The sequence below is a fragment of the Mustela erminea genome, chromosome 17 (assembly GCF_009829155.1).
Source record: "Mustela erminea isolate mMusErm1 chromosome 17, mMusErm1.Pri, whole genome shotgun sequence".
NCBI classification, from domain to species: Eukaryota; Metazoa; Chordata; class Mammalia; order Carnivora; family Mustelidae; genus Mustela; species Mustela erminea.
The window spans coordinates 29,159,372-29,227,926 of record NC_045630.1 but is presented as its reverse complement, the minus strand read 5'-3'; the positions used below and the strand labels follow the sequence as shown (position 1 = coordinate 29,227,926).

Sequence of the window (68,555 nt, the reverse complement as noted above, 5' to 3'; positions counted from 1 at the left end):
CCCAGCGTCCCCAGTAAGGATGTTTTCTCCCCCAGCTGGGTCCACTGGTCCATTGTCTTTGCCAGAGGCTGACCTGGGATGAAAATTTTTGGCCTTTTGATCCCAGAAACTTGCTTCTGGAAGAAGTTCACATGGTTTTTGGGGTCTTAAAATAACAATTTATGATTTCTCCTGATTCTGCGGGCTGTCACTTTGGTCACTCAAGCTTGCGTTCCGCTGGGGTCTGCCTGTGGCTGGCACATCCGTGGTGGCCTCTTACCCCTCCCCCCAACATGACCTTGAGCCATTCAGCGCCTGCCTTGCATTTTCTCCAGCATGGTAGCTGGCTCGCAAGGAGGGACTTTCTAAAGGAGCAAGTCCCAGTTGGCAAGGGCTTGTGCAATAGCCTATTGGCCAAATCAGGACACGTGGCCAGTCCGGGAACACACAGGCCACGGATCCTGGGAGGTGTGGGTCCTTGGGTCACCAATGCGACCGTCTACACGACTGGCTTCTGGGGACAGTGGCAGGGGGAGGAGCAACGAGCCTTAGGGCAGGCCACACAGGACTCCCAGAGGCAGGGCCCGTGGGTGACCAAGACCTTTCATGGGAGCTGCTCAGCAAGGAGTTGTCTGCTTTGTAAGATAACAGGTTTGTCTTGGGAAGCATCCAAAGAGACCCTTGACTCCCCCTCTTGGTGAGGATGAACTTAGTGAGCGTAAGCTCCTTTCAACTCAGTCTTTTTAATGCCCTTGGTGGCAGGCCAGGTTCATCGTCTCCCAGATAGCGGGTCCCCGGGCTGGGCTGCTCTCCAGGGGAGTGAGGGCGACAGGGATCCCAGTCTTCAGGTGGAAAATAGCTCAGGGATGGAGACCTTAGGGACTTGTCTCTGTGGACGCTATTCGCACTGACTGATTGCCATGTCAAGGTGCATGGGTGGCCCTGGCTGTCCTGGTCCGCCCTGAGGGACCCAGAGAGAGAGGGGTGTCCAGAAACAGACCATGGGGGCTGCCAAAGGAGGGGGGCAAGCCCAGGAGGGTTTGCCACTAGCAGAGGTGAGGGGGGTGGGGGTAGGGGAGGGTCCCGCATCAGCTTCAGCACCACCCGCGGATCTCTCCTCGAGTCTGAGGTACTGTTTTGGAGGGTTTGGCCTACTCACCCAGGAGTGGCTCCAAGTCTACCTAGAAGTGGTGTGAGGCCTGCGGGGGACAGAGCCCACACCAGGGATGTCCCTGGAGCACTGAGGGAGAGGGGAGGCGGCCCGCTAGATCTGATGGGGTCTCCCCCTACAGCACAGCACAAGACCACCCCCCTCACGGCTGGTTGAGGAAAAAGCCTGTAGGGAGCAGATCCCACCAAACGACCCCTTTCCACCTCAAGACAGGCTGCAGCCCCGTGCTGGTCCCTCTCCTCTCTGGAGCCGCAAAGAGTTTCTCTCCTGGTGGTGATGTGACCGAGGAGGGCTCCTGCCTTTTGCCAGAAGCGTTTGGCTGGAGGCTATCTTCAGTTCCCTGCCACAAGGGCCTCCTTGACATAGCCTGGGGCTTCATCAAGGCTGCAGGGGGAACTTTTCACCTCAGGGAGGGTCCAGACCTCCTGGAAGGGCTTTCACCTGATTAGGTCAGGCCCACCCAGGTCCACCTTCCTTTACAGTAACTCAAAATCAACAGATTTGGGACCTTAATTACATCTGAAAAAAATCACTCTAAGGTTGCCATATTCTGTTGGCTAAAGACAGTCACATGTCCCACCCAGGCTCAGAGGAAGGGTGTGAGGGGGATGGAAATCATGGCGACCATCCAGGCTGCATCCTTTACCGGGAAACCCCCAGGCTCCAGGCCCCTAATCCCTCTCCCTGCTTGCTGGGCCCCATCCTTCCCGCCTTCCTCCCCATGCCTAGCTCTTCCAGATTGCTCTTCTCAGCTGTTAGTCAAAGACTTCTTTCCATCATGCCCAACTCGGGCTTCCTAAACCAAATGTCTGATGAGGTAGAAATGTCCGGATCAAAGATATAGGTCCTCCAGAGGGGACTCTGCCTCCTCTTTGGAGCCTCTGCCTTATTCATACAAAGAGGTAACCAGCGGCGCACATTTTAAGATTTTATTATTTATTTATTTTAAAGATTTTTATTTATTTATTTTAGATAGAAAGAGAGGCAGGGGGTGGGGAGAGGGGGAGAATCCTAGGCAGACACCAGGATGAGTGCAGAGCCCAACGTGGGGCTTGATCTCACAACCCAGAGATAACCACCTGAGTCAAAACCAAGAGTTGGACACTCAACCGACTGAGCCACCCAGGCTCCCCTGAGATTTTATTTTTAAGTAATCTCTCTTCCCAATGTGGGACTTGAACTCATGTCCCTGAGGTCAAGAGTTGCATGCTCCGTGGACTGAGCAGCCAGCTGTCCCCAGCGGTGCCCGTTTTAGGGAGCCATAACTTGTGAGCTCTAAAAACGGTTCATTTGGATGCTGAGATCACTCTTAATCACTCTGCTTAGATGACCACCTACTTTGTTACTCTGTGGGGTCATCTCTGGGGGCACGTGTTCCTCCCACCACCACCCCAGAGGACAACTGGCTGATAAATCATCGATTCTTTGTGTGTCTGTGCTTCGAGAATGAGATGACCAGCCGCTACCAAGGGACCTGTCCCAGCCTGCTCTGTAATGTGTTAGCAATGACCGTCATAATACTCACCTACACATGAACGACTCAGTTTTCTACCTTCCTGTGTATGGAAACACCCACTCCTCCCCTCCTTGTTTCTTGCCTGTGTGTGTCCTTTTCTACTCACGCAGAACACCTACATCCGACACTTCTGGTCCCTGAATGTGTGCAGGTCCCCCCAACACCCTGCAGTTCCGTGACACCCGCTGTGTGTCCTACAGTGTGGCTCCATTCTGATGCTGTCGACCCGGAGATGGCGTCAGACCCCGCCAGGCTCAGCCCCATGAGACGGCCCCTGCCCCCACATCTGCTTCAGACACATTGCAGGTCCTGGCTGTCACCTGGGCTTTGCTAGAGCGGTTCATAGAACTCAGGAAACACATTCACCAGTTTATTGAAGGATATAAAAGGTACAGAGGAACCACCAGACACAGGGATGTGTTGGGCGAGGTCTGGGGGGGTCCTGAATGCAGGAGTTTGTGTCCTGGTGGTGTTGGGGCGTGTCCCCTCCCCTGTGGACATGTTCCACTACCTGGAAACTCTCCATACCATGTACTATTAGGGTCTTATGGAGGCCTCACTCTGTAACTTCGTTTCCAGCCCCTCTCCCTTCTCCAGAGAATGAGGAGGGCTGAAAATTCCAATCTTCTAATCATGGCTTGATTTTTCTGGTGACCGTCCCCGCCCAGGAACCCACGCAGAGTCGCCTCATTCAAACAAGAGACACTCCTGTCACCCAGGCTGTTGACAAGGGTTTCAGGAGCTCTATGTCAGGAATGGAGGTCACCATTCCTAGTGTTCTTATCACAGGAGCCCTGTTCCAGGAAATGGGGCAGAGACCAATGTATATTTATTTTCTATGACCTCACAGTACCATTTCCAGAGCACTTACTATGTGCCGGGCATTGTGCCAAGTTCTTTCCAGGACATCGTCATGTTGATGTTATAAGGTAGGTACTGTTGTTGTCCCATTTTACAGGTATGGAAACTGAGTCCCTGAGAGCCTCAGTCTCTGGCTCAGAGTCACGTCGTTGGCGAGAGGCAGAAGCAGGCTTGCCCCTCTGAGGACTCCGCTCTTCATGGGCCCAAGCACCTGCTGTCCTGGCTTTCGAATGTATGGGTGCCCAGCATGCCTCTATGGGGTGCAGCCACACAGGCTCTCTGGGGGCTCTGGGAAGGTGTGGGTGGCATGCCCGAGGTCCTTTTGGAGGGCCATTGTGGCACGGCAGTTCCTGTGGCCCCCAGGAGCCTTGGAGGTGCTGACATAAGATTTGACTGTTGGGCGCCTGGGTGGCTCAGTAGGTTAAAGCCTCTGCCTTCGGCTCAGGTCATGATCTCAGGGTCCTGTGATCGAGTCCCACATGGCACTTCTGCTCAGCAGGGAGCCTGCTTCCTCCTCCTCTCTCTCTCTGCCTGCCTCTCTGCCTACTTGTGATCTGTCAAATAAATTAATAAAATCTTTAAAAAAAATTAAAAAAAATAAGATTTGACTGTTTAAGAGGGAAAAACCAACCTGTGTCCAGGATCTAAATGCCAGGAGAGACCAATGTGTGGTGGCTACAGGAACAACAGCACTTTGTGTCCCCGTGTGCCCCGTGCCCCTGGCCTGGCCCTGCCTTTGCCCGTTGGGGTGCTGGGAGCCGCGCTGGAGGGCTTGCTGCTGGAAGGGCCACCAGGCCAGGCCATCCAGTTTTAGGGCCAAAGGGAGTTCAGCTGACAGACTTGGAAACAGTTCAGGAAGAAGCCACGGGGTCTCTGCACGACCCAGCTTCGGAGATGTGAGGTGGCCCAGGACTGCTGGTACCTGCCTGCCAGGCTGGCGTGGGTGGGGGGCTTTGTGATTGATTGCTTTTCTTTGTTTCATTTTCCAGGTCTTTCTTTTGTTTCTTTCTTCCTTCCCTTTTACTGAATCCCAGGACAGTTACCATACAAAGAGGATTCCACAAGTCTCTACCTTACACAGTGTTCATCAGGACAGGTGCACTCCCCACCACCTGGGCTATCCTGCCGCCTTCTTAGTTCAATGTTAGCGTCATGAACGTGACCATGCACGAGCCCCCTAGTACCTGCCCTGGCATGGATTACCTTCAGGGTTCAAGGCAAGCTCTCTTTCCCTCTGTTTCCCTCTCCCAAACCCACCCCTCTCCTTTCTTCTCCCTGGTTTCCCTCCTCCTCTAGCGACTCATCAGCTCTAGGACACCTACTGCTTCCGAGAAGACATCAGTGGCTTGGGGGATGCCAGGAAGCTGGATGAGAAAATTGCATGTGGATTGTGGATTCAATTCAACATATGAATTGATTGGTGCCTGCACTAGTGGGCGAAGGCAATTCACACAGATTGAACACCCAAGATGTGCAGCCTCTGTGCATCGCCTGGGTGTGGGTGTTGCAGGGAAGAGGGTGGGGGAGAAGGCTCCAGAAGCCCAGGCTGGACTGCAAGGAGCCTCACAGGAGTGTGGGACGAATGCTCAGCGTGCCCTGCCTCAACCGAGTGGCCTTGTGCCAACCCTCCTGGGGCTTCTGGAGAGGGAGAAGGGAGGGAGACTGATTTTCAGCTTTCGGAACATCTTCTCATCGGTCCTCACAGCCACCCCTCCCCCACTTTGGGTCCCCACTCTCATGACCCCTGCTGCCTGTGGTCCCCTTCTGTTTGGTTGGGAATAGCTCAGACGAAATGCAGTTCCCAGACTGTGTAGGTGACCCACAGCTCTTGGAAAGCCCTAGCCTCTCTGGCCTCTATACCCAAGTGGACAGAGAGAATTATTACGCTAGACCTGGAAAGGGAGGGACTTTCCTGACTGGGAGGAGGAACCCTCTGCAGGAGTCTCGTCCCCCTTGGAGAACTTTCTTTCTGTGACTTTCAGGGTATGGACATCTGGCTCAAGGCCAGAGGTCCATTAGGCTCCCAGAGCCTCAGCCTTGGGGGGAAGAGGACAGCAGGGGTCCGGTCATCCGCGGCCAGGGCCTGGCCAGGAAGCCCCTAGTGGAGAAGAGGTAGGGTCTTCTGAGGTCACCTCATTGTCCCTGTTAGTCACTTTGCTTTATTGGCTGCATCTTCATCTGTAATTACAGGAAACGCAAACCTCATCCCCACCAGAGACAATTAGGAGAGTTGATTTATAGATTGATTATGGATTAATTAGCGGGCCGAGTGAGGTGGGCCTGCCACATCTGGAGGGAGGACAGAACGAGTGCCAGAGGCGGAGAGGGGGCTGGGGGGCGGGAGAGGGGGGCAGGGGGACTCCCGTGGCAGGAGGGGTGGGCCCACGGCAGGTGGGAAGGCAGTGCCAGTGGCAAGGGATGGAAGAAGTGGGGGGAGATGGGAACTTGGGAGGGGAGAGAGGCAGCACACAGACGGAAGGGAGGGTTGGGGGGCACGGGTTCCCACTGGCATAGCTGCTGGGGGAGGGGCTGCTGTGTGCGCTGTGTGCCCCCACACCCCCCCAAAGGGCTCCTCCTCACCCACAGTGGCAGGCTCACCATTTCCCACCAGGATAAAGGTTCCCAGTCCCCCCTCGGCATTGGACGAGGCCCTGTGACAGTTTCTGCCCAGTGGACACCAGGGGAGGAGGTGGGTGCACAGCCTGGGAGCACCTTCCAAAGGAGAGAGTGCACTCTTTCTGGGCCCCGCAGATAAGAGGACACCCCAGGAATGACAGAGTGTCAAGACGGAAGGAACCCGGCCCCCCGACTCAGTGGGCACCACATGAGCCTCGCCGGTCCTGGTGACTTGGGGGCCCCGAGCTACCTCACTGACCTGAGATTTGACACACTAGAGAAAGAAACCAACCTCTCAGTGAGGCAAGTCCGAGGCTGCATCGTGGACCTGCAGCCCAACCACATCTAGCTCAACACTATCTACGCAAACCTCCTGGGCAGCGGAGAATGGCCTCTGTCTATGCCATCCAGTATGGCAGCCACTGGGCCCATGTGGCCACAGAGCCCTTAGAACGTGGCTGGCGCAGCTGGGGACCCAAATGGTAAGTTTACTGAACTTTCATTAATTTAACTTTACTTTGACACAGGGGGCTAAGGGCTACCGTACTGAGCAGTATGCGACTACTTCATACCGCTAGTAGTGTTACACAGTATGACTACTACGTGCTACTACACTGTACTACCAGTAGTATTAGATGCTGTGACTACTCCACGGTACTACATAGTACTAGTACCACTGCATAGGATGACTACTACCTACTACCACAACATGTTACTATTATGTACTACCACACACTGCTACTAGATACTACTACTGCCACATACTATTACTACATGCTACTTCTAGTAGTACCAGCAGCTCTTACCTAGTACTACTGCATATCACTACATCACTCCTACACAGTGCTACCACATACTACTACTATGACATTCTACCGCCACATGCTAGTATTACATACTACTACATGCTATGACATAACCATACACCACTACATACTACTACTGTTGCTGCTACTGCTACATAACAGCACTACTACTACCACACGCTACTACTACATACTACTAGACACTATGTACTATTACTATGGCTGCTACCTACTACTACTGTTGCTACTACTACCTACTACTGGCACATACTACTACTATCTACTGTTCTATACTCTTGGTACTACTACATATTCCTATTACTACCTACTACTGCGCCGCTGCTACTATATACCAATACTACTACTACTATATTGTTATATACTACCATGATGATGGCATATTATTACTACGGCTACTATGGCTGCTGCTACTACTGCATACCACCAGCACTCCTAAATACTACTACTATATGCTATTCTGTACTATATACTATTACTACTACTATGATATATTACTACTACTACCTACTACGGCTGCTGCTATGACTATATGCTACTATTATATGCTATTCTTTACTATATTCTATACTATACACTATTACTATATACTATTATATATTACAAATAATATGACGATGATATATTATTACTATGACCTACTAGGGCTGCTGGCTACTACCTGTCCCAGTGCTCCTGGCTGCCTGGTTCCCTCCGAGGACAACCCCTGTGGCGCGCAAGCTGGTACTGCCCTGTGCAGGGAGAAGGCTGCTAGGGCAGCCCTCCTCGCCTCCCAGTGAGGTGGGGAATTTGGCTGATGCTACTGCGTGCGGGGCTCTGGAAGTCCTGGGTTCTTTAGATAATGTCAATCTGCCCGATTTCAGGAGCTTCCAGATCGGGAAGGCTTTTGTTGGCTCTCCTGTTTTCTCTCTTGACAGCGTTTCACGTTTTTCTTGGGGACTGGTCTACAGCTGCAGCCTTACCAACTGTAGAACAATGTGAAGCTGTTTGCATAAGAAGCAGGACTTGCCAAGGTAAAGTTCCAGCTCCCAGCAGTGGCTGTCCTGGGACTCTTCAATAGACAGCGGTCTCCTCCCTGTCACCGCAGGAGCTCCTGGTAACTACTGTTTTTCTCAGTTCACTGAGACTGAATTCAGTGCGGTGATGACTCTCCCCTCGTGCTTAAACCCCGGGTGGGGCAAGAGGCAGGATGGTTTCCCTGTGGGCCCGGCGCTTGCCAGGGTCCCGGGTCTTTCCCCCATAGACAGAACCACACCCAAGCTCAGCTTCCTGCAGGCTGCTTAGTTAGCTCTGCCACCATCACCTGGGTCGGTGGGGGCGACTTCCTGAGAGCACTAGCTTTCCAAATACCTCTGTAAGTAGCTGGTGTCCAAATCAAGACAGCCTGGTCTGATTATTGTTCCGCTGCCCACATTACCATCAGGCCTACTGTATTCATTTACAAAAGGATGCCCATAGTCCACTCTGAGTCCAGGAGAGCTCTCTGGCTCGTGTGCCTCTCGTTGGGATTTTGAGAGCACGGGGACCCATGCCGTCACTTCTCTTACTGCCCCTGGCCTTGTAAACTTTCTTTCCCTCATCATGCTCCTCTGCAAACACTATAACATTGTGGCTCTTGGGGAGCAGTGGGGAGGGCAGACCATTGTTTGGGGGAAGGAGAGTGAGAAGTCCTGTTCACAGAGGGAGAAGGGAAACAACACTCCTATTCTAACTGGTGGTCTAAGTCCACACTCCCGATCTTCTGGAGCAGGAAGGTGGCTGTGGCCATTCCCATTACACAGACTGGTAAATGGAGGCACAGGGAGATGATGTGCTCTGACCAAGATCACCCAGCTGGGTAGCAGTGGTGTGAGATGTTGGGACAAGCAGGCTGGGCTCTGTCTTTACAATTTCATAGGGGTATGTTACTTCTGGGAAAGGCAACCAGTGGAGGCCAGCATGTGGAAGGAAGTCTAAACACGTGGCTCCTGTAGGTCAAGCTCAGTGACTGGAAAGGTTAGTTACCCAGAAGCTCACTTTCTGTCATTCAGAGTACATTGCGGTGACTACAGCCTTTTGTCTAGCACGCATCCCCATGCCCCTGTCTGGCTGCATTTCCACCCAAACCTTGAGGTTGGCGGAGGCGATCAGTTCCAGAATCCCCCTCATCACAGGCCTGGTCAAACTGAGTACTCGGCCACAGTACCCTGGCAACAGTGGCCGATCTAAGAGGACCCTGGGAGAGAAAGCCGTGTCCTGCCGGGCTCACTTGGGAAGATGTGAGTCTGGGCTGTTCAGAGCCTGTCTTCCTCCCCACCCAGGGAGAACCAGTCAACAGAATGAAGCCACACACGGAGGCCGGCTCGCTGAGATGGAGTTTGGGAGAGACACAGAAAGAGTCAGACAGAGAGGTGTTCGTTGATTAGATGACTCTCTGACATAATTTCAGCCCATTGTATCAGCTGGGGTTGAGAAGAGAAGCAGAACTAGCAGAATCATGTAGATGATAGACAGACAGACAGGTAGATAGAGGTATGGATTTGTTCACTATAGGGGCTGGCTCAGCAAGTCTGGGGTCCACAGGGCAGGTACTTGGGGTAGGAAGATCACAATCAGGCTGGAACCCCATGCCAAGGTCAAAGCTAGGCTTCCACACATTGCACTGAAAAGGAAGATCCAGAGGGAAGGGAGAGTGCTTGTTGACCCAGCAGCTGTCCAGAGTGTCTCTTCTGGCTGAAGAAGCCAGGCCCACACAGGAAAACCTCCCACTGACTAACACAAAGGGGCTCTCACGACATCTGCAGAATTCCTTCACCGTAGCACCAACATGAGCGCAAAACCTAATGTAGGCCTCGATCTCATGACCCTAAGATCAGGCCATGAGCCAAAACCAGGAGCTGGATTCCTAACTGACTGTGCCACTGAGGTGCCCCTGTGTTGGCTTTCTATCACTTGGGATGAAAAACCTCCTCACCCAGCTGCCGTTCATCGAGCGCCTTCTATATTCTCTCACTTAATCCTTACACATCAACAAATGAGATCAGTAATATTTCTGATTTTGGAGCCTGAGGCGGAGAGAGGTCAAGATATTGTTCAAAGATGCGGAGCTTCAAGCCAAATCCTTCTACCGCCGATGCCACAGTGCCAGTGTTGGCCAGCAGGAGCCATCTATGTTGGTGTACAAATTTCTTGGAGTGAAATGAGTGAAAATGTGTAAAGTGCTTAAAACAGTGCCTGAGAGCAGTCTGGAAGCAGATCTCAGCAAAAATGTTATTTTTTCCCGCTAAAAAGAGGTCTAGGGAATGTGCCTGGTTGAGCCAGCTCTCAAGTACCAGACCTGTGCGCCCCTTTGGAAATGAACCCTCAGCCCCAGTGGCTCTAACCGCCACCATCCGCATCTTCCCTGCTAAGCCTCCAGACATTTCCTGACCTATTGGATTTGTGAGTGTTACCCAAAAGTTGGGTCAAGCCACGAGATTCTGGGGTAGTTTGTTACAGAGTAATAGTGCCTTGGAACCCCCATGCCACGCCACACCCTTCCTGGAAATGTCCCAGGGATTCCCCATGGCCACCGGGATGAAATCCAGATTCCTTTTCTCTTCCTCGCCAGGTTCCTGCCCACCCCAGAGCCAACTCCTGTCCCTCCCGCACACGCCCCAGCCGAGCCCCAGGCATACGGCAATCCCTGGAACGTTCCCTACTTTCCTAGACTTCATGCTTTTGTATGTGCTGCTGATGCCTGGATGTCTTTCTGACATCTAGACCATTAAGTGAATCATCTAGCAAGCTGGGAGATGTAAATCCATTTTCTTCCTTGAAATCCTTTATTCCCCCCAAGGAAGAATAGTGTTTGCATGGCCCTAAAATAGTTCAGGTGATCTGTGAGAGAATATTCATAGAATGTGGGTTATTTCCTGGGTTTCTGAATAAAATAACAGCTATCTGTATGGATTCTGGGGCCAGATTGCCTGCATTCCAATCCTGGCTGTGTCGTTTACAAGCAGATGACAGTGTGCAAGCTACTCAACCCCTCAGTGCTCCCAGGCTTATCCCTCATCCGCAAAATGGGGAATCCATGATACTCCGTAGAGTTGTGATAAGAATTCAGTGAGTGAAAATGTGTAAAGTGCTTAGAACAGTGCCTGGCAGAGAGCGCTCCGATCAAGAAGTGTTTGTTTTTTATTTTATTTTTAAATTAAAAAAAAAAGACGTTTATTTATTTATTTGAGATAGAATGAGACAGAGAGCGCGTGCGCGCACAAGCACGGGGAGCAGCAGGCGGAGGGAGAAGCAGATTCCCTGCCAAGCAGGGAGCCCAATGTGGGACTCGATCCTGGGACCCTGGGATCATGACCTGAGCCGAAGGCAGCCGCTTAACCAACTGAGACCCAGGTGCCCCTCTTTTATTTTATTTTTTTTTAGAAGACTTTATTTTTTGTCAGAGAAAAGAGAGACCACAGGCAGACAGAGAGGCAGGCCCCCCAATGAGCAAGGGGTCCGATGTGGGGCTCAATTTCAAGACCCAGGGATCATGACCTGAGGCAGATGTTTCACAGACTTGAGCCACTCAGGTGTCCAGGAAGCATTTGTTTAAAAAAAAAAAATAGGTCTCCTGCAGGTAGCTAGCTATTGCTACACTCACAGTGGGCAGCAGCTCCACGGACAGGCCCACATTTGCTCAGCACCTTGCCATCTGTCACTGTCTAACTCTATCACCGTGACTCAGTTGGTCTATTAGACCGTTGAAGAAAAAGCCTGGGTTTTATTCCTTCCTAACTCTCCCTAGAACCAAAGTAGTATTCGACCTTCAATAAATTCGTATCAATTCCTGCTTTGATGTTACAGTCTGAGCCCAGAAGAGGTTGTGAGCTCTTCTAAGTCATACAGGTAATGAGTGGCGGAGTCGGGACTGAAATTTTCAGTCTTGTTCACCCCGACTGCAGGTCTGAGCTAATTACTGTGTGTGCACATGCAACACACGAGCCTGCAAGTGAGTGTGTGTCCGGAGTATCTTCAGTACCCCCTGAGCATCTGCTTTTAGAATTATTTTATCCAGGGACCCATAACAACCTGTGGTCTTCCAGCAGCCTTCCTCTGACCCCTACAATCACTATTACTCCTGGAGAAGGAGGGACATGGAGAGGGAAATGGATTTGCCTTCTTCTGATCATCCAGACCGTTCCCTTAATATCTGGGTAATTCCAACTCACAGAACGTCTCCCTAAGGTAAGAGATGGTTGCTTTCAACCTATCACTTTTCCAGGTGTAGAGGTCAGGGCAGCATTATTCAAAAACCCTAATTCAGGGGTGCCTGGGTGCCTCATTTGTATAAGCCTCGGACTCCTGATCTCAACTCAGGTCTTGACCTCAGGGTCCTAGTTGGAGCCTGCGTTGAGCTCCAATGCTGGGCAGGGAGCCCACTTAAAAAAAATTCCCCCCAAACCCTAACTCAGTACAGGGGCTCCTGCCGCGGGTGAACCCTCTCGCTTCTACAAACTGTCACATTGTCAACACCAGACGGCGCTGTGTCCCCGCTGGCTTTTGAATCACCACGTCGAGCACACAAAAGGCCAGGTTTTCCTCCAGGACAGTTCACGGCTTGGTTCCCAACATCCCGCATTTCTAACCGCCTTCCGTGTGTGTGTATGTATGTGTGTGTGTCTGTCTGTCTGTAGGGGACGGTCCCATCTTAACCAGTCGTGACCCAGTCTGAAAAGCCGCGTCTCCTGCTTTCAGCACTATTATCGACTGGAACGAAATCCCTTTAGATCGGAACGAGTCGAAGGCCTACTAGGCACCAGGCGCTGTGCGCCCCTGGCCTCCCTCCGCCCAGCGCTGTGTGGCTTTCGCGACAGGGCCCGCCGAGCACACCAGCCCCGTTCGCGGTGCCCCGGGCAGAGACTCGCGCCCGGCTCACCTGTTCCCGGGGGCGAGCTGCGTCTATCCCTCCCAGGACCTGCACCGCACGAGCTCCCTCCGCGTTCCTCTTCTACTTTCCTGCCTCCGCCGGGATCGGCAAGTGGCATTTTGTGGGGGGAGGCGGGGAGAAGGGCGGGGAAGGGGCCTGGCGGGGAGGGGCGTCGGAGCGCTGTCGCCGAGTGTCGCGCCGCCCTCTTCGCCCCGCGCCGGGGTGTGGGCGCGGCGCAGCGCGCGGCAGAAGGCCGGGCGCGTGGGGACGCGGGAGTGCGGGGTTCTCGGCGAGCCGCGCGGCGCCGAAGCACGCTGGCCGCCTGAGCTCGGCGCGGAGCCCGGGGCCCAGAGCCGCCGCCACCCGCCCCTGTGCGCGCCCAGCCATGGAGCCCTCGCACAAAGACGCCGAGACTGCGGCGGCGGCGGCGGCGGTGGCGGCGGCGGACCCCCGCGCCGCGTCCTCGTCCAGCGGGGTGGTGGTGCAGGTCCGCGAGAAGAAGGGCCCCCTGCGCGCCGCCATCCCCTACATGCCCTTCCCGGTGGCCGTCATCTGCCTCTTCCTCAACACCTTCGTGCCGGGATTGGGTAAGACGCAGCGGCGCTCGCGACCCCTGCGCCCCGAGCCCCGCCGCGGAGGGCACCGGGGGACGCCCTCGGGTGGCGCCCGCACGCGCCCCGGCCCGCGCTCTCAGCGTCGCCAGGCGGGTGGCCAAGGCTTGCGGAGTGGGCGCCGGGGGGGAGGCGTCGCTTGGAGCTCCCTGACCCGCCCTTTACCTCCTCCCACCTGTGAGCGCGGTGGTGCGGCCCCAAGAGCCGGAACTTTACCGGGGACCCGGGGCCAGCTGGCGGCTCCCCCGGCCCCCGCGAGGCTCCGCTCCAGACGCCCCGGAATCCTGCCCCTAGCGCGCGCTCCTGGGAGCCCCTTTCTTCGAGGGGCTGGGGGCCCAGCCGGGGGAGCGCGGCGGCGTGGAGCTCCCGGGCGTTAGAGAGGTCCGCCGAGCTCGGGAGGAGGGGGACTAGCCGGGCTTTGGAGACACCCCGCGAGCCCGCCTGTCTTCGCGGGGTGCGAACCGTGCGGGGGCGAGTGTCCTCCGCCTCCTTCCGGGGTGTCCGCGATTCCGCCAGCACCCGGGGAGGGGGACGGTCTCATCAGTTTGAATTCCTGTGGGTTTGGACCACTCTGGGCCAGAGGTGACCCCATAGCTCCCTTCGGTTCTCAAGAAAGTGGGGAGCGCGCCGATATAATTCTGTGTGGGACTCTGGCTGCCCGAAGGAGGCCCTGTTGCTCCCAGTGTCCCAAATTTTAAGAGTCCCATTACAAAGGTAGGGGTGCTCAAGGTTGCAGAGAGAAGTTTCCCTGACCCTCCCTCTCCTGACCCAACCGCAAATCTCTGTCTGCGTGCCCTCCCCCAACTCCCGGCTTGCTTGCTTGCTTGCTTGCTTGCTTGCTTGGCATCCGCTGTTCTTGCCGGGAGGCCCCCCCGCACCCCAAGTGCGTGCGGGACTAGAGCGGTAGCCACCTCTGTGCCCTCCCCAGGAGAGAGCCTGCCCCCGCGCCAGCCAGTTGCCAGCGCCTGGCTCCAAGTTCCCAAGAACAGAGGTCAGTTGGAAGCCGTTTGCTGATTTACTATGGCCTTTCTCACGGCCTCGCGCTTAGCCGGCTCCCTGGGGCGGTGCGTGGCCAGGGTAGCGAAGGTCACGCCCATCCACGCGGGACGCGTTCACTTTCCCTTCGGTGCTTGCTTCTGCTTGTGCCCTGGGTGGCTGCGGAGGCCGGGCTTGCAGATCTGTCTGAGCAGGAAGTTAGGTGGGCGGCAGCGGTGCTCCCCCCTGGCGGCGAGTCCAGCAGCCTGTCCCCTCCGTCCCCTCCCCCGCCCCAGAGCCGTGTCACCAGGCCGGCTGTCCCCACAGTTAGACGCCGCGGGGACAGCTAGCTATTGTTAGTTTGCGTCAGAAATTCCCACCTGCTGGAGTACAAACGCACCGCCTAGTCTCTGGGGACCTGAAGATCACGTTCTGGGATGGGTCTTCATTCCGCTTTTTTAAAAAAAGTGAAGTAAACGGCACCTTGTATGGTCTTTTGCAGAATTAGATGCATTGCGTTCCCGTTTGGGAGGGGTCGTCCCAAGCTGCTGGGTGAGGGGATCTCTCCCCTCCGCCCCCGCCCACGGCAGACCGATGCAGGAGGCAGCAACTAGCTGCCCACCTCCACGCTGTACTGGCTTTCCCAGCTCTCCCCACCCTGGGTTATGCCTCTGCCCCTGGCATCCAGCTCTGTCTTCCCTCTTTGCACCTCCCTTTGTTAGATCAGAATCCTATGGGATTTTTCTAGTAATACTTTCTGAGAAGCCAGAAGAAAATAAAGGGGAAATTAGCAAATGCAAAAGTAATAAAACAGGTGAGCCAAGGGTGTACAGTTTTCTGAATTTTCAAGGACCGAATCCAGGACCCCCCCACCCCCGGCCACGTTTTGTTTTGCTCGTCATTGTCTGGTTGGCAGGCGCACAGCTCCGCCCCTCCTCCCCCCACCCGACTGGCTTCTGCACTCCCAGGGAGGGGCTCCTGATCCTGGTTGGTGTTTCTCATCTGTAAGTCAAGGATGCCTGTCACTCTGGACTGTGGAGAGGACCGTATGAAATTCTAGAAAGCTCAGCGGTTGGGCAAAGAGGCAGTGCTCCTGGGAGAGTGGGTTCCTCTTGCCCCTGGCCCTTCTGCAGGGCTGAGCACTGCCCCCCACCACTGGGTGTGTTGGACACTCTCCAGGACCTTGGCTTTGAGTCCTTGTGGATCTCTCTGCAGTGGAGCCCAGGGTGACAATGCAGGCCACGCAAAACTTGCAGGTGTGTTCTGTTCTGTTGGCTTTTTTGTTGTTGTTGTTGTTGTTTTGTTTTATTTGTCCTCCATGAGCGGTGTGCGTGGCCTCAGTACCTGGAAATCATCTCCTTGGCCTAGATCCCCTCTGCCAGGCTCTGCCAGGTCCTTGTGGCTTATCTGAAGCTCCCATGAAAACTGAATATTGATGTCGGGCTCTGCCCTTTGATGAAATGCAGCTTTTTTTCAATGCATGTGCTCTCATTCATTCAACCAGCACAGAGCACCCACTACCTACCAGGCGCAGGGGCGTGAGGATGAGTAAGTCAGTCCAGGTGTCAGAGACTATTGGGAACATGGAGGCAAACTTAGTTTGGATTTGATAAATGCTGTCAAGGCAGCAAGAACAGAGTGTTTGAGCACAGTTACTTCTTCCTAGAAGGACGTGGGGTCCAGAGAAAGCCTCCCAGAGGTGTTGTAGGAGGTGAGACCCTGCCTAGGGAGTCAGCCACAGGGCCGCAAGCCCTTGCTACCCTCACTTTACTTCCACTCTTCGAAAATGGGTCAGACCTTTGGCCCCAAGATTGGTTCTTTTTTCTGGAAACTTGCTCCTCTGCAAGTCTTTTCCACATCTGCAAATCAAATGGGACAGAGTGGGTGGGGTGGGGGGCGGCTGGAGGCAGGCATGTGGTTCCTCTGACAGGTCTCAGGGTCATCTAGCGTGAGAAGCCCAGTCCTTACAATCCCCGGCGACTTGTCGATATAAGTGACAGTGCTGTCACTCTGTCGAGGATGTTTCCTCTCCTGGGATTTCTGATTTGTGGTCACTCGGACTCCTCATTGGAACAATACAAAAGAAATTTTAAAAATGGATGACAATAGGGGTGCCTGGGTGGCTCAGTTGGTTAAGCATTCGACTCTTGGTTTCCTCGGCTCAGGTCATGATCTCAGGGTCTTGAGATGGGCTTCTCTCTCCCTCTCCCTTTATCCCTCCCCCTGCCTGTGCGCACAGTATGCATATACTCTCTCTCAAACAAATCAGCAAATAAATCTTTAAAATCTTTAAAAATCTCCATGGTCAGTAACTTCACAGTCCAAAAAACAGGGCATTTATAAGTTTATACACAATTCTTTACCTATGTGATGAAAATTAATTGTTATGCCCCAGAATGGATGGAAAGTTTGTCTGTTAGGTTACAGACAAAATTATACTTTCATACTTAAAAATTTTATCTTTATTGATTGAGTTGGTGCAACGAAAATGTTGGTGACTCAGATGGCGACAGGGAAGTGATGGGGGGAGCGCTTCCCTTGACCATTACCCATTCCTTCAGACTAATGTTAGCCATAAACCGACTGTTGGATATTCATAAATATTTAGTCTATCTCTAATATACTGCCTACCCTTTGACACCCAACTAAAGTCTTGCCTCCGTAGCAAAAGAATCATGGGATTGCTCAGTTTCTGTCTTTCTTCTAGCCCCGAGGCCCAAACTGCTGATGATTATTGCCCTATCTTGTGGCATCTATTGCTGACTTTTTTTTTAATTGTTTCAAGAGTTTATTTTTTGCCTCTGTAAATGTAAGTTCCTTGAAAGCAGCAACCATTTTAAATTTCTCCTTGATATAGTATAGTATATGTGAATGAATATTGACTAGAATTATACTCCTGGAATAGACATTGGAGATCATCTGGTCCAATGCCTTTATTTTATATGTAAGTACAGTGGTCCCAAGCATGCAAGGATCCAGGAAATTTACATCGTATTCAACCTTTTAAAGGAAGTTATTTAAGTATGTATTTCAGTAAAACCAGAGAGTAAACCAAGAGAGAAGATACGAGATCCAGGAAACAAGAGATCTGATTCAGGGCAGCCATGAAAATCGAGGATAAAATCATTCAGCAGGCCTGAGAGCAGTCAGTCTTCTTTAGAGTGGGAAGATGAAGGCCCCAAGGAAGAGTTTTCTGAGAATGGTGTGAAAAGGGAACATTCCATAGAGCTAAGAGTATTATTGGGACTGCCAGAAATTAAACATTTGATTAAAAAAAAAAAAAAAAAAGGAAGGCAATTAGTAACAACAGTAAAGACAAAAGGCTCTGGAAAAGCATTAAAATCCAAAAGTGAAGCAAAATGCCCAATTAGATCAGAAGGTCAACAGACTTCAAAAAAGAAGAATAAAAATATTCCAAACAATAAATGGAATGAGAAAGGATTTGGAAGGTATTGGGGATAGGGTGTAGAAAACACATGTTTCTTCCACCAACAATAAAAAAAAGAGAGGTAATGAGCGATTTCGGGGAGACCAAAAATTTTTCAGGGAAGGCATAGCTCAAATATGAAGCAGATCAAAATGTGGCCTGATATGGAGCAAATGATGGAATATAAAAAAGGCTCTTTGAGGCGCATAGAGTCTGTGTCGTTGGAACTGTGGCACACAGTATGGGCTCTTAGCACCGCTTTGACTCTGCAGCAAAGAATATTTGCTTAGTCATAATAATATAAATGCTGCTCAGTGGTTTTCAGCTTTTTTAAAAGCAACCACAGACAAGACGCTGAAGACTGCTTAATAATAGCTATAAAGGAAGATGTAAAGTTTTTCCATCTTGACAACATAAAAGGAAAACTATGGCCCGTAGAAGTCGGCAGGTGCATTGTGATAGATTATTATTCTCTATTATTCACTGTCCTCCCTGAAAAGAGGATGGCACATCTGTGCCTGACGCTATGTGGCTTGCCATGCTTCCTGGGGAAGGGGGATCCTTCCTTCCCTGTGCGCTGATAACAGGCTTGGCCACGTGACTTGCTCTGGCCAGTCGGATGTGAGTGGCAGTGACATAGGCCATGACCGAGCAGACACTTTAAGGGGCCTTGTGAGGTTCTGGCATTGGTCTTCTTGTGCTCTCGTGAGAGTGGCAGGTCTCAGAGGGAGGCTGCTCTTCAGGCTGCTTCCCAGAATCAAAAGGGCATCAGAAACAGGGCACGGCACATCATAGGGCTAAGAAATAAGCATGAGTTGCCAAGATCTTGCAGCAGCTGGCATCGTTACCACCCTAGGGCACCCTGCAAAGCTGACTGACGCAGAGAGGGTAGGGGAGAGGTGTGACTCCTCTCCCCGTATAAAGTTGGGGGTGTTGTCAAGAGATGCTGTCAGTAGCTTGTAGACCAAGAAATAAAGGGTACCAAGGTGATCAGTGGATGAACCGACATAGGGCTATGTTGGGACAGTGGGACAATTGTGGGACGATGATATACTGGGATAATATTGGAACAAGAGCAGCGGGAAGTTGAGGGCTGATGTCAGTCAGCTAATCTTACATACCATAGCAGAAAGTCAATGCCTAATGTTGATAAAACATGAAAAAGCAATATAAGTATACACCGGAGGTTAGAAAAACATCAGAAGAATTCCCACTCTTTCTGACATCACCGTTGTTTCTTTACCGACTGGTTCAGTCCCAGCAGTGTCTGTCCATGCTGACATTGTCCCCCCACCCTTTTAAAAATAGCTTGTTTTGATCTTCCACCCCCCTCCGCCACTGCTCTTTCCCTGCTCCCCCTTACAGTACAGGTCCCTGCAGGAGTTCCTGGATTGGCTGCCACCAATCCCTCTCCGCTCGCTTTCTCTTGAACCCATTGTGGTCGTTCTGCATCCGTGGTCCGTCACTCAGCTGAATTGTACTTTGCAGGATCCCAAGCTCCTCCGGGTTGCTAAATCCCGTGCCCAGGTCTCTATCTCCTCCTCCTGGAGTGCTCCGTAGCGCCAGACACAGTCCCCACCCTCCTTGAAAACACTCTCTTCCTCTGGCTTCTGGAACACTTCCGTCTCTTGGTTTACTCTGTACTTCACAGCTCCTTCTCCGTCTCCCTTGCTCATCTTGGCAGCCTCCAAACTTGGGGATCCCTGGGGCACTTGAGGCTCTTGATCTTGGCCTTCTTTTTGACCTTGCTCTTCTTCCTGCCTACGCCGTTTCCTTTGATGATGTCTCCTGGCTTTTAGTTGCATCTTTAGAATGACCACTCCCAAAGCCAGATCTCCAACTTGGACCTCCCCCTGGACTCTGGAGTCTTATACCCAACTGACTTCCCCACACCTCCACTTGGAAACCACAAGGCATCCGACACTAACTCACCTAAACCAAGCTCCCGCTGTTCTTCCCCAGACCTGCTTCTCCCTCCTTCGCCCCCCTTGCAGCAAATGGCATCCATCCAGGAGCTCAGGCATAAACCCGGTCTCATCCTTGACTCCTCTTTTTCTCACACCCCACGCCCAATCTGTCAGGAAACGCTCTTGGCTCTGCTTTCAAAATCTATTCAGTGTCTGACCACTTCTTACCACGCTGCTTCTGCCTTGCTGGTCCAAGCCCCATCTTCTCCTGAATGGTTGCCATGGTCTGCTCACCTTTATTGATGTTCCTAGTGGTCTCTCTTCAACATGGCCACCAGGACTATCCTTTGAAATCATGAGTGAGTCAGATCAGGTCATTTTTTTGAGCTGGAAACCCTCCAACGGCTCGGCTCTGCATCACCCAGAGCCAAGGCTCAAGGTTTTATCGTAACCCACAAGGGCTGGGGCCAGAACTTTCCTGAAGAAAGGTAACATGAGCCGCAGGTATAATCTAAAATTTTCTGGTACCTATATCATAAAACACTAAAAGGAACAGGTGAAATTAACTTTACCTAGTATATATATATATATATATATATATATATATATATATTAAAGATTTTATTTATTTATTTGACAGAGATCACAAGTAGGCAGAGAAGCAGGCAGAGAGAGAGGAAGCAGGCTCCCTGCTAAGCAGAGAGCCCGATGTGGGGCTCGATCCCAGGACCCTGGGATCATGACCTGAGCCAAAGGCAGAAGCTTTAACCCACTGAGCCACCCAGGTGCCCCCCTAGTATATTTTATTTAACTCAATATCCCCAAAAAATTTATCATCCAGTGCATGTCAATCACAATTGTTAAGGATATGTTTAATATTTCTTTTTTACCATGTGTTCAAAGTCTTACAGCATGTGTCGGTTTAGACCAGCCCCACACCAGGGCCTGCAGCTCCGGAGCGTCCTCTGTCCACCGTCCTTTGGAGTCACCTCCCGCTGCTCTCCCTCTTGCTCACTCTGTTCCAGCCCTACTGGCCTCTTTGCCATTCCTTGGATATTTTATTTTATTTGTTTATTTTTTAAGATTTTATTTGTTTACTTAAGGAAGAAATAGAGAGCAGAGAGAGAGAACACACACGAGAGGTGAGGAGAGGCAGAGGGAGAGGGAGAAGCAGACTCCCCACCGAGCATGGATCCTGATGTGGGACTTGATCCCAGGACCCCAGGATCATGACCCAAGCCGAAGGCAGACACTTAACCAATTGAGCCACCCAGGTGCCCCCATTTTAGGAGCCACCTTCGCACCTCAGAGCAGTGCTGTTTGCTGTTCCTTCTGCCCGGCGGGCTTGTCCCACAGATATATATGTGGCTCACACATTCAGGACCTGCTACAGAGCCACAGCCTCAAGGCCACACGGCTGTTTTGTGGGTGCTGGGTTCCTCTTAACATGTACCGCAGAGGGGGTGGCTTAAGCAACAGGAATTTATCTTCATGCTTCTGTAGGCTGGGCTGGCTTCTCCTGAGGCCTCTCTGCCTGGCTTTCAGACGGCCGTGCTCTCCCTGTCCTCTCCCTGTCTTTGCTCTGTGCGTGCGCGTGTCTGTGTCCTGATTTCCCCTTCTTTTAAGGACACAAGTCGTCCTGGGTTAGGGTCCACCCAAAGACCTCATTTTAACTTAATCACCTCTTTAAAGGTGTAACCTCCAGGGGCACCCAGAGGCTCAGCTGGTTGAGTATCTGACTCTTGGCTTCTTCAGCTCGGGTCATGATCTCGGGGTCATGGGATCATGCCCCATGTCGGGCTCCCTGCAGGAGGGAGTCTGCTTCAGCTTCTCTCCCTCTGCCCTCCCCACCCAAATAAATAAAAGAATCTTAAAAAAAAAAAAAAAAATCTTATCTCCAAATACAGTCACAGTCTTAAGAGCTGGGGGTGAGGATTTCAATGTGTGGGTTTTGAGGGGACACAGTTCAGCCCAGACACCTTCCTAGATGATCTCACTTAAGACGGCAGCTCTCCCCTTCCTCCCCACTCCCCCTCCGCCCCACACGCCCTACCTTTCCCTACTTCCTTTTCCTCGAGAGCACTGTTGCTGTCAAACATAGTGTATATTTAACTAATTTTCTCTATTGTCTGTTTTTTGTTTGTTTGGCTGGTTTAGGACTGTTCTGTTCATCGCTGTATCTCTGCACCCTAGAACAGAGCCTCGTTCATGACGGGGGTTCCATAAATAGAAGTGCTTGCCTTCGGGAAAGCTGGACTCGGCAGGGAGAGCTCTGAGTACAGGGAACTGTTGCTTTCCCCTAAAAGCCCTTTTCCCCCTATTTGATTTTTAAAAAACTGTGTATTACTTGCTTTTTTGTGGGGGGAGGGCTGGGATAAGAATCAATGCCACGGAAAGAGAAGGGGCTTTTATGTGTCACTGATAGGAATGTAAATTGGGACATCTTTTCCGGAAACCAGTTTGGCTTGATACTTTACGTATCAAGAGTCTTCAGGGGCGCCTGGGTGGCTCAGGGGGTTGAGCCTCTGCCTTTGGCTCAGGTCATGATCTCAGGGTTCTGGGATCGAGCCCCGCATCGGGCTCTCTGCTCTGCGGGGAGCCTGCTTCCTCCTCTCTCTCTCTCTGCCTGCCTCTCTGCCTACTTGTGATCTCTGTCTGCCAAATAAATAAATAAAATATTTAAAAAAAAAAAAAGAGTCTTCAAATGTTCATACCCTTTAAGTCAGTAATTCCACTTGCAGGAACTCATCCTAAGAAAACAATCAAAAACAGGCACAGAAAGTTAGGCATAAAGATATGCCACGAAGCCTTATTTATAACATTGAAAATTATAAACAAACCTGGGCGCCTGGCTGGCTCAGTGGGTGGAGCAGGCGACTCTCCATCTCGGGGTCATGAGTTCAAGCCCCATGTGAGGCATAGAGATGACTATAAAAACAGTATTATAAAAAAACCCAGATGACAACAACAGAAGGATGATAGAATATTATTTACCCATTGAAATGGTGTTTACAAAGACTTTCTGATGAGGAACATCAAGCTGTAGGAGGAAATGAGAAAAACGTAGTCTGAAATTGTGTGGTCTGTAGGATTTCACATCTTTTGCATTTCCTGGATTCTAAGGCACTTCTTTCCCCCAGATGTGGATGTTTCTGAATGTGAGACTGCTATCAAGAGAAATGGTTTCTTTCTTTTCTTACTTTCTTTCCTAAAAAGTTGTTGCTCAGTTCATGGTGTGTTTCCTGATCAGTGCAATCTTTTTTAAAATTTATTTTTAAATTATTATTATTATTTTAATAAATATTTTATTTATTTATTTGACAGAGAGAGAGATCACAAGTAGGCAGAGAGGCAGGCAGAGAGTGGGTGGGGGGGGGGAAGCAGGTGTCCTGCTGAGCAGAGAGCCCAGGTGTGGGGCTCGATCCCAGGACCCTGAGATCATGACCTGGGCTAAAGGCAGAGCCTAAACCACTGAGCCACCCAGGCACCTCTGATCAGTGCAATCTTAAAATCAAGCATGTACAAGGTAGAAGACAGACGGGCAGATAAATCCAGGCGACCCTGGTAGATTTACATACAGGTGGGGAGTGCCTGGGGGCTATTTTCTTCTTTATACTTTTACGCATTTCCCAAATTTTCTAAAACAAACACAAAACATATTACTTTTGTAATCGGAAAAATGGAACCAGCATTGTCTCGAGTGAACCTCCTTCCCGTAGGGCTCTGTTGGTCTAATGCAACTACTGATGTGTTTTCACAACGGTGACGTGCTGGGAGATGCCTGAGGCAGTGGGGTTCCCGCAGGATCGTTAATAATCAGTGTCCACGAGGCACTGTGTCAGGGGTGGCAACGGGGTCAGCACATCGCCACTCTCAGAAGCCGAGTGACAGCTGCTCCGTGCGTCTCCCGTGGGATGTGTCCTGCCGCGGCTTGGGCCAGGGGTGACCAGGTCATGTTCAGTAGCAACAACAGCATACCTGTTTGCTCTGAGATGTTGCAAGGGACCAAGCTGCTGGAAGTGGTCAGCCAGCGGGTGCTACTAGGGAAGTCCGTGTTTCCAGTGAGTGTCACCGAGTGCTGAGCCAAGGAGAGTGACTTCCGAGCGCCTCTGGCAGGGCTGACCGGCTGACAGGGGGTGCGCTGTAGTAAATGGGTGTGTGAGTGTGGAGGAAGGGCCCCCCTCATGTGGTCACAGTGGTGAGGGAATGCTTTCCACCAGAACTGGTTGGCTGGGAAGTGAGCAATGGGCTGGACAGAACGACCTGGACGGCAGGGAACGGAGTAACATTTCCAGCGGTGGGGCCCGATTCCTGAAGCCCCAAGTGTCATGGAAGCTGGAGGCAGTTTCCGAGTTGGCTCTGGTTCTCAAGAGCACAGAACTCTGAGCAGGTCCCCTCACCTCTCTGAGCCTCTGCATCTCGGACGGGAGCTCAGGACTCTTGCTTGGCCACCTCACAAGGTCATTGTGTTCTCTCTCTTTTTTATTTTTTTTTTAAAGATTTTTTATTTATTTATTTGACAGAGAGAAATCACAAGTAGGCAGAGAGGCAGGCAGAGAGAGAGAGAGAGAGGAGGAAGCAGGCTCCCCGCTGAGCAGAGAGCCCGATGCGGGACTCGATCCCAGGACCCCGAGATCATGACCTGAGCCGAAGGCAGCGGCTTAACCACTGAGCCACCCAGGCGCCCTATGTTCTCTTAACCACTAGTTAGCATTGACCGAATGTTCTTTGTTCCCAAGGTTGTTTCTGGGGGTGTTCTCTCAGTGCCCCCACCCTGCAGGGTGGGCAGGACCCCCGGAAGCACTTCCTGGTCCCTCAGAGCCGAGACCTGGCTCACACGTCCGACACGCTGGGGGTGCCCCCCAAACCCAGGGCCCGAAGCCCACCTCACTGTTGGGCTAGAGGCGATGCGAGCAGGGACCCGTGAGGAGTGTGTGTGTGTGTGCATGTGTGTGCAGGTGTGTCGCACACACAAATGCCCTCCCAGGCTTTAACTTTACCTTCCGAGTGGCCCAGATCCTTGAGACCCCACCACCGGGGCCAGGCCTGTGCGTTGGGCCTACAGTGTGGGAGCTTCCCGAGAGAACGGGGTGCGGGGCCTCCGTGCCCCAGGCTGAGCCGAGCTTACCAGGAACGGAGTTTCTAAGGGGACGCTAAGGTGAAGGTGTGGGGACCGTATTTTCTTACTCCAATGGCAGAACATAGGGATATACTGGGCATTTTTTGAAATTCATTGGAGAGGCTGTTTTCTTGGCAGAAGGCGCTGACACAAGACCAGGGCTGTTCTGGAAGCTGGACTGTGGGAGCCGAGCTCCCCATGGGCTTTGGTCGTTGTTGACTGGGAAGCCCAGCTCCTATGCCAGGAATAATGTGGTCTTTGTGAACAGCCTGTCCCAAGACTCCACCAAGGAAATGGCCCAGCTATCCTGGGGCCAGGCAGCTTCAGGGCGGCTCCAGTCCCCGCATTTTCCCCAAGAGGGCCGTCCTGCCACCTCCATGCCTATTTGCCTCCGTGCCTATTTGCTGTAATTGCCACTTGTTGAATTAAAAGTGTGTGCGGGCCTTGCAGCGATCTGAGGGGGACTGTGGGCTGGAGACCCGTCAGCCCTTCCCAGCACTGCCGTCGCACAACCAGGAGGCCGCCATCGCCGTCGGGTGTGAGCGGGACTCACGTGTGTCCCGGAAGCGAGCGGTACGAGTGACTTGCTTTATGGTGACCCTTGCTTTACTGGGGAGCACTGGCGCCCAGCCCGCTGTGTCTTCTGGGGCCCCCGCACACACTGGAACAGTCACTTTTTCAGTGTCCCGTTCTGTGGTTTTGGCCCTTTGACCGTCCTTTGTGCTCCCCCGGCCCCGTCCTCCAGTCTTACTCCTGACTACCTTCTTGCAGATCCTGGGCCGTGTGACGTCACAAGAACACGTGAGTACAGGTGCCTTCAAGGAAGCTTCTGGCCTTGCTGCCTGGCGCCGGGGGGTGCAGGAGCCTGTGTTTGGGTGGGCTGGGCACATGCATGCAGGTCGCCTGGAGGCTCCTGAGAGTGAGAAGCATCTGGAAGCCAGGAAGGAAGACGGACAGCGAGGCACCAGCACAGAAGCCAAACCCTGGGAGTTTTCCCAGGTGCAGAGGCACCTTCCCTGTGGGGATAGGCCAGCTCTGGCTGGGCCCGTGCATGTGACAGGTGTCCCCCTCAGGCCTGGCTGCAGGAGCCATGCAACAGATGTGGGCCCTCCTGGGTCACAGGGCGGTCAGTGCAGCCGGGGCTCAACGTTTCTGGGCCAACACGGTCTGTGCCCCCAGATGACAGCTTTGCTCGCATCTCAGCTCTGACTACTTGCTCTGCTGTGAAGCCTTCGGCAGCTCCCCACCACCCACAGGCCCAGTTCCTACTCCACGCCGGGCCCTCGGGACCCAGGGAACTTGCCCTGCTCTCCCCCACTGGTTTCTTTAGTCCACGGTGCCCCTGTGCCTGGGATTGCCTCCCCCCATCGGGGGTAGCACCTGCCTGGCTGTCAAAGCCCACCACAGATGGCCTCCTTGACCCCTCTGTGAGGTGAACTCCCCCTTCCAGGACTGTCGGACCACTCAGGACGTTCCCCTTGCTCCCCGGAAATTCTGATTCTTCTGTTGTTTTCATCTTTTATAAATATATATATTTTAAGTTTTATTTATTGACGTCCTCTCTACACCACACGTGGAGGTCGAACTCAAAATACCGAGATCTAGAGTTGCTTGCTCCTCTGACTGAGCCAGCCGGTGCCCCTCTGTCGTCTTAGTCTTACATGAACCATTTCCTTGAGGGTCGGGGCCGTGTGTGACCTACCCTCTGCCTCGCCGGGTGCCTAGCACCCCGGTTGCGTGCAAGCCAGGCTAAATACTTAGTGATTTCCGATTGTAGAGGTGGAGTCCTTGTTCCTTGAACCTAGTGAACCCAAACCCAAGGGATGCAGGCTTTCGTGTCACTCTTCAGCCTTCCCAGCTCAGAGGAAGTGGGGGGCAGGGTTCTCAGGACTGTAGCTGGGATGGTGGGGGCTGTCTCTGAGGAGTCCTTGGCGGTGGTGGTGTCCCAGCCGCACCAGGGAGGGACGTGGGGCAGAGGATGTTGGCTGCCCCCTCGCTGGGACAGAGCACCTGCTCTGTGGGGAAATCACTGGGACAGTCATGAGCTTGCTGAGAAGATCAGGGCCACCACCCGTCCCTTCAAGTGGTGTAGCTAATGGCTGAGAAGTTGTGGGGGGCGGGGACCGTGGAGATGATCAAACCCAGTAAACTGTTTTGATCAAGACTGGTTCACGTGATAGCCATCAAATTAAATCTGGGGGAAATTCTGGTAGGGAGCAGGATATTTGCGTGGTCTTAAAGTGCCTCCATAGAGGGTTTGTGACTTGCAAAGGGAAAAAAATCACGCGGCATCCTGACTGAGTGAACAGAATAACGTGACCTGGACCTTGAAAACATTACACCAGAGGAAGGAAGCCGGTCATGAAAGACCCTGCACTGTACGTCAGCATTTATATGGACAGAGGCAGAGGGCAGCTTGGCCGAGGATTGTGGCTGGGAGCACATGGGAGGGGATGCTAATGTCTAGGGAGGTTCTTCTGGGGTGGAGAAAGTGTCTGGAAACTGGTTGTTCTTGGTTGCACACCGAATTATTAAATGGGTAAATGCTATGGGATGTGAATGATAATCCCAGTGAAGCGGTTAAAGGGTTGGCATCTCCAAGGTAGCACAGATGGACATCGCGTGGGATTTCCTGGGAGGAACACACCATCCCAACCCAGGTGCATGGCCCGAGTCTACGAGGGAGGAACCAGAGGAGCCCAGACCGAGGAGCAGTCCACAAAATACCTCGCCAGTATCCTTGAAAAGCATCATTGTCACGAAAGATTAAAGAAGACTACACAAACCTGAAAACCAAATTGCAAAGCATGATCTTGGATTGGCTCCTATACTGGAGGAAAAAAGAATCCCAAGAAAGACATTGTTGAGACAGTTGGCAAAATTGGAATATGGGCTGTCGATTAGATAAATATTGTATCCATGTTACGATTTCCTGAAATCCGTCACGGTGCTATGGATATGTAAAAACACAATTTTGTTGCTAGAAACACGCCGAAGTGTTAAGAGGTGGAGAGCCATAATGGACACAGCCTATTTCACAGGGTTCAGAAAAATAATAATATGGAAGAAAGAGGGGCGCCTGGGTGGCTCAGTCGGTTAAGCATCTGCCTTCAGCTCAGGTCATGATCTCAGGGTCCTGAGATCGAGCCCCACTTCGGGCTCTCTGCCCAGCGGGGAGCCTGCTTTCCTCTCTCTCTCTCTGCCTGCCTCTCTGTCTACTTGTGATCTCTCTATGTCAAATGAGTAAATAAAATCTTTAAAAAAAAATAATAGGGAGGAAAGAGAATGACACGTGTAGCAAAGCATTAAGAATTGGTAATCTGCATAAAGGGTAGACAGGAGTTTCTGTATTATTTGTGAAAACTTTTCTGCAAGTGTGGAAGTATTTGAAAACAAAAATTATAAAATTATGTAGTTAAAAGCCAGATACATTCAGATGTCTCAGACGTAGCGATTACAGCTAAAGCCAAAGAACTGTAAGTTTTTTCTTATCACTGAAGTTCTGCTAGTTCTGGAGTTCACAAACTCTGGCCATCAGGGGCCGCAGGGATAGAGTTGTGGTGAGGTGGAATTGGTGTGCAGGGAGTACAGGGTCCAGATCCCCAGAAGAGACTTTCCCTGGGACTCCTACCACTTAAACCCCGAGGTCACGTAGAAGTTTACCCTTTGGGCACATGAGCAGTTCCTCTGGCCCATCAATGTAGGCTCAGGCCTAACTGGGAAATGAGTTTCTGCCCACCCTGGGAGATACAGTGAGCCTATAGCAAGCTTCCCTTACCGTGTCTGGTTGGACCTAGACCCACCGCCCATGCAGCCCACTTCTGGGGTCGACCAGGGATCCGAACAACCACTGCCCATGTAGCCCGCTTCTGGGGTCAACCAGGAATCCGAACATTGCAGCCAGAGCTGGTGCAATCCCAGTGGTACAGATCTCTTTTGGAGAAGCCTTGTTTCTTGGTTATTCCTGTTCATCTTCTCCCAGTGGAGTCCGAGAATCATTTGTGGACCTCAAAGAAACCAACCTCAAACCAACCGCCAGCGAGCACGTCATGCCGTCATGCCAGGAGAGCGTGGGAGAGCCCCTTCCTGGCCTTGGCTGCTCCGGGGGCACCTGTGGTTGAAATGCAAGTGGAATTCTTCCAGAAATCACTCTATGGCCTGACTCAGAGGTGGAAAAAAACAAAAACCCAAAACCATAACCACCTTGGGCCCCCAGAACTGGGGTTCTTAGAGGTTCAGAGCAGAAAGGGGCCCATGGAGGACGTGCCGAGGCTCGCAGGTTGGGTGAGGCCAGGTTCAGTCGGTCCTGGTCTCACTGCCCGGGGCTGGACTCCGAGTCTGATACATCCTGAGAAGAGGGGCCTTAGTGCTTGGGAATTGATGTGAACTGAAGGAAAAGCAGGCAAAAGCCACGGCGTTGGCAGGGGACCCGATCGCTCGCGCCCACTCTTGGATGGGACTGTTGTGTTTTATCTTCCCTGCTAGCTCTCTGGCCTGTGCAGCTGGCACGGAGGGACGCTCTCGACCTCCCTGCATGGATTCTCAGGCATGCTTAGAGACGGACCAGAGCGGTCCTCGAAGGCAGACCGGGGGAAGGCAGCGGTGAGCACCTGGGTCTGCCCAGTGTTGTTTCCATCCCATCATTTCGTGTTCTGCTTGCGGTTCCCCACCCCCCACCCCCAGCCATCAGGGGATCGGCGTCAGCACCAGTCATGATTCTTAACGCGAGTCTGAAGATCGTTAACCCCGACTGGGGGACAGTGGCTGGAGTGTGCTTGGAAACCAAGTGTCTGTTCTTGTGAATCATCTGGTCTACCTGCTGCTCTCATTTTCGCGTTTCCCGTTCATCCCGTGGGTTGGTCTTGCTTCTCGGATGACACCTACTCTGTGTGTCTTCCCCAACTGTTGGTCCCGTGCAGAGAGCACAGCTGGGTCCCAGCATACCTGCCGACTGATAATGAGCCCGGAGGGAGAGCGTGGCCTGTGCTGGGCTGAGAGCCGCTCTCTCGGCTTCTCTTCTGGCTCTGCCACGTGGGCCGCCGTGGGCTAATGGGGCTCCCGTCCCTGTCTGGGCCCCACTGAAGCAGGGGTGCTTACCAGTCCTGCCTCTTTGTTGCCGAGGTAGTCAAAGACCAGGGCCGTAGGCACCCCATACCTTTAAGTCAGGAGGTAAATGGAGGCTCCGCTCCAGGCCCTTGTCCAGCTGGCCCTGGCTGATGTCATGCTTTCAGGCTCTGAGGAGTGAGGCTTTCACTCTCCCCCGCCCCCAGACCTCTGTCAGAGCAACAGACCCTTCGTTAAGAGCCCGGCTCAAGCCGAGTTCCTGCCAGGACCCCTCTGGGTGCAGAGCTGGTTGTTGCCAGCCCCCCCTCATGGGCCTGGGGGATCCCAGCTCACAAGCTTGGCACCATGCCTGCCCCCCACGCTCCGTTTTCCTACAGAAGTTGGTTCTAGCGCAGTCGCCCTCCCAGAGGCTCTGGAACAGCTAGTACAGGGAGCCAGAGCCTCCTGCGGGGTGAGGAGTGTGGGCGTCCAGCTTCCAAATGGCTCTCGTGCTTGTGACACCCTGTGTTCCCGAGTGGGATGGGGGCCGGGGCTGCGTGTGACTTCTCAGGCTCCCAGCGGGGGTCCTCTTCCATGCGTCCCGTACCGTTTTCACGCTGTTGCCTCGCAATCATCCACGGCACAACGCTTGGTTCACGAAGCTCCAGGCTAACCTCGCCTCACAGGGAAGCCAGGCTCTGGAAGGTTCGCCGTCCTGGGAGCGCTCACGCCTCCTCGGCCTGGGCACCCCCCTTCTCTTGGCTTTCCCTCTGGACCACCACCCACTTCCCCACGGTCTGCAGACATCCAGCTTGGAGGAACTCACTCCCCATCCATCAGTGATACTCATGGCTCTGTCTCCAGCGTGATGATCACTTGGGAAGAGGGACCATCTGGCTACTGCTGGCACCGGGCGCGGCTGCCCCTCTTTCCCTTCCTGAGATAAGCAGAAGTCATGGCAAGCCAATTACCACCTCTGTCCAGCGTACTTCCAGCTCCCTAAGACCTAGCATTTTGCTTCTCGCCCCCTCTCCCCGCTTCCCTTCCGCTCCCCACCCCACCCCTTCGGAGCCTGGGACCTGGCAAAGAATGAAGTCCTCATTGCGTGGTTTGCTTTTTCTTCCTCTTTGCACAGAAAGAAACCCCAGTGTTCGGGTTGCTAAGGCCCCCAGTGATTCCTCATTATGGAGAGTCCTCAAAACACACCTGTTACGTGTTAAGTCTTCACAAAAGACACCAAAAATGAGCGCACCATCTCCCTGCAAGCCACACCAGTTACGTTTTTCAAAAGCAGAGAGGTTTGAGTTGGGTTCTTCTGAATCTGGTTCTCTCCCCCTCCTGTGTGACTTGTGTGCAGACTTCTGAGAAGCAGGTTTTATAATAGAGACTCAGCTGGGCTAAATCACAGTGGCAGAACCTTATGCAATGGCTAAAAACCTATGAGTTAAAAATGGAATAGTCTTGTGGAGTGGGGAAGGTAATAATATCAGGGATGTGAAAATAGAAAGTAAAAAATTAGTATTTCAGCAGCGCAGGTCTCTTACCCACATTTTTTTTCTGCACCCGGAGAGCTTGGTGTCATTTTCCAGAATAAATCCAAAGTGTGAGCTCTCACTAGAAAAATAAAACTTAGTTTTCACAGGTTCAACCCTCTGTCTCCAGCGAATCCGGGGTCGAGAGCCCTTTCTCCTGACTTCTGGCCCTTAAGCCACAAGACATGTTTTGTGTTGGTTAGAATCTGTATGTTCACTAATGCTCATAGAGGAACAGATTTCAGATTTTTTATAAGTGGGTTTTGTTAATTTGCTATTTTAAAAATACTTGTGAGACCTTTACAGTTGCCATGGTGATGTAATTTCCATAAACATGATTTTTTTTTTTTTTTTTGGTGGGGATTTTTTGCACATTGAAGGCTGAGGTTGATACGCAGTGTTGGGGGGGTAGTAGGTGGTGAATTTGGCAGGCATCCCATTGCTGCCTCCCTCAAATGCTGCAAGTCTGATCTCAGGGATCCACGTCACGGCAGAGATCTAGACCCCTAATCACCACACCTGACACTTGAGGCTTCTGGGGGAGGGGGCCTGGTCTGGGGAGAAGGGGGCCAGCCGCCAGGTGGTGGGTCATGGGCACCTGCGTGGCCCATCAGTGGTCCAGCCCATGCCAGAGCGACCTGCACTCTCTCGCCAAGCCTTGGAGTACCCGACCTTGGAGCTGCCCGAGGGGTAGTGGAGAGCCTGGGGATTCATTCCCTTTGAACCAGAGTCATAAAAAAAAAAAAATTCCATTTTAATTCACAATACTGCTAAAATGCTGAAGGTTTGCAATGGGAAATGAAAGTGTAAAAAAATTTTAACTCTTAAACAAGACAAGAAGACATCAAATAAGAAAGCATTGTTGTTTGGTGCTCTAGAAGGCCAGTATTTGAGAAAAAGCAGGTGTAATCAGAAGAAGAGTTAGATGGTCCCGGTGGCACCAAACTTCTTATCAATAAGACTAGACATTTGCTGTGGCTCACGGAGAGGTTTCACATTAAAATTTATTTCTCAGAGAATGGAATATACAGAGAGATCAAGGGAGAAGCAGAACAAATAAGAGAGAAATTTGTAGTAACTAAGAACGTTTGGGGAGAGAAATAGCCAGAAAAAGGAATTGCAGGAGGAAGTGTGTCTGCCTGAGACGCCAGAACAGGGACTCCACTGTGTCGGGCCGGGCACTGGATGCCAGGCGCTGCCTGACTGAGCCGAGGGGTTTGAATCATACGGAATCATGAATCATAAGGAATTATGAATTACTAGAAAGCCATTGTGTTGACTGTTTTTATTTAGGTAGTACCGTAAATGCGTACAGGGCCACCCAGAAGGGAACGTGCTGGACTCCTGGTGTGGTGGGTACCCATCAACATCTCTGGAAAGCTAAACCATGGTGTCCGGGAGAGGTTGCCTATGCGTGTGTCAGCTGGATGCCCGGAATGTGCACTGAACGAGGGTGCGTTCGGAAGTGTGCCAGGAAGGCACGGAGCACCAGCTGCGCGACGCACAGTAGGCCCGAGGACTGGCCCGTCTGGAGAAGTGTGGCCACAAGGCAGCTGTCATCTTTGGGTTTGTTGAGTGTGTCTCGTGAAGAGGGGGAAGACGTGAACCCGGAGCGTGGGCTGACATTCTGTGCCTCTGGAGTAGTGGGGCTCGGGGCGGGGCCCCCTCGGAGGGGCAGGGGGGTCCAGGCTGGGCCCTACTGCGGACTCTGGGAGGTGAGCTGGCGCCTGCGCTGCGGGGTGTGGGCAGCTAAAGGGGCTGGGTGGGAGGACGTGCTGCACAGCGGGCTCCCCAGGCGTTTTTGTTTGCCCTGAACGTGCCCGCAGGAATCTGGCATGGCACGCTGCCGGAAAGTGGCTCACCATCCCAGCCGGAGTGGGGCTCAGCACCGCGCCGCACCAGCCTCTTCTGTAACACACATTTAATGTAAAGGTTTTTTTTTTTTTTTTAATGCCTTGGTAGCTGGCAGCTTGGCTCTCGGCTAGGGCTGGTGGGTGGTGAGGAGGAGAGGGAAGGCTCCTGCTGTGGTGGGAATGCAGCATCCCAAGACTGGTGCGGGGTGGAGGGGGGGACGGGGGGGGGGCTGGTGGCGGGCACCCCCCTCCTCGTTGGGTCCAGGGGTGGGGGTGGGGGGAGAGTTTTGCCCTCAGGGCGTGACCATCCAAGTTGCTCTGTGATGCTCCAGGATGCAGACAGGCCAGGACTGGCCCCCGCTCCCCTCGCCTGGAGTGGGAAGATGTCATCCTTGGGGAGGAAACAGTGAGCAGAAGTACAGCCTCCTACCGAGCTGCCCAGAGGAGGGAACGTGGTGGGGAGAGGTCTCCTGTGTGTCCTTGAGCACAAAGGACATTTGATGATGGGGAGCCAAGGACCCAGTGCTTCCCTGAATCCTGGTGATCCCGTGCTGGATAGAGCTCATGTATTTTGCTGGGGGAATCCCTCCTGGATCCCACTCTACCACGGGAGAGCTGCATGACCTTGGGCAAGTTACTTAAGCTCTCTGTGCCTCATTTTCTTCATTTGCAAAACGGGGGCAATCCCAGGACCCGGCTTCTAGGACTTCTGAAGATTAAACGGGTTGTTACATAGAAACGGCTTGGAATAGTGCCTGGAGCATAGTGAGGGTCACATGTCTTTTCACGGCTCCGAAGGCACAGATTTTGGTCTCTCCCCTCTCCCCTGCAGCGCAGTCTCTGGTAACCACATTCCACTCTTGTCGCGGAGTTTGGCGCTTTTTTGATCGCACATGTGAGATCACGCGGCATGTGTCTTACTGTGTCTGGCTTATATCCTGTAGCCTCAAACCCTCAAGCTTCATTCATGTCGCAAATGGCAGAGTTTCATTCTGATTTTGAGGCAGAATAATATCGCACTGTGTGCACATGACATATTCTTTGTTCGTCCATTGATGGACATTTAGCTTGGCTAGGAGGCTGCACGGAATGCGGGGGCAGGTATCTCTCTGAGACCATGATTTCGTTCCCCGTGGTTCTCTTTTTTAAGGACCCTCCGCGCTGTTTCCCAGAGCAGCTGCACCAGACTGCATTCCCACTGACAGCGCACAAGGCTCCCCTTCCTCCACTGGTTTTGATGATGGCCATTCCGACAGGTGTAAGGAGAGAGCTCCTTGAGGCTTTGGTTTTCTTTTCCCTGGTGATTCGTGATGTCTCTCTACCTGTTGGCCACTTGTGCGTCTTCTCTGGAGATATGTCTGTTCAGGTCCTCTGCCCATGTTTTAATTTTTTTTTTTTTCTGGTTAAATACTATTTTCGTCTGGGAACGTGTTTTGGGGTGGGGAAGCCTGGTGCCCTCCAGGGAGAGGAACTGTGGCCAGATTTGTTCTAAAGCATGTTTAACTTGGAACCACTCTGCAGGGAATGGCGAACCCAGGGTTCTTAGAAATGCAGAAAGGACAGGACAGCCCAGGACAGGGCTGTGGCTCGCTGGTCCCTTAAGCTGTATCCACCTGTCAGAGCCCCTTTTGCCTACTCTGCCTGAGCAGGGGCCTCCTGGGCACCCCCTTTCCCAAGCACCCTCCCTGTTCGGAGTCTGTAGGCTGCCATGGCCAGGACGGTGGCCCCCTTTCTGCCCAAGGCTGTCACACGGCTCTCTGACAGTTGCTCCTCTGGGTAATTAGAGTAGTTTGTCGGGTTTACTTGAGGCTCCAAATGAGACCTTTGGAGAACGAACAGTGGCGAGTTTAACCTAAGTGGCCCAAGAACAGGCAGAACGGAGCTGAGTGCGGAGGAATGTGCTTTTATGAGCTGTGTGTTTAAAGATCCATCTGGGATTTGTTTCTTAGCAACGGGGCTCATCTGGAGCACGCCAGCAGTGTCAGAACACCCAGCAATGCCCACAAGCACCACAGAAAATACAATAAAAATCTGGAGAGTAGGAGAGAAGATCTAAGCGGAGTGCCTCCAGCAGAGTGCCTCCAGCAGGAGAAAAAAGCTCAGAACTCTGAGCCGATGTCATCGACACAGGTGTAGACCACAGTGGTCTCAGGCATGGGTGGATGGGAGGTTCCTAACCTACCTGCTAAGCCACCTGCCTCCACGGGGCTCCCTTCCTCTCTGACCCGCATCTCACAGGGGCTCCTCCCCGGTCACGTCCCCTTCTCTCCCTGGCAACCGGAGCGTCCAAATGGCCTTCTAGGGTCTGAACTGGAGGAGTGGCTGGTTGGAGCCCCAGAGGCGATATCAGAGAGACCCAAATCCAGGGGCGCCTGGATGGCTCAATCGGTGAAACGTCCCACTCTTGATTGCGGCACAGGTCATCATCTCAGTGTCGCGGGATCGGGCCCCACGTCAGGCTCCCCGCTCAGCGGGCAGTCTGCTTGTCCCTCTCCCTCTGCTCCTCCCGGGCTCACTCACTTGCTCTTGCTCTCTCTCAAATAAATAAATAAATAAATAAATAAATAAAATCTTTAAAAAACAAAAACCAAAAAACCCCACCCAAATCCAGAGGTTCTGAACCTTGTTTTGGTGCCGTTGGACCCTTTAGCTGTCTGGTAAAGACCCGGACCCCTTCTCAGATTAGTAGGTTCTTAATAGTGCATTGTAAATGCCTTTAATATGTAGACTCACAAAGGAAACCAAAGATACTGAGAAATAATTTTCAAAATTATCAATAATTATTTTTAAAAGCTCCAGATTTTTATACTGAAACACTGTGCTCCTACTGTTAACACGTTAGACGGGAAGATCCAGCGGCAGGTCGAGTAAGTGTCGTGACGTCGGGCAGAGATTCGTGTCTGTGATATTTTGGGAAATCTCCCCAGCCGCACTGGGGTACGGGAGTATCTGTGATTTCTGTTGATGATGACGACCAGGCTCTACTCATATTCTAAGCGGCTGTTGTCTTAATCTGTAATGAAAGGAAATGCGAATGCTGAGTTAGAGGTTAGTGTTTAAGCACAGACGTGATGCCCTTCAGTCCCAGCTCATGGATGCCCGGAGGGTTGCAGACCCGGGTCTACCCCAGAGAAGCTCTTCCTCATGCATCCTCCTGCTCCCCTCGTCTGTGTCCCCAAGGCCTGTTAACAAAGTTGCTTAAAAACCTGTGTGGGGCGCCTGGGTGGCTCAGTGGGTTAAAGCCACTGCCTTCGGCTCGGGTCATGATCCCAGGGTCCTGGGATCAAGCCCAGCATGGGGCTCTCTGCTCAGCAGGGAGCCTGCTTCTCCCTCTCTGTCTGCCTGCCTCTCTGCCTACTTGTGATCTCTGTCTGTCAAACAAATAAATGAAATTTTAAAACAAACAAACAAACAAACCCTGTGTTGTCAGGGGGGCACCTGGGCGGCTCAGTGCATGGGGCGCCTGGCTCTGGTTCTCAGGTTCGTGAGTTCAAGCCCTGTGTTGGGCATGGAGCCTACTTAAAAAAACAAAAAACAAAACAAGAAAGTCCCCAAACCCTGTGTTGTCAGAACTGCTCTGTGGGCATGGATGGACAGACAGGCAGGACAGAGAGGCAGTGAGATGCTACTGAACAAACACAGCCAGTAACTAACTGCTCCAGGGCACAGCAGTGCTGGGGCCGCTGGGAGGACCCGGCAGCACGGTCACCTTCCTCCACGGAGGGCCGTTGATAGCACCCACGGATATCCAGGGACAAGGTCACTGAAATGGCATTTAATCTTGGAAAATGAGTTTCTCGGGAAACACGAGCGGGGCCTTTCTTCCATCTGTTTTTCTCCTAACGTCCAATCTGTTCACTTAACGCGTATAGCAGGTGTTTTGTGAAGTTCCTCGGATGCGGCAGGCCCGAGGTCTGGGCCCCCTGTGCTGTCCTCGTGAAGCAGGGCTTCCATGGAAGCTGGGAGACCCGAGGTGGGGAGGTTACCCGCCCAGTGTGGCCAAGTGCTTGGGAGATGGGGAGATGGGTGGCAGAGAGGGTCAGGGAGCTACATAGTATAAGGGTACAGGGGGCACCTCCTGAGGGCAGGCCTGCAGGGTTAGGGCAACCCAGCATTCCCACGGGGGTCTGCCACTGGGTAGAGTTCCTGTGAACCAGGTGCTCTGGCTGCCCGGCCCGGGGCACGGCCACCTGTAGGCTGCTGGGACAGCCCCTGACCCAAACCTTAAGTGTCCAGGTGCTCCCCCCACTTCACTGAGTGGGAAGGTCACAGAACCCATGGTGTCACTTCTGCCACAAGGCGTTGTTCCATTTCACAGGACCAGGGTCACAAAACCTGAGAGCTGGAAGGGTTCTTGGGGAATGCGCCATCCAGGTGTCTGGTTTTACTGACAAGGACCCCAAGGCTTAGAGGCAAGAGGGACTGTCCCAGGTCACAGGGCAGCATCAGAGCCAAGGCAAGAGCCAGCCGTGGGAGAGGACCACACCTTCCCCATCTCGCTCCGCCCCCACTCCCCAGGAAGCCAGCTGGAGGTTGTGCTGGGTCCTGGGTGGCATCGTTTGCCTCGTGTGCAGCTTGCTGGGTTAGTCCAGCAACCACAACGGTTATCTGGGCAGTTCTGATAGTGGTGGTCTGGAGGCCCCCACGGGTTAGTGAGCACGTGCTGCCGCTTTCCCAGACCAGGGCAGCAGCCCGCCATCCCTGGCTCACCCTGTCTCACCTCGTCGGCAGGTCATGTAAGTTCTTTGTGCCTCAGAACCTGATGCTAACAGTACCCACTTCACAGGCTTGTTGTCACATGAGGGTTAATACACACAGAACTCTGGGAACAGACGGTGGTGGGCGATCATCTTTTTGTTAGAAGATCAGGAAGCCAGCTCCACTGGCTGTATTGCTTCACTGAATGTATTGCTTCACTGACCTGGTGGATTTCAGGCCTTGCTGGATCCAGGCACTCAGGGATGTCCTCAGGACTCAGTTTCTCTTCCCAGCTCTTGGACCATCTTCCTCTCCCCTATATTGCTTGAATTCTAGGTGAGCTGTTTCCACCTGGTGACTCCCGGTACCCTGTGGTGACTCTGTCCTTTAAACTAGCAATTCCAGTAGAGAGAGGGCTTTCCCCCAGTTGGTCCAGTGAAACTTCTGGAACTGACCGGTCTTGAGTCGTGTGCCATCTCCGAGCTGGCCACTGTGGCCTGGGGACTGGAGTGCTTGGATTGATCAGGCCTGTGGCATGGGCCCACCTTAGGAGTTAGAGGCCAAGGTTGGTCCTCCCCAAATTTTGTGGCTGGAGAGTAAGGGACAGGCAGACCCCGAAGGAAGCTACAGGTGTTGTTTCCAGAGTAAGGGGGACTGAGTGAAGTCAGCAGAAAGAACAGGTGACCAGACAGGGCGAAGGTCGTGGTGACCACACACAAACACACATCTCGGGGAGCCGAAGGTGGGGAGCTTATTGTTGCTAGGAAGGGACATGGTGTTGGAGACATTGTTCCTGACACAGTCCCAAGGCAGTCCTGAGGGGTTTTCTTGGGGAGCTACTCACGTCACTTAATAGACTTGGGCCCATGAGTCTGGTTCCCGTCCCCCGTCTCTGCCCTGTGTGAGCCGCGGGTGCCTTTCTGAGGGCAAAGGGGTGGGCCCTTGTGGAATTCCTTATCGACCAATCTAACGGTCCCCAGGGTGGATCTGGGCTGTGGCGGTGATAGGATTCCTCACCCCAGAGAGGATGGGAGTCAGGCTCCGGCACTGAGCCAGCCAGGGAAATGGAACAGGGCTCAGGGCTAGGGCTCAGGGGCCCAAAGCCAAGGGCCTCATAAGCTCCCAGGGCAAGTTCTGTCCCATACTCGTGGGTGACAAGCAGATGGAGCTGGTGTGGACTGCTGCCTCCATCCCATCTCATAACCGGAGAGTTATGGAAAGTGTCCCTGATAGCAGGGTGCAGGACGCAGGTGTGGGTTGTGTGGCTGGATCCCCGTGTGCCTGGCTCCGTTGCAGGTGCTCTGTGGATGTTAACCCACTGGGTCATCATGTCCGGTCCGTTGCTGGGGGCTGAACTGTGTCCCCCTGCAAATCCACATGTGGAGGCCTTCGCTCTCGAGTTCTGTATTTGGAGCTTGGGCTTTTAGGAGGTAAAGTGAAATGCGGTCCTAAGTATGAGGCTCTGATGTGATGGGATTCGTGCCCTTATAAGAAGAGACGCCAGGGGCGCCTGGGTGGACAGTCGGCTCAGCATCCACCTCTTGGTTTTGGCTGGGGTCGTGATCTCATGGTCATGAGATCAAGCCCCGTGTGGGCTCTAGGATCAGCTCGGAGTCTGCCCAAGATTCTCTCTCCCTCTGGCCTTCCCCTCCACATGCTCTCTCTCTCAAACAAATAAACACGTCTTTTTTTTTTTTTTTTTTTTAAGATTTTTATTTGTAAGAGAGAGAGAAAGAGAGAAGTAGACAGAGGGAGACGCAGGCTCCCTGCTGAGCAAGGAGCCCTATGTGGGACTTGGGGATCATGAACTGAGCCGAAGGCAGCTGCCCAGCGGACTGAGCCACTCAGGTGTCCCCAGATAAATACATGTTCAAAAAAGGAGAGACCCCAGAGATCTTGCTCAGAGCTCCCGCTCTGCTGGATGAGAACACCGAAGGTGTCTGCAAACCACGAGGAGAGCTCTCACCAGAAACCACAGCGGTTGGTGCCCTGGTCTCCGGCTTCCAGCTTCCAGAACCGCGAGTTATGGATGTCTGTTGTTCAAGCTGCCCTGTCTTTGGTACTGGATTCCGGCAGCCCGAGCAGACACCTGTGAGGCAGGTCCTCCTGCGGTCAGCCTCGTTGAGCGGGAGAGCCGGAGACACTTAGTCCCTGATGGACGGGCTCTGGGCAGGAGGGGGCGGAGCCAGTGGACACAGACAGCCTGGCAGCTCCCCCACCCCCACCTCTTCCCTGCCCTGCATGGGCATCCACCTCCCGGGGTTTAGGCTTTGCAAGCAGAGCACCTGCTGGGGCCTGGCACAGAGCAAGTCCTCAGGGACAGCGAGCTTTGTCGCTCAGCTCCACTGCACATGTCAGATAGGACACAAAGTGAAAGAGGGCTCAGGTAGAACCGCCCCCCCACCCAGCGGGTGGCAGAGAGCACCTACAAAGACAGACTGGCCTGGCCTGGCCTGGTTCTCCAGGTGGGTGATGTGAGAAGCGAGCGGGACACGGGTGAGCGGGCCCCCACCCCTGGCGGCTAGGGGAGCTGGGGAGCTCCGTGGGCGTGGTGACACTCAGTGGGAGGAGCCAGGTGGCAGAAGGGAAGGGGGGGCGGTTGGGGGAAAATGCCTGGGCCAGCCCCTGCCTGGACGTGGCTGCTGGAAGAAGACGTGGGGGTGCTCCTGGGAGTCTAGCCGAGGACGAGATTTCATGGCACCACCTCCAAGAGGAAGATATAGTCGTTTCCACGTGAACTGCACCTTAAGCAACCACCATTTTCCAGACGGCACTGGGCTGGTGGGAGCCCACAGCGACCAGCCTTGCTACCAGAATATCCAAGGGAACCACACTCCGAACACAGATGGAGCCCGTCACACTGCAGTCTTGCCCTAATAGGAAATGTCTGCTGGTGAGTTCTCCCCAGAGTCTGCCTTGGCATCTGGCCCAGGGCTGAGTCTTGCCCGCCCCAGCTCCAGGGTGTGCTGCCCGGGGTTGCAAAGCCCCAGATCTAAGTCTTCCTGCACCTAATGAACCCTGTTCTGAGAAATCCGTGGGCCTCGGCGGTGGCTCTGTCTGGCCCTGTCATTCCCTCCTTGGCTCAGCAATCAGGCGAGTACCAGGGGGAGCACTCCTCTCCCAGTGCCTCCCTGGTAGGGGGATGGATGGCTTGTCCTGACAGCAGGGCTCAGAAGGACCTCATTAAAGTTGGGGGACACACTGTCTCCTGGAGCTGCTGGCTGGGGTGGCTGCAGAACACAGTTAGAGGGACACGGCTGGCAGGGTGTGTCCTGGGGTCCCTGCCCGGGGTGCTCCCCCCCAGGCAGCCAGGAGCCCAGATTTGACCTGTACACTCTCCGTTCCTATGCATTAGACCTCCTTAATCAGTTTGGCATGCTGGTCAGGGAGGAGAAGGGGATTCTGCCGCGACTCCAGAAGCTGCGGGAGAAGGGAGTTCAGTCGTGGGGAGATGGTGCGTGAGCAAGGCTCCCGCTGGCTGCTGCGTGGGGTGTGATCATAGGGTCTAGACCCGCCTCTCCCTAAGATTCCTGGTCATCGCTGAGTCAGCGGACGTCCCCAGGGGACATTTCTTACTGTAAAGTACGTAATGAGAAAGTACCGAGGTCAACATTTTCCAGTGTCTAACTCATGGCCTCGAGCACAGCACTGTGCATTCATCGCAGGGTGACTCTGAGCATCTGGTTGCCTGGGAGGCAGGAGGAGAGAGGGGGATCTTCTTCCGGTTAAGCACCCCGGGGCAAGCACTAGGCCGAAGGTGGGCATGCTCTCCCCCACGCTGGCTTGGCCACGCATCTCGAAACCCCTCCTGTGAGCGACGGGTGCAGACGCAGACAGGGGACCCAGTGATCATTCATGCGCAGAGGAGGGCCATGGGGAGGGGCTCTCTCTCTCTCCTTGTCCATCTGGATCGAGCCTTCCGGGACTGCCACAGCCCCCGGGGCACCAGCCTGAACTGAAAGCTGGCGCTGAGTGTCTGTAGCAGAGACCCAGAGAGCCCTGGCCCTTGGTGACCTGGTGATCTGCTTCCCAAGCCTGCTTCAGAATAACTCTGGACCTTTCATCGCTGGACTTCATAAGTGCTTTGTCCCTGTTCAGCTAGTTTGGGTCGGCTCTGTGTCACTTCCAGCCCAAAGTAGCCTAAGAGAGAGCATCTGTAAGTGTCACAACCTTCCTTTCTGTGTCCTTGAGTTGCTCGTCTTTGGAAACAATGCATAGAAACGGGCAGTTTACCAATCACAACAATGACACACACCTGTTATTCATTGTAAACACAGATAACGTGGCACAAATGACCATTTTTGTTTGATTCATCAACCAGTTACACTGAATATAGACACTGCTATGGCTGGGACCTGGGGAGGGGGGAGGGGTGGTGTGCTGCATTCAGGAATGGCAGGTGCCTCTGTCCCCCTGCACCTGCTTTTCTGAGCCCGGTGGTGGTGGCCCAGGCTTATTAGCAGGTGACGTGCTGAGTCTGAAATGCAGGGAGGGCCTGACTCGGCGCTGATCTCCCCTTTCGAGAGGAAGCTGATGATGCTGGAGGTTTCAGCAGCTCCCCAGCCTCCAGAACCCCTGGACGCCCATCCCTACCAGCGATGCACGAGGAAAGGAGCATAAGGGAGAACAGAACTGCCTTTGAACGCCATCGTCCTTGAAGGGGTGACTCACAAGTGGAATCGGTTCACATGTACGAGATGCACATTTATGGAGATGCTCTCGTCCCACGTCTCTTGGTCCCAGCGGGGCTGCTGCTGAGAGCAGGCCGAGCGCCCTCCGGGCCTCCGCTGTCTCCGTCAGCAGCTCCTAAGAATGAAAAGGCTAAATGGTTCCAAAAACGCACCCAAGGAAGGTGAAATTCATTTCTGGAAATGGCCAGAGACGTTTGCAGGCAAGTCTGGAGAACAAAGTGGCAATCAAGCCGACCAATCGGACTTCTGTCTGGGGGGACCTGCGACCACACCCCAAGTCGGCTTCCTGATGCGGGTCCCGCGGCCGCTGTGCCGGGTTCAAGTTCTTCCCGTACCGCCTGAGGGGCTGCTGTCTGTGCAGAGGGGCTTCTGGTATCTTCGGTGGTTTCTGGCATGTCACTGTGGGGGGGGGCAATGATTTGGCCCCAAAGTCTTGGGGAACTTTCCCCTGATTTGTGCTCGGGTCTGTTCGTGAGGATCGGGGCACATGGTTCCCATGTTGTTTGGTAGCCCTTCTGTACAGAGCTTTGGTGTCCTGTTGTCAGGCTGTCTGTGTCCCGAGGGCTTCTGTCCCTTCACGTCCCCGTCCCAGACCCAGCCAGGCCTCTGGGAGGGGGAAGAAGCTACTTGCCCAACTGTGCCGCCCCAGAGAAGCAGGGTCGTGCCCAGTCCAAGCATCCCGTGCACTGGATTCTGTGGGGCACCAGCAATAAGAACACCCGTAAGAACGACCCCAGGTGTGGGGTGCTCTGAAAGGGGGAGAGATGGCCAAGGTCCTGCGTGGTACAGCCGGGAGCCAGGATCGTGGCTCCGCATTCCTCCACCACGCGTCTCAAGGTCAGAGGGCGTGCAGGCAGCTTGCTGGTCTTGGTGGAACCTCAGCCCGTCCCTCACCTGCAGGGACTGGGAAGTGTAGATCGGTCTCCTTGGCCTGAGTGACCGTCGACTTCTCAGTGAGGGTGGGCCTCGCGGGCTTCTATGCCTGTACCTGCCACCCTGTACCTGCAGAAGGGGAGGCCGGTGGGGGGCAGCGTGGGAGCTCAGGGAGCGCATGGCCCACCGGGTACCTGCCATGTGACGCCCGAGAAGAGGGCAGCTCGTGCAGTCCTGGAGTCCTGTAGACGCGCGGATCTTCTGGTCTCAGCCGATGCTCTGGCAATCTGGTCCTTCGAGAAGCCTCGCTAAAGGCCTGAGTCCCCTGGTGCCTGGGATGGGGGAGGAGGGATGCAAACCTAGTGTCTAGCGCAGTAGCAGCTGGCGTGCACACTTCCACGGGGCATGCGGTACTGGGTACTGTTCTGAGCACTGCACGTCCCCTAACGCTCAGGCCAACACAGAGAGCTGGAGGTTATTGCTCTCATTCTCAGCCGACCAAACCAAGCACAGAGAGGTTAAGTGACTTGTCCAAGGTCACACAGGACCCTGATAACGTGGCAGGGCAGGGCTCAAACCCGAGCAGTCCATGTTCAGAGTGGGTGTTCCTCTGGGCTGGACTGCCCCAGGGGGCTCGTAGCTGGTGCAGAGGGCCGGCTGTACCTTCTTGGAACCACCCTCCACTGTGCTGGTCGCAAGAAGGGATTCTAGGAAATTCAGATTCATTAGGTGCTTGAGTATCTTTGATGCGCCAGTTCTTCTTGTAGGGAGCTGGCAGGGGGCGCTCGGAGAGGAACAGATAAGGCTTGTGCCCTGGGGAGAGCAGATCTGTGCATAAATAGCTCAAAGGGGTGATCTGAGCTGCGGGGGGCTGTGTGGACTGTGGGCTACTGGGCTCCGAGCTGGAGCACGGAGCCACCAGCCTGTGCAGCGGGAGGGAGTTATCAGAGGGGAGGATGGGGAGCATGGGGAGCCAGCTGGTGGGCGGGGAGAAGAGGAAACCAGCAACTTTGGCTGGGAATGAGTGGCGGGGGTAGGAAGCAGGGCCCTCGGGGAGGAGTTGGGCTGATGGCCCACTGGCCCCCCACCCCGCTAGGTGAGTCCTTCCTGCACCAGCCAGGCCTGGTCCCTCGGGTCTCTGAGAGGCTACAGTGGCCCAGAGCCTTTACCTGGACTTAGGAGTGTGCGTCCCCCCAATTCCCCAAAGCTGCCAGGATTTCTCTGGAATTCCACTGAAATCCCCCTGTTTGCCATTTCTAACTGCTGCCCACCCAGCTGCTCTCTACTCCTCCCCCCCACTTTCTTCGCATCTTCCCCGACGGGCATCGCCGCCCCAACCCCCTCCTGTGGCCCTTGGCCTAGGTCCCCACCCCCCCACCCCCCGCAGCCTCATTGGCCTGATGTCTACAGCTTCCTCTGGGAAACTGTGGTCCCAGGGGCCCTGCCCTGGCCGGGTTCAGGTCCAAGCCGCCTGGATCTGGGGACAGAAGTCCTCTGTCAGGATAGCTGGTCATGATTCTGGGTCCTTTCTTGATGTAAATTTCCTGTTAAAAAGTAGGTTTATCAGATCTGTTCCGTTGTTTGCTTGTTAGGAAATCAGCAAGTGAATCTTTTTTTCTTTCTTTATTATTTATTTAATAGAGATCACAAGTAGGCAGAGAGGCAGGCAGAGAGAGGGGGTGGGGAAGCAGGTTCCCTGCTGAGCAGAGAACCCTGTGCGGTACTTGATCCCAGGATCCTGAGATCCTGACCTGAGCCAAAGGCAGAGGCTTAACCCACTGAGCCACCCAGGCGCCCTCAGCAAGTGAATCTTAAAAGGCTACCCCAAGCATGGCCCAGGGGACCCCTCTGGGGGAAGCCAGATTAGGTTTATTTGGACCTTATTTTCTGGAAGGGTGTTCTCCAGGTGCAGTGTGGGTGCACCGGCAGAAGCCCCAGTCCTCAGCTTCTTCTTCCCCTTTCCCAGCGGCCACGGGTTTGGGGAAATGGGCCCTCTTGGTGCCTTAGTTGGAGTTGTTCCTAAGACTTTGTGGCTTAAAATCACGATTGTCCATGGAGAGGTGCCTCCCCAACCCCAAAGAACACCATAAAGCGGTTCCTCCTCGGTGGCTTAGTCCATCCCCATGCCTCCAGAAGGGTCTAGAAGGGTCTTCAGGGAGCCCCCCTGTCCTCCACAGCCTGTGGTCCATGCAGTCTGCTGCTCCCCAGCGAGCCTGTTGCTGCTTGAGGGAAGGAGGCTGGAGGGGGGGCGGGCAAGAAGACATCCAGCTCTGTGTCCGAAGTCACAGTGGCCCAGCATCCCTGTCCCAGGCTCCGGCCGGCGGTTGTGAGGGTCAAAGGCCATCTCCTGTGTGGCCCAGCAGCCCTGTGTTGGGAACGTCGGATGCTTCCAGGAGCCTCGCTTCCCTCTGTGAGTGTGCTCCCACGGCATGAGCGGCCACGGAAGGCCCACTTGGAGAAAGTCGTCCGAGCCCGATCCTGTGAGCTGCCGCAGGAAGCTTTCCCTGGCCTGGGAATGTGCACTCTACCCCGCTCTTCACCCCTCCACCCCTGGCATGGCGCACCTCGGGGAGGGAGCAGGTGCCTGCCAGGCGTGTGGGGAGTCCCCGGCCAGACAGAGAGTAGCCAAGCACGGGCCTCATGGGCCTCTTGTTGCTCTCCCGGCTTCTTCCCTACTCCTCTGGGAGGCCTGACACCAGGATGGTGGGGCCGCCCCCTCTGCCGCTGCCATCACAGGAGTCCTTTTCTGGCCTCTGCACGAGCCTCAGCGTCCTCCCGGTCGCGTGGCCTCCAGCAGGTTGAGCTCAGACTGTCTGTGCAGCCAAGACCCTGGCTTTTTCAGCTTGTTGGGGAAGGACGCCCTCTGACAGGGGTCTTCTTGGAAGGTCAGGGGCCTCTGCCACAGCCCCGGCATGGTCATACAGCATCATTCGTTTCCTCTCTCCCGTGACTGCTGTGTGGCCCTTTCCATGGCCACTGGGATGCCCTTGCCGGACTTGGCCCTTGATAGGTACCTGAAACTATTTTAATGGAAGAGTGCACCTTGCTTTGAAACAAAAAGGACCAGCCGCCTGCAGCTCTCATGCGCTCCCTTGCTTGCCTACAAATGGGAGTGGTGTTGGGCAGTCCCGGGAACAGCATACACGCTACGATTAAAATTCACTTAAAATGCTTGCCTGGCTTGCTGTGTGACCCTCATTATCACTATTTTTCTGGCCACACAACGCCCTGGCATACGGGTAGGCACCAGGCCTCGGGCTCCATGAGGCCGACAGAGTGAAGACAGCATCACGGGCCACAAACCACAATGATGACAGGCTTCGCTGGGATCTTTAGCTCATCTGACCCCCTGAATCCCTCCTTATCTCCAGGCTCTGCTCAGGCATCGCCCCCTGGGGAAGACTTTCCGGATGGAGCTGCGACCCACCTTGTGCACCCACGTAGCCCTTGCTGAAGGCACACTGTGTTCTCAGGGCTACATGCACGATGTCAGCCTCAGGCCCGCCCCATGAGGCAGGTTGCAGATGGGGAAACTGAGGTCTGGACAAGTCCTGTCACTGGGCAAGGCCTTGTGATGTTCCAACGCTGGGGGCCCCTTTTGCAAGCTCAGTAGCATTCCCCCTCCGCTCCTCTCTCAGGGACTGCCCACAAGGCCTTGTGTTCCTTGGCCAACTCGTCCCTCACTGCTTTGTGAGGTCCCTGAGGGCTGGGATGCTGCCTTTTTGTTCCCAGTTCTTGGCTTACAGCAGGTGCCTCATAAATGCCCCTGAACCCAAGGGAACCTGAATGGATGGAATGACTCAGAGAAGATTGTGAGGAAGAGCAGTTTTGTGCCCAGGAAGGCAGGTTTGAGCGGGTAAGGACACAGTGACTCCTCGCACAGGCTCAGTGCTGAGGACACAGTAGGCGCATCATAAATGACTGATGTGACTTGGAGGTTTGAACGATAGACGGAGGCTCAGCCATGAGCCCACAGGTCTTGGCCAAGCCCCCGTGGATAAAAGACTCCCATGAAGGCCACGGGTGGCTGCAGGTTGCGGGGATCCCTGCTCTCAGAGCCGCCTGTGGGTTCTTCATGTGGCGGGTTCTCCTGGTGTGGACCTCCAGGCGCCTGTGACCTTGGGCAAAGCCCCTCTCTGTTTTCAATCTCAGTGTCTGCCCATCCATGGAAATTTCATCTTGTCAGGCTGCAGATTGTGAGCAGACGGGAACGTGTTGTCCCTCCAACGCCTGTCCTCGGGCTGCCCTTGCCCACCTTCCTCCTGACTGACCAGCCATTACACCGGTCCTGCTAGAGAGTAGGGAGGACACAGCCCAGCCACCAAGGGCCTCAGCGCCCTTGTCCCTGCACAGCCCCTTCTCCACCCCCTCCCCCTCTGGCATTTGCACCCAGAATCTGCTGTGACCCAGCTCGGAGCTGGGGAACAGAGAATTCCATGCGGTTAAATTTCTGCTCAGGTGCAACACCCTGGGGAGAGCTCGGGGGGACTCCCCAGGCACCCTGAGAGAGACCTGAGTGTCCAGTTCTGCTCTGCATCGATATGGGGGTGTTGGCCACGGTGGAGAGCAGGGGAGCTTTGCCAACAAAGCACGGGGAGGCTGATGCAACCCAGGGCTATTAAAATTAATTATCAGCTCCTGTCAACCTAGCCTCCAGCAGGATAATCAGCCTGGTGTCGCAGTGGCGGCTCGGAGAAGGACAGAGGGAGCCGGCTTCATGTTCTCCGTCCCCTGTAAGAAGGACGACAGACTGGTCTGCGGCAGCCAAGGGGGCTCCGTGTGTTACTGCCTTTATGCCACAGGGCCTTTGCATTTGGGGATGCAGGGCCCACCCCCATGGCTACCATAGCCACTGAGGACTGTCATCCGCTGAGTCTCACCTATAAGCCCCTGAGCCATCTGAAGGCTTCTGCCTGCATCCATTCCCCGAGCCCCTCAGTGTTCGCTGAGGCCCAGCGAAGCCTAGGCATCCGTGCCCCAAGCTGGTGCTTTCTGCCTCCAGGTTGGAAGGGGAGGGCCCTGGGTGTGGAGTAGCCGCTGAGGCTACGGGTTGGGAGACTCGTTCCCACTGTCCTCCACCTCCCCGAGGAGGGACGCAGGGCCCATCTGTCCGCCCTCCATGAATCGTCTTCTTTGGAACCTGTGTTTGGAGAGAGTGAAGTCATTGTAAACTCACTTCCCAGTCTCGGAGTGATCAGAGATGGGTAGAAGGGTCAGTGGTTGCCGCTGACCGCAGGGGACAGCCTGGTCACCGCAGGGGGATGATGTCCTTCCAGCATGTGACTCATTGAGGAGTGTGCTGTCGGGTTGTGGGAGACCGTCCGCACACCCTTTTACCACCGGTCCCGGTCGAAGAGACAGACAGATTCATTCTCAGGAACTTTCAGTGTGGTCAGGAGGACAGGAGACCAGAACTGGCTGTGTTTTGCCCTCCGTTCCCCTGTCTCTGCTTTGCTAGTTCCCCATCGGGCAGGTCGTGAGGCACAGGCCAGTGCTGGGTCCACAGAACGCTTCCTGCCCCAGGACAAAGCCATCCCCACTGACCTCCGCAGCCTTGAACCCTGGCGACCGTCCTTTGGCTCCCTTCACCCTCCGCGACCCGCACTGGTCTGCTCAATGCCCCTGCCTCTGCTTCGCCCGCCTTGACACTTGCTTGTACTCAGCTCTGCCTACAAAATGGGCAACACCTTCCTATAGCGCATGTGAACACAGGTGCCCCGGTCCTCCCCTTCCTGCCCCTTCCCGAGACCAGCCCCCAGGTGTGCGCGTGATGGAAGGACGTGCAGAGAGCCCTGCAGGGGCCGGAGGCCTCATCTCCCGCAGCTCACTCGGCCTCACCGAGGCCAGTAAGCTTATGTTCAAACCACCCTTAACTTTCATCCAGAATCATGTGTGCATTTGTCATCCTTCCCGCCTCCGGGGGGATTAGCTAACGTGATGACAAGCTGGGTGTCCAGACGTGGTGCGTTAGAGTCTCGGGGGGCTGGTACCCAGCTTCTTATGCCCTCCAAGGTCTGAGATTCAGAACGTCTGAGGGCTGAGTGTGACCCATGGGTGACCTTCTGTTCATCTCGTTCTGGCCCGGACTGGATGGAGGTTGGCCGCGAGACCTGTGTCCTAAGGTGTAGTGTCTCCTCCTAAATCGGCTGTGAAATTGGGGTGAGTTGTCCTGCAAATCTCCCCCGAGTTCCCTGAGGCTCAAGGTCAGGGTCTGCCCAAAAACTGCTGCACTGCCAGCCCTCCCTGGGGGTTGATGAAGAGTGTGCAGGTGACGTGCAGCTCATTAGGGGGACAACAGAGCCCGCTGCCTGCATCTGGGGGGCCACACCCCTCGAGACCCCTGTTCCAAACCCTGCACCTTCCACAGCTCCCACAGGAGTCATGTGAGAAGCTGAACCGGCTCGGGCCTTGTGAAGGAGGTTTCCAGAACCCCAGCCCTACCCACCCCACCTCCTCGCTCTGTCCCAATGGGGCAGAGCGGCCCCTCCTGCTGGGAGACCAGCAGGTGCTCCAGGGAGGTTTTTCTAGGGCAGGAGCTCCAGGGGGTAGAGGTGGACGGATCCTTGGCCTCCCCACTGCCCGTCCCTGGGGCCCATGCTCTGAGCTCCTTGGGGATGCTACCGGCCCAGCCACCTCAGGGGAGCAGTGGTGGCCAGAGGGGGTTGGTTCCAAAGCCCAGGGGCATCTTTGCTGTGAGTCTGTGTATGTGTTGGGGGGGTCCTTCTCAGGCCCTTCTTCTGTGGCATCACAGCAGGACATGTGTGCGAGGCTCACGTCCACGTCAAAGCTCCCGGTGCTGGAGACCGTGCTGGTGTCACCCGCCTTGTGCCCGGTGGTGGTGGCCTGGCCTTGCTCTTCCCCCTGGAGAAGTGTGCCCTGGGCCCAGTCCCTTGCCCCGAGACTGTGCTCCGGGGGATGATCTCCCCGACTCAGCCCTGTGCGGTGGGTGTCGCCGTTGGGCAGCGCGAAGGGCCAGAATGGCACCTGGGGCTCCTGAGAGGGGGTGTGACTCTGGTTCTGTATCTCTGAAGCCAGCCCCCTCCCCTTAAACCAGACAGTATGTGAGAGTCAGATGGGGTGGGCTTTCTTGCTTTAAACCAGGAATTCCTGGGTTGATCCCTGTGCCTTTGGGGGTCTGGGATGTGGGGCCCAAGACCTGCATTTTTAGAAACCCCAGTTCATCCTGATGCACAGATTGGTTTGGAAAACGGCAGTAGGCCCCCTGCCCCGCCCATCAGATCCTCATCCTCCGGAGGCTGGGACCCCCTCCCCGCGCTCCCCAACTCAGCGACTTCCTTAGGCTTCTCGCGTGTACTCTTTTTTTTTTTTTTTGGAAAATCGTCCTCACCCTTGTCCTGGAATCCACACACCTCATGGTCTCCCTCTGACCTCCTCTTTCCTCCTTGGCACCCTTTCAGAACCCCCGCTGAGGCCACTCCTGGCCTGATGCACTCTGGCTCCCACCCCCGTCCCTGCCACTGGCTGTCTCTGCAAAAGGGGTCAGTCCCTGGCTTCTCTTCCCTGAGTCGGCCTCCTGTGTCCGGGACCTCAAGCCTCACCCCTCTGACCTGTTCCTGCACCTTCGCGCCCTCGTCCCTTCTACCCTCTCTGTCCTTGCTCACCCAAAGATCTTGATGTCCCCCCGGGCTCTGGCCTTGACCTTTCTTCCTTGAATTCTGTGCCCTCCTGGGTGATTTCCACAGCCTGCAGCCCACCCTCCCAAGCTGCCGTTCACGCTCTCCTGGCCCATGATCCCTGGGTTCCCCCCATATCTTGGCTCTTTAGGATGTCGTGGGGGAAACCAGGAGCCCGCAGCTGTCAGGGCCCCCTGCCCGCACCTTCTGCGTCCTGCCGCCAGCTGCCCAGTCCTGGGGACACTACCTGCTCTAACTCCTTGGGCTCCTTCCTACCTCGTCCCCGCCGCCACTCCTCCCTTCCCACCTCTGACTTGTCATGGGATCTTGGCCGTGCCTCTCTTCCCAGCCTCATGCCTCAGCCGTCCCGTCCTGTCCTCCTCTTGGGAGTCACAGCATTTGTTCTAAAATTAAAACCCGATCATGTAATTTCCCCCATTGAACCCCTTCCCAGGAGCGGCCGTCGCTTGGAGAGGGAAGCCTGACTCCATAGCAAGGCCCTTGGGCACCCTTTCCGGTGTGACCATGGCCCACCTTGGCCCCATTCTTTTAATTTATGAAGGTGGTTTATTTTTCTTTATTATATATTTAATAATTTGTTAGAGAGGAGGAGGGGCAGAAGGAGGGAGAATCCTGAGCAGGCTCTATATGCAGCTTCGAGCCGGATGCGGGACTCGATCTCACGACCCTGGAATCACAACCTGAGCCCAAATCAAGTCAGACGCTTCACCGATTGAGCCACCCACACACCCCAATTTTTATTATTATTATTATTATTATTATTATTATTATTATTATTATTATTATTTTTACCAAAGCAGGAGCCAGCCTTGTTTTTCTCGCTCCCCTCCATGTGCCCAGCTGCCCTGTGCTGCCCTCTGGGCTACCGGACAGACTCGCTGGGTCGTGTCTGGGATCTTCTCCCTGTCTTTCTTCCCTGGACCATCTCCGTCTGCTTCCAGACCTTTCCCCACCATCACGTACTCCTCTGTGAAATTCTCCCCGAAACAACCAAGCAGAATTTGTCACTGTTCCTTTCATGGCCCTGGGATGCCCGCCGGAGCCCAAGCTCCCGAGCTGGGGGTGCCCCACCCCCCCGCAACCTGCCTGACCGGGCTCTGTCCTGGACCTGGCATGGGCACAAGGTTGGTGCTCACTGGGGTAAATTAGAACTAACACGGGCTGGCCAGGGCTCTTTATTTAGCGGGTAAGACTCCTTTGAAACAATTAACACCTCTTCACATGCAAATGGGCTAAAATCATTCTTTAAATTTACTGCTGAAAAAATTAAAATGATGTTTTTATAGTATAAACCCATCCACTCAGGCCTGACTTTCTGTGACACGTGTAATCTTATACAGCAAAAGGGAGCTGTTACCAGCATTTCCTACTTAGTGAAATTATTGATCTTAATTAATATTAATTGATGATTAATTTATCAAAGTGAATGCAGCTGCTGGTAACATCTGTACACATACATGTTGTACAAATCGCTCAGGGTACGAGGTGCTCGTGTTTCTGTGCACGTCCCAGAGTTACCCTGAGCATGTCCATGTGTGCGAAGGAAAGGGGTGACCAGAGTCCCCCCCAGCTCACACCTGTAAGTTGCCCCCCTTTCTTTCCCTCCCTCCCTTCATTTTCTTTCTTCCTTCCCTCCCTCCCTTCCTTCCTTCCAAAGATTTTATGTATTTGAGAGACAGTGAGCGGGAGGGAGAGGGAGAGAGAATTTGAAGCACACTCTGCTGAGCTCCGAGCCCGATGTGGGGCTCGATCCCACGACGGTGAGATCACAACCTGAGTTGAAACTAACAGTCAGACGCTCAACCAACCGAGCCACCCAGGCGCCCCGAGTTTGTCTCCTCTTTCGAACACACTGTGGGCAGGCCTGTCTCCTCCCAGCAGACGGGCCTGGGTCTTTGCTGGCATCGCCATGTTGCGAAGCGCCGTGTGTCCACAGAGCGGCCGGTGCGTCGAGCTGTCCTCTCCCCTCGGCGGGCGGACAGGTGCATGTAGACACCCGGGGCCCTCTATTCAGTTTGGGGATTCTGGTGAGGGTCCGTCTTTTGATGGCTGACGGACCAGATGGCTTTGTAACTGAGAGCTTGGAGCTCAGGGACGGAGTTTCTCAGGCCCCCAGTGTCCGTCTACGCAGCAGGCTGAGCCGTAGCCTGACCCGCAGAGATGGGCACTTCATGTGGCTCAGCCGAACGGACGCGGGCAGGCAGGCTGGCGTTCAGCCACAGGTCGGGGCCCCCGCTGCTCCATGGCCTCCCAAGGACGACTCTGGCCACAGGAGGTGGAGGTCCTCAGGGGCCTTTTGAAAATCATAAAGGATGATGTTTCTTTACTTACGTATTTCTTTTTTTTTTTTTATTGTGGTAACATGCGCGTAATAAGAAACGGGCATGAGGTCCACTTGCCCTGTCCAGCTGCCACCTTCAACATCCATCTCCAGAATAACTTTGCCTTGCGAAACGGAAACTCTGTCCCCATGAAAGTCTAGGTGCCCATCCCCCGCTCCCAGCCCCTGGCTGTCACCCTCCTACTGTCTGTCCCTATGAATGCGACCCCTCGGGCGCCTCGCATAGATGGAATCATGAAGTACCGTTTTTTGTGACTGGCTTCTTTCCCTTGGCATAACGTCCTCAAGGGTCACCCTGGCAGTAGCAGGAGTCAGGATCTCCTTCCTTTTGTGGGCTGAAGAACATGCCGGTGTGTGTGTACACCATCTTTTGTTCATCCTCTCGTCCACCTGTCGGCAATTGGGGTGGTTTTCACAGACCTGGAAGTGAAACTGCTGGGCTAGCTGGGGATTCTATTTTTGAGTTTTTGAGGACCCTCCGTATGTTCTCCGCAGCAGCTGAACTAATTTTCCTTATTTTTTAGTGTAAGGGTCCAACATCCTGGCAGAAAAGCGTTCAGGCTGCTACACCAGACAGATCTGCATCTAGACCAAGGCTGGGCAGTGCGGCCCCATCATTCAGCCTTGCTCAGTCCGGGGCCGCCCAACTCGTCACTTGTTTTTTTAGTTTCTCCTTTTTAATGGTGTCAATCCTCGTTCATCTCATGTCCCAGCACGCACGAGATCAGCAGAGGCAAAGGACGGAGGTACACGCTTCCCAAAGGGCCCCAAGTCTCCTGTTTCCTCCCGTGTTCACTCCCAAGCCCTGAGTCCATGTCCTGTCCTTCCCCAGCTGCTGCTGGCTCATCCCTGACCCTTCCGACCCACTCAGCATGCTGCTGGCATGTCGTCTTCAGTCACTTCTTCTGTCATGTCTCTCTCTGGCTCCAAACACTGCCAGAGCTCCATTTCCCCCAGCTTAGGGGCGTGCACCTTCTTTGGGCTTTCAGAGCCCCTGGCTAGTGCCCCAGCAGCCTGCCACCCCTGCCTAGGTCACTGGTCCTACCCCCACAGCAACCTCCCTCTCCCCAGGGGAGGAGGCTGGGTTCAATATCATCTCCATCATCCCCACCTCTGTAAACTGGGGCGTACCCCTAGCCCCCTTCCTCCTCCGTCAGGTGGGGATAAGGAGCGTCCTCACTCATCTGGGGGTTCCACAGGGCAGGCACCGGGTCAGGCGTCTGGATGAGCCGCTGAGAGACCCCAGCCAGCCACAGCCCCCAGGAAGGAAGGTCCAGCCCTGCTCTGCGCCACTGGCCCAGCTGTCCGTGGGTGTGAGAGGAGAACCACCTTCTCCCAAGTCTCCCCGCTCTGTGCCGGTAACATGGAAGGGCCGCTTCCTCCATGGTTCTCACACTTGAGTGGGCATTTGCGTGGAGGGGGGAACTTTCCTAGAAATGCGGATTCTTGCCCCCCACCCTGCTTCCCGCCCGGTGATCTAAATTTGGATTAGGTGGGACTTGGGCATCTGCATTGTTTTCAGCTTTCCTGAGAAATCGTTGAGACCCATCACGGTGCGAGGTTGAGGCGTGCAGCGTGATGGTTTCCCTGACGTCTGCAGTGAAGTGATCAGCACAGGAGGCTCCGCTAGCATCCAGTTGCTCCTACAGATACGACACAAAGACACAAAGCCCTTGTCTCCATGTGGCGAGAACTCAGGATTTTTCTGTCCCTCCAAGTCCCACAGCAGGGTTGGCTACGAGACACCCCCCTGGTGCTTCCTTCCCTTGCACGTGGGGTTTAGACCCTCTGACCACCCCCCCAAGCTCTCCCACCCCGCTATAACCACACGTCTGACCTTTTTTCCTGAGTTTATTTGTTGTTTTGTTTGAGATCCCACGTATCAGTGAGATCCTGCAGTGTTTGCCTTTCTCCGTCTGGCTTATCTCAACTTAGCGAGATGAAGGCATCATGTTGTCACGGGTGGTAGGGTTCCCTCAGTTTTCATGGCTGAATGATATTCCATCGTGCACACGTGCACCACGATGTCTTTATCCATCCCTCCATCCGTAGACATGACTTCGCTACTATAAATAAGCTGCAGTGAACTTGGGGAGCGGATATCTCTTTGAATTAATGTTTTCATTTTCCCCAGAACGGGATTGCTGGACCATATGGTCGTTGTATGTTTCATTTTTTGAGGACCCTCCATCCTGTAAATGGCTGCACCCATTTACAATCCCAGCAGCAGAGCACGAGGGTTCCTTTTCCCCCGCATCCTCGACAACACTGGGTATCTCTCATCTGTGTCTTTTGATCGTGTCCATTCTGACGGGTGGGAGGTAACATCTCGTTGTGGTTTTCATTGGCATTTCCTTGAGCATCTTCTCATGTGTCTGTTGGCCGTCTGGCTGTCTTCTTTGGAGAAGCGTCTGTTCAGGTCCTTTGCCCATGTTTTAATTGGGTGGTTTTTCTGCTACTGAGTTGGATGAATTCTCTCTGTATTTTGGAGATTAATCTGTTATCAAACACACGGTTTGCAGGTATTTTCTCCCATTCCACAGGTTGTCTTTTCACTCTGTGGATGGTTTCCTTTGCTCTGCAGAAACTTTTGAGCTTGATGTTGTCCCACGCGTTTATTTTTTGCTTCAGTTGCTTGAACTTTAGGTGTCACATCCAAGGAACCATCACTAGGACCCACAGTGGGGGAGCTTCGTGTCTGTGTTTCCTTCCAGAAATTCCATGGTTTCAGGTCTTACATTTAAGTCTTTGATCCATGTCGGGTTAATTTTTGTGAGTGGTGTGAGGTAGGGGTCCAGCTCCATTGTTTCCCATGTGAATATGCAGTTATCCCGGCACCGCTGATCAAGAGACCATCTTCTCTCCTGTTCCTCATCCTTGTCAAAGACTAGTTGATTGTACATCCCTGGGTTTATTTCCAGGCTCTCAGTTCTGTTCCAATGGTCTGGTTTTTTGCCAATACAATATTCGTTTGCTTTTTTTTTTTTAAGATTTTTAAATTATTTATTTGACAGAGATCACAAGTAGGCAGAGAGGAAGGCAGAGAGAGAGAGGAGGAAGCAGGCTCCCTGCTGAGCAGAGAGCCCGATGCGGGACTCGATCCCAGGACCCTGAGATCATGACCTGAGCCAAAGGCAGCGGCTCAACCCACTGAGCCACCCAGGTGCCCTCGTTTGCTTTTTGTAGCTCTCTGTATATCTTTTAAAAAATTATTTATTTGAGAGAGAGAGAGAGATCGAGCGCGCACAGGAGCTCTTCTGGGCAGATGGGGCTGTCTCATCCCTTCCTTGTCTGGGTGAGGGTAGGAGGCTGCTCCGGGCAACTCTCACTTCCCCAGACTCTCCATTTGGGAGGGGCCAGGAGCTACCCTCAGCCTCGGCCAGGAATTCATCCCCCTGCCTCTGTGGACCAGAGAGACCATCCGCAGCAGGCACAGGCTTTGCCCTGGGGGTAATCAGCTTGCCTGCCTGCCTCGGCACATATTCCTTCCTGCCCTCTGGTCACACGTGGCTGGGAGACCCTCTCTGGGAGACCGTCCCTGGGTGTCCAGTGTCTGGAGATTAGGGTGGGGAGCCAGTGGCCTAGAGGGTGAAAACCTGTAAAGGAGGTGGTTGGGGGATGGGCTCTGGACTGGGGGTGTCAAGTGCTAGCTCTAGGGACAGTCTGTCCAGGAGCAGCATGGGAGACCGGTATTGTTTGGGGGTTGGGGAGCAGACTAGCTTTTCTGCAGGCTGGCCACAGGGCTCAGAGCCCAAGGAGGAGAGAGCCTGGCTCCAGGAAGATGTCACTAAGTGCAGGGACATGTGTCCCTAGCACGTGCAGGGATCTGGGAAGTCCTACTGGCTAAGGGACCTGGACACACCTGCTACGTCACTTTGTGGCTTGTGGATATTCAGCAAGTCTTGGGCCCCCTTTCCCTCCCCTTGCAGGTCTGGGGTGTCTAGGGGAACCCCGTCAGAGATTGGTCTCTAAACACGGGCACCGGCCTGTGCCTTCTCCACCCTGCAGGAACCTGGGGTCTCTGCTCCTGTCCCTTTGCAAATAGTGAGTGTTCTGGGGGTCACTTCCTGAATTTGCCTCTGTGGGTGGCTTCCGTATCACCCCAGGGACTCTGGTTCCTACCTCCCAGCTGCTAGACCTTCACAACTTCTGCCACACAAGGTGGATGTCCTTCCCCCAGGCTGTTCACTGTCCTCACAGGGGGCTGCACGGTGGCTCCCTTGTGGCAGGGACGGCTTATCATGGCCCCAGGACTGTGCTGGGCCTCAGGACTATGCTGGGCCTGGGCCCACACATCCCGGGGCTGGTGTTTCGGCTCCCCCAGCATGGGGACCAGAGGCGAGCCGGGTCTGAGTGGGAAGGTACTGGACACAGGCCACCCCTCTCCTAGCTCCCTGGGGGTGGCGTTGGATAGCAGGGCCTCCGGCTGGCCGGGAGCATGCGTGTGGCTCTTGCCCCCAGTGCACTCAGAAGGCTGTCCCCTCCGGTGTCTCACAGGCACGTTTGTCTCGGCCTTCGCGGTGCTGTGTGGAGCCCGCACTGACCTCCCGGACAGGCACGTATGCTGTGTCTTCTGGCTCAACATCGCAGCGGCCCTCATCCAGACCCTCACGGCCATCGTCATGGTGGGCTGGATCATGAGCATCTTCTGGGGCATGGACATGGTCATCCTCGCCAGTGAGTAGCCACCCGTGCGTCTGGGGGCTGGGCTGGAGGAGGGGCTGGTGCTGGATGGTCTGGGCCGTGTGGTCTAGCCAGGGGGAGCACCTTGCCAGGAGGTCTCCTCCTCCCTGGGGCCGGGCGCTTAGGAAGGCGCACCTGTGTGCTGGTTACGGGAGTCTGCAGCTGCCTGGCAGAGGGGACCCTTCCCCTGTCCCTGACCCTGATCCCCCGCATGCCCAGCCCCATGCCTGCAGGGAGTCCTGAGCCCGAGGGTGTGAACGAGACAGGATGGAGCTTCCGACCAACTCAAACACCTTGGGCATCCTCCTTGTTGAGGGAACAGCCCCAGACCACCTTGGGTAGCCGGGGTGCGGTCCGTGTGCCTGGTGGTCCCAGTTTCCAGAAAGAAGGAGAACCCACGTGGCCTCCCTGCCCACGGGAAGTCCTGTAACTGTGGGTTGTTGTGTTGTTGTGTTTGGTTTTTATAGCCAGACAGTACGGTTTTCTCCTTCCTTTGACCTAAGTGTGGCTCCTTCCTGAGGGGACCTTCGCCCATCATTTAGTACAAACTTGAGTCAGACACAAAACTGTTTTGAGAAAGTGCCTGATGTTACAGAGCTCACCGGATGGACATAACATCTGTGAAGTAACCTTGAGCTCTTAGAGCAGACAGTTCACGTGGCCGGCATTTTCACACGTTCTGTCCACGCCGCCGTGGACTCCCACGGACAGGGATCGCATCCCCTCAGGCACCGCGTTGCCCTCTCTTCATGCCCCAGGGACCCCCTGATGTCCTGTGCAACAAAGCCCCTCCTGGGCTGGCCTGTCAGTGCCAGAGGGTGGATGTGAGTTATGGGGAATGAGCTAGAACGATCTAGAATGACCAGTAGCTGACTCCCTCTGGTTTCAGGGTCCTCTGGGGAGGCAGGGAACACACAGCTGCCAGGCCAGGCCAAGCCTCCGGTCAGTGACCAGTCAAGCCACGGGCCAGAAAAAAATGCAGGTCCCAGAGCCCAACTGGGGTCCCCTGGAGCCAGTTGGTTGGGCAGACTGGCCACCTGGAAGCAGGACATCCAGCAAGAGAGGTCCGAGAGGCAGTGGCAGACCCTGGGAGGTGGGGGCCAGCCAGAACAACAGGAGGGGACCAGCAGGCCTGGCCAGAGCTCCGGGGGTGGGTGGGTTGGCCCCGGGGAGGGCTAGGCTGCAGAGGGCTGCTCTCAGGGCAGGCACAGGAAGGCTCTCAGGGAGGACCGGTACTCTGGGAGGGGAGCAGGCAGAAGAGTCAGAGACCCAGGCAGGCTCGCCATGGGCGCCTCGCCCTGTGCCCGGGAACAGGGACTGTAGAGCCCGAAGCTTCCCTGGGGGCCTATGCGATGGCCCACTGGCTCCTGACCCTTTCGCATTTGGGACCTGGGAGCCTTGCTGTGGGACACGTCCTCAGCCGTAGTTGGAAGGCCTGACCCCGAACGAGGCCTGACCCCTTTGACGGCTTCCTCCTGCGTGACCCCATTGTCTGGCCAGGTGCTTGGGCACCTGAAGGAGGAGACTTTCCCCTCAAGTAGAATGCACCTGCGTCACCCAGCTCCCTTTCAGTGAATGGGCGCCTTGTTCCTAGAGCTTTCTGGTTGTTTTTATCTTGGTCTCCCTTAAAACCCAGGGGTTTTAAACACCACAGGGTCTGTGTCTTAAAGATAACTGGAAGGGCCCCCCGATCAGATCCTAGACTAGGAAGCATGGACCCTGATGAGTCAGATGGGGCCTCTTCCTCTTCCTCTCTTTGCATCACCCCTGACTGTGGGCTCAGCCAGAAAGCCTGGCCCTGTGGCTGGCACTGAGAGTGCAGCCGGGATGCTTGGTGTGAGAAGCCGGGTTCCCACCCCGCCCCGGGGCCCCGGGCCCTCGCTGTGGCCACTCAGCTTCTTGGATGTCTCTGCACGCTGGCCCCGGGGATGCTGGTTTTTTGCACCAGACTTTTCAGACTTGGCTGCAGAAGAAAACCCACCACACCTCACCCCTGCCCACTGGCTATGCTGCCTGCCGGACTCAGCCACCTATCTTGGCAGGGGTGACTCATTCCAGAAAGCAAACCTGCCCCGGAAGGATGTGTAATCACTGCTGTTGAGAGGCGGCTGCAGGCTGGGGGTGGCTCCCAGGGATGGCGGAGCACACAGGTCCTGCGGGGGATGGTGACTTTGCCAGGAGGTCCCACAAGGGACTCGTCTGTCCTAACTGATAGTTGGACAAGGGCCGTTCTTTCTGGGTCCACTCCAGCCCCTTGCTGCAAAAATGAAGGAAACCTCTCAGCTGGAACAGTAGAGGATGATTAAAAAAAAAAAAAGGTTTTACTTATTTATTTGAGAGAGAGAGACAGAGAACAAGCAGGGGCTAGTGGCAGGCAGAGGGAGAGGGGGAAGCAGACTCCCTGCTGAGCAGAGGGCTTTATCCCAGGACCCCAAGATCATGACTTGAGCGGAAGGCAGGCACTTAACGACTGAGCCCCCCAGGTGCCCTGAGGATGACCTTCCACACAGCACTGGCCAGGGGGTCATCAACACATACACCATCCAGAAAAGCCGCTAAGAGGGCAGCAGGGAATTCCAGACCTAAGCAGACATTAAAGTCCGGGACATAAGCAAGCCACTCTGTTGATAATAACAATGAGCCCATCACAGTCTGTCCTGGTCGAGGATGGAGAAATATGGGGTAGTTCCCCATGCTCTCTGCCCCATGTCCACCCCAACACGACACCGTCTGCTTATCCATCTGCATGTTCTCCACACGGGACTTCGGCGCCTCTGCCGGTCCATCGGGGTATCTGCAGAAGGAGATCTGTTTGCCTCTGTCTGTCCCCAGGCATTAGGATGTATGTACAGGACTCCTGTCTCTATACGGGGTGACCACACAGAGCCCGGCTGGGGCCAGGAGGGAGCATCTCAACCTCCTGAGCATGTCCCGCAGCCGTCCCCCCTGCAGGTGCACCTAGCACACTGAGCCCCTCGGGGCCCTCGGTCGGCTTCTCCAGGCAGGTGGGGCTGAGCCCAGAGGGAGGGTCAGCAGGTGGCCCCAGGGGAGGAATGCGCTTGGCTGAGTTGTGGGGCTGCAGGCTGTGAACCTGGGGTGGGGAGAGCTCTGGCCACACGCCCCAGTCCCAGCACCCACCTGCCGGTCCCCAGAGCCCGGGCAGAGCGCTTACACATCCTGATGCTTTTTAGACTTCCGCCAGTCCTTCTGGTCTCTGTTTTCACCCTGTTTTCTTTTTCTCTTTTCCTCCTTTCCATCCTGCGGCCTCACATCCCTGTGTTGCCCCCAAGTTTCCCAAGGTGAGTCTGCTGGTGGGCGCAGGGCCCCCAGCCAGGGCTGCTGCCCCCCCTGCGCACCACTCTCCCCAACACGTTCACCCCAGCGGGCCGCCGGGCTTTCGTCTTGTTTTTGGTTTTTATCTATTTTCATTTATTTTTGTGCTTCTGTATATCTTCTTTGTGTTTTTGTTTGGTGGGATTTCTAGCTGTAGTGTGGAAAGTGTTAAAGTGTAGACAGAAGTCTGGGGCCTAGCACACTGAGCCCCTCGGGGCCTGCAGTGGCTTCAACAACACATGGTCACTCCTGTATCGTCTGTGATGTCATCTTTTTTCTGCATTTCCCGCATATGATTCAGACTTAAAATTGGTGAATAATTTGGTAAATAATGAGAGAAAAAAACCGTTAGGTCCTCAGAAACTCCTCTGGAGCTAAGTTGCCAGCTCTCAGTGGGGTGGGAGGCATTTCGCCAATCCCAAACTCATAACTTCATCCCAGTGGTCTTGTGATGGTCAACAGTGTTTTAAAGGCTCGGAGTCCTCGGTCATGTTTGTCTGTGTCCCAGACGTCCGGCTGATTGAACAGACACATGGTGACGGTCTTCTGTGTCCTGTCTTGCTGTTTTTCTTTCCGTCCTCCTCTCTGTCCACACGTCCCAGGTGCCTGGCTTTCGGGGATGGAGGCCCACCCAGCAGTCTCCTGGGCAGTGGTTTCGGGGCATGTCGATCACCGTGCCCCCACCCCCCATCCCGGATGCCCTCCTGTCCCATAACCTCACCAAACCCAAGGTTCCACAGTTCTTCCTGCATCTTTCTGTTCTGGTTAAAAAGCCCATGCCCTCCAGAAAAGGTGGACCCTGAGTATAGCAGCCATTCACATCCTAGTGCGAATAAGATTTCATGACCATATTGCAGTTTACAGGCACCTCCTGGAGAAATCCTGTAGGAAGTATGCATCTCACTGTCCCTCCTCTTCTTCTTCCACACAGGATACAAGGAGCAGGGCATCCCACAGCAGCTGTGAGTCGAAGGCGCTGCCGAGAATTCCAGGGTGGTCCCATGAGGGCTGCGCCAGGCTGCAGTGGGCACCGGGACCTCACTTGCTCTTCTGCCATCTCCCGGGGTTGGAGTGGAAGAGGGGGATTTAAAAAACATTATTTATTTTGAAAACGCATCTGCTGTTCTTGGCAGGCTGCGAGGCTGCCAGCCCCTCCCCCTGCTCCAGAAAGACACAGGCCCCCAGAGCATCTCAGGTGGGGTGGAGGGTGGGGAGTGGGGGGCGGTATCGCGGACAGGGAGGCTGGGATGCTCGGCTGGCCCCTGCCCTGCATGTCTCCCTGCCCCCTGCCAGGGTGCCCCAGAGCTGCCAGGCAGGGGCAGGGTTCAGTGGACCCTTCCTCTGGGTCCCCAGCCCCCATCTGACTGTTTGGTCTCCCTGGGGCCACGCCAGGGCAGGAATGAGCCAGGGCAGGAGTGAGCACCCAGCCCGGTGTGGAAAGGTCTGCTGTGCCCTCTGCCATCCCAGGGCTGCCTGGGGACGGGTCCCCAAAAGTTTCTCCTGGCCCTGTGCTCCCTTACTGCAGCCTACCGTTCACCCACCCTCCCTCCTCGCCACTGAAATCTCTGGGCCTGGGTGTGTTTTGACCTTTGTTTCCCTAGACAGCGGCTGGCGACTCCATCCCTGGGCAAAAGGGCTTGCCAGGTGTGCAGACGCAGGCTCCCCAGTGCAGGTGTGGGCGAGCACAGGCCTGCTGAGCCTTCACATTATACAGAATACCACGCCTGGTCCATAGTCCTCCTAAAATCCTTGGGGCTGGATGGGTCTCTGAGTTCAGAAAACGTGTATCTGAGACGGAGTGAGACCCATTTACCATGCGTTTCCTAACACCCCCGCAGTCCGGGGCACCTCCCGACCGCCAAGCGCATGACTGATTTTGCAGAGAACCCTGTGAAAAGTCAGACTAATTGGGATTAATAAAAACCATGAATAGCCTCAGCTTGCTTGGTTCAGGTCAGATCTTGGCCTAAATAAGTTATGGAAGAAAACTTAGCATTCAAGAGCTTTTGGGGGATTTAGAATTGAAAAAAAAAAATTGTCTGGGGTGGCGGACTTGTTTCTGAAAATCCCTCTTGCGGGGCCTGGGACTCCTGCTGGGGTCATGCGGGGATTCCTCCCTTTCCAAAGGGGTGGTGGGGGCCTTCACAGCGCCTGCCTGCATGGTTGTTGGGGAGTTGGACCCTGATGGGGAGGGACTCACGGGAGGTGTTGGGGCCACTGCGGGTTGGGGATTGCTCTGAAGTGAAGAGAGAGGCCATTCAAAGTCACGGTGGATGTCTACACGTCTGTTTTCATTTGCTTCCTAACATGGGAATGGTGAAACTGGGGTACTGGCCCAAAGCTGTTTGCAGAACCTCTTAGACTCCCTGGGAGAGGGCTTTTCTTGTCTGTTGGAGACTCAGAGTATGGCCAGGGCTGGCGAGGTGCCCTGACTGGCCTTTTCCTGTCGCTGGGTGGGTGTGCTTGGGGAGCCTGCCGCTGGACAGGCCACCTTGCTCCCCAAGCCCACTTCACCTCCCCCGCTGGGCTTTCTGATAATCGTCCTGCCAGGGACATGGGGCCTTGGGCTCCCTGTGGGTTGGGTAGCTCTGGCCCACTGTGGAGACCCAAATCCCCTGCCCGGAGCTCGGCTGCACTCTCTGAACAGCTGGCTGTGTCTTTTTTTTTCCTGCCCCCCTTCCCTCCCGACCCCAGCCAGGCCTTTGCTGCTGCTGCTGCTGCTTCTTTTGTGCTTGGAATCCTGTGCATTTTCAAGGCGTGGGACCAGCTTTGGTTTCATTCAGAAAGCCAGAGCCTTTTAGAGTGTGAAGATGGCATCCCCTGCCCGGTAGACAGTAGGTGGCTGCTGGTGGCGCCCTGGGAGGCTGTGTCAGTGTGGGAGCCTCCCCTGTAGCCAGGTCGGAGGAGCAGTACCCCGCTGCCGTCTTCCCCCACATGCTTGAAGGGACCACGGGGAGGGACCACGGGCCTCAGGCGCAGCCCCCGCGGTGGAAGCAAGGATCTTGCATTCCCTGCTTGGGTGGCTGCTGAGGGGGACAGAAGAGAGAGCAACTTATGGGGCGTGCTTAGTGGTGATCCAGACCCGGGTGGGGGTTTCTTGAGTGGACCCCGGTGTGGGATGGGTAATACAGGGGTTTGTGGGTTCGGAAGGACGGCTCCCCTCGGCTGCCAGCTGCTTCCGAACTCGAGGGCATGTCAGCCTCCGGAGGAAGCCCTTCCTGTGGAGCTGATGTGTGTGAGGATGGAGGCACCCCCGTCCTCTGAACCCCCAGTCTGTGAGAATAGCTGCGCGGGAGAACGGCTTGAGATAGCAGCTCTCTACATGAGACTGTGGCCTTGGTGTCACCGGCTGAGACCAGGGTCAGGAGGTGAGGAAGGGCCCTGCAGAAGGGTGCCTTCCCTCTGCCGCCCCCGAACCACGTGTCAGCCCCGACGACAAGGACAGCCTCCAGGTGTTGGGCCCTTGACAGGCTTGCTGCGGCTCCTTGGGCCGCCTATGACCCCTACCAACAATCCTGGCAGGGGGGACGTGAGTATGCGGAACTTCCAGAGGGCAGGGCTGAGGCATTGGGAGAATAAGGCCCTGAACATGCAGCTCACGGCCTGTGGCAAAGCCTTGCTGCAGAGGGGATGAGATCTCTGAGCCAGAGGGGCCTCTGGATGGCCTTGCCCGTGGAAGTAGCAGGTGACAGGAAAAGCCTCCTCAGCAAGGACTGGACGGTTCCACCACACACTGTCCTGGGCGGCCCGCCAACCCACAGCCCAGAGCAGGGGTGGGAGCGGGCAGAGGATTGCTCCCAGCCCTCTGATCCCCCACGTCCCAGAGGCTTGGCGGGGACTTCAGCCTTGTGCAGACGCCACGAGGACCGAGGAGCAGTGGGGAGCACGCGAACTCAAGAGGGTTGAGAAAGCCACATGGTCCGAATTTCCCCAGGAAGGCCAGGGACCTCAGGAAAACGGAACACTGAGCCCCGAGGCCCCAGAGAATGCCTTCCAGAGTCCTGAGGCGCTGGAGGAGGAAGCCCGGGGTCCACAGAGGTGGTCCTTCTGCGCCAGCCCAGCTTTTTAAACTGCCCCCAAAATCTACTATGTTTTCTTTAGTGAACCCCATCCCTGCGCAGATGGGGGCGAGTTTGCGAAGGCCACTTGGGGGGGTGGGGCAGGGCCAGCATGGGGCAGAGCCGATGTGGGGCCCCATCCTGTCCTCAGCCCAGAGGCCTTCGTGACCTGGAAAGTTTTCTCTGGTGGTGATGCGGGCTGCCCGGGCCTATGGAATTGGCTTAGGGATGACTGACCTTGACGTGTCCCCTGGTTGGTGGCGCAGGCCCTTGTTGGCTCCTGTGGTTGGTTTGGTTGGGAGGCTTACAACAGAGAGACTGGAGGCGGACGGGCACCCTCAGAGGTTTCCCAGCCGCGTTGACCATCCCCAGAGACTGGGACCTCGCAGGGGCGGGGGTGTTGTGTGAGCTGCTCCCCATGAACCCGCCTGAGGCTGAACAAAGCCAGAGCTCCTTCTACTCAGGGGTCCCCTAGGCTGGAAAGGGGTAGCTCTTGCAAGCGGGGCCCTGTGATCCTTTGTGTGTGCAGCAAGCACCCAGCATGCCTGCTGCGGCCTGAGGGGGGCTCCCAGGGGGCAGCTCTGGGGTCGCCTCACCTGCTCTTCCCGCCGTGCAGGTGAAACAGCAAGGTGAGCGGAGGCAGGAGGCCGGGCTGTGGGAGGGGAGGCTGGGGGCTGCCTGAGCTGGGGGCTGCTGGTTGGGGTCCTGCGATTCTCACCTGTTGGGCTCTGAGAACTTGTGAACGTTCGCGGGGTCACGGAGGCATGCAAGCACGGCTCTACTGGACAATCTGCCCTAATCTAATCCCTGTGCTGCTGGGGAGCCCTGTGCCCCAAACACTAGGGCCAGTTCCAGCTCAGTGCTTTCTCTCCTCCCGTCTTGTGCCTCAGCTGGACCATCTGTACGCGAGGCAGCCAATGCCAGTCCCATTTCTGTCAGAGCAGAGGCCTTGGAGGATGGCCCCAGGGCCCCGCAGAGGCAGAGGCTGAGGCCATGGGCCCCGTCGACTGGGAAATGGCCACACTGGAGCCGGGACTCTTTCTAGTGATAGACACTGCGCTCTCTCCCCTCCTGATTCTGTCGCATGGGCAGGCGGATGATAGGGCCGTCTTTGCAGGTGTCCTGAGTTTCCAGTACAAGTTGTCTCTCTGGACTTAATCCCCAGTTCTGTCCCCGTCTGCCTGGATTTGCCAGCATGCCGGCCACCCGCAGGCCAGGCCACTGGCACCCTAGGCAGGCAGAAGCACAGACATATGCACACTCCCTTACATATGTGTGTGTACTCCCCCCACCCCAAACACATGTTCACAGCCCCTCCAGCTGCTGGGTGAGGGCAGGACTCAGGGTTGGGACCTTGACATCCACAGAGGGTCCCCTCACACCGCCCAGGAGCCGTACCTCCAGCATGGGCCCTGGCAGGTGGCACTTGTCCTCATCACCCAACACGGCCCAGATGCACACAGTTCACTTGATCCCGAAGGGCCTCTGTGCCTGGAGCTCTTCCTCCCAAGGTCCATGGTTCCACACCCCCAGCCACCAAACCCGGCTGGCCTTCGTGGGAGGAACGACATGGGTCTCCCAGAGAGGAGGGGACCATGATCCCTTTCTGGGCTCTTCTGTGGCTGCAGATAGTCCTCCCTACCGTCCTCCCCGCCCCCCAGCCCTGGCCTCAGGATGTGAAGCAGTGAGGAGAGACAGGCAAGGTCATACCCACCCCACTTTCTGGGTGAGCCTCTGGCTAGTGTCCCAACCAGGGAGCTGTCGGCGGTGGCCCTAAGTGACCAGGGCGTGCCATGAGAACACTTGGCTGGCCCTTTGCACGGGCTAAGGTAAACATGCCGTTGTAAATGGTGCCAAATTTTTGAAAACAAAGTACATTAAAAAAAAAAAGAAACACTGATTCTGTGCATATTAGCTGAATTTATATTTGGATGAGTGTTGTGCCGTGATTTATAGTTTTCAATACGTGAGCGACTTTGGGTCTCTCTTCCTCCTGTTGAAAGAATTGCTGTCCATTTCTCTTGTTCTCTGCCAAGACCCTCTCCCAAACCTCCCAGGGCTTCCTCATTTTATCTCTGTCCAGACCCATGGGGGTCACCCCCCACCCCCAGCTGCTGCCCCTGGGATCCTCGCCGGCCAAGGGGTTCTTCAGCCCATCCCAGTGACTGGAGCCTCCATCGGTTATACAAGAGGAAGAAATTCTCCAGCTGGGGACCTAGAGAAGCTTCCAGACTTGCAGTCTGGGGCCCAGGCCAGTCTGTGGCTTGGCCTTCCCCGCACCCTCAGAACCCAGCCGCCACCAGTCCCACCTCCCGACTGCCACTGGCCAGGTCCTCACAGCCCCTGGAGGCGCAGGGCAGGGTCCTGACCTCCCCGGTGCCCCACCAGCTTCGGAAGTCCCAGCTCAAGCCCCGTGGTCATCCATGTAATGGGAAACAGTGTGCATGACCGTCTAAACCTGTGTGTACATATCTCCGTGTACATATTTATATTCTGATTATAAATATACAAAGCATGGCATCTCTTTGGCATTCCAAGTTTGTGTTTTTTAAATCTTGGAAATAAGGCTTTAGGAACTTTTTCTTCCTTTCCCTCTTTTCTATGTAATAAACATTCATGTGACCTTTCTGGTGGCTTCTCAAAGCCCCCGCGTGCTCTTTTTTCCAGCTGATTGGACCTTGACTTACACCCTCTCTCTGTGACATCTGCTTGTACAGTGGTCTCAACACGAAGAATGTCTTTCCCCGGGGTCTCCTGGGGACCCCCATGTTCGGCGATCATATCCCTCTGCCGGTGGGAGTTTGCCCACTCAGGCATCAGGCCCCCCCCCCCCGGGTTTACCAGGAAGGCAGGGCAGAGTCTCCCCTCCAGCTCCACCGTGGACCAGCTGGGAGGGAAGCAT

At 54.8% G+C, this 68,555-nt stretch overlaps 1 protein-coding gene across 2 annotated transcripts; it reads left to right on the top strand.

Annotated features, from left to right (window-relative positions):
* The first annotated feature begins 13,056 nt into the window (after positions 1-13,056).
* Positions 13,057-68,296, top strand: STUM (stum, mechanosensory transduction mediator homolog). Of its 2 annotated transcripts, XM_032318658.1 has the most exons (4): positions 13,057-13,441; positions 58,077-58,256; positions 61,553-61,561; positions 62,527-68,296. In XM_032318658.1, exons 1-4 carry the CDS (start codon positions 13,240-13,242, stop codon positions 62,559-62,561), a joined length of 426 nt encoding a protein of 141 aa, XP_032174549.1. In that variant the 5' UTR covers positions 13,057-13,239; the 3' UTR covers positions 62,562-68,296. The 2 variants fall into 2 exon arrangements, with proteins under 2 accessions (XP_032174549.1, XP_032174550.1); XM_032318659.1 differs by lacking the exon at positions 61,553-61,561.
* Positions 68,297-68,555: the final 259 nt, after the last annotated feature.

Excerpts from the sequence above, each read along its gene's own strand:
- STUM (XM_032318658.1), top strand. The coding sequence starts at position 13,240 with ATGGAGCCCTCGCACAAAGACGCCGAGACTGCGGCGGCGGCGGCGGCG. Across the intron at positions 13,442-58,076 it reads CACCTTCGTGCCGGGATTGG|GCACGTTTGTCTCGGCCTTC; the intron begins GTAAGACGCAGC and ends GGTGTCTCACAG.